This window comes from Nicotiana sylvestris, chromosome 11 (assembly GCF_000393655.2).
Source record: "Nicotiana sylvestris chromosome 11, ASM39365v2, whole genome shotgun sequence".
Classification (NCBI taxonomy): Eukaryota; Viridiplantae; Streptophyta; class Magnoliopsida; order Solanales; family Solanaceae; genus Nicotiana; species Nicotiana sylvestris.
Window position 1 is genome coordinate 142,859,972 of NC_091067.1, and position 72,089 is coordinate 142,932,060.

Here is a 72,089-nt window from a genome sequence, read left to right on the forward strand (position 1 = left end):
ATTAAAAATCCGAAATTGCACTCAAAATTCGCCCGTGGGGCCCACGTCTCGGAACCCGACAAAAATTATGGAATATGAAACCTCATCCAACAACGAGTCCAACCATACCAATTTTACTAAAATCCGACATCAACTCGACCCTCAAATCTTCAAATTAAACCAAGAGGGTTTTCAAGATTTTCCCAACTAAAATCACCAATTAAATGCCAAAACTAGTAATAGATTCGGGTAATCTAACCAATATTAAGTTAAAAACACTTACCCCATTGTTTTCTCTGAAAATCGCCTCTCCCCGAGCTCCAATTTGATAAAAATGGAAACTGGGACGAGTCCCATTTTCAGAACTTAAGAATCTGCACAGAAAATGTCGGGGGCACTGTTCACGCGGTTGGGTACTGTTCACACTGTACTGTTCACTACACTATTCATGGGGTACTGTTCATATGTACTGTACACGGTACTGTACACGGATATTGTTCATGTCTACTGTACATGGTACTGTACACGGATACTGTTCACGCAGGTGTGGTTACTGTTCACACGTGCGAAAAATGCAGAAACTGCCTAGATAATTGCAGCAACTTTTCTTTTTACTAAAAAGGCTCTAACTCCATCATACGAACTCAGAATTCAATGATTCTTATTCCTATGAGTCACAAATAATAATACGAACATAGCACTTCAGTAAAAACTCAATTCGGAGCTCATTTTCTCAGTTCAATACCCATTTCTCTCGTTAAATAATTAACTCATGTTTCGTGTCAAAAACCTAATCGCGGCTTGATGAAATTAGACCAAACTTTTCAGATCAGTCCTATAATTCATTATCAAAATTCCGTAAGTCTCGAAATAAAATTTCGATCTCTAGAACTAAAAATGGATCTTTGGATCATTACATGCTTATGCTCACAACGGTACAATCTTCCAAAAACTCTTCCAAAACATATCTGAGCCTCATGGGACCCCAATCAAACATGCCAACACACCCCATAACATAATTCAAACTTGTTCCAACCTTCGGAACGCTTAAAACAACATCAAAACATCAAATCACCCTCGGATTCAAGCCTAAGAATTCCAAAACTTCTGAAATCCGAATTCGATCAAAAAGCCGACCAAACGACGTCCAAATGACCTGAAATTTTGCACACACATCACAAATGACATAACGAAGCTACAACAACTCTCGAAATTCCATTCCGACCCTCGGATCAAAATCTCACCTATTAACCGGAATTCGCCAAAATATTAACTTTCCCAATTCAAGCCAAATCCTTCCACGGACTTCCAAAATGCATTCTGATCGCGCTCCTAAGTCATAAATCACCAACGAAGCTATCCAAATCATAAAATTTCCGATCCGAGCTCATATACAAATAAGTCAACTCTTAGTCAAGCCTTTTAAATTCAAAGCTTTCAACTAAGACTGTTCCTTCAAATTCATTCTGATTTTTTCTGAAAACCAAAACCAACGATCTACATCAGTCATAATATGTTACACGGGGCAAGTCATGCCCGAGAACTGGCGATCAAAGTGCAAAAGTTCAAAACGACCGATCGGGTCGTTACAAAAGCCCTTAGCGAAATGTCGTTCGCCTTTTTTACCTTTTTAAAATAGAGTTTATATTAGACAAAATAGTCATTTAATTATTTTACTAATATTTAAGGCTTTGAAAACAACTAAAACTTTTACTTATTAAATCTTTTCTTGTTTGGACCATATAGAAAATCTTAATAGGATTTCTAAATCAATCAAATATAACATTACATAAATTCTTTCCTCATTTGAACATGTAAAATAACAAGATTTCTTACAAATTATGTTTCGTGGTATTTTGTTTCAAAACAAACTTAAATGCCGTAATGAGTTTTGTTTTGGTGTTTCTTCATCAATTTGGTTTTGGTTTTTACCTAATTTGATTTTATCCTCTTTTTTTTTTTTTTAATAATTAAGTTAACATATTAATTTTTTTTTCTTCTAAAACCATTGTGATTAGAGTTTAGATTCTTCATCAACAACCCCCTCTTTTTTTTCTTTTCTCGTTTCAGCTCCTTCTTTGAACTAAAAGTTTATATTCTTTTTTATTCCATTCATGTGGTCGATAGCTTAAAAGCTACCAATTTCTTTGTACTTTTCAATTATTTAAAAGTTAGTTCTAAATAAAGACGTCTATATTTGGTACAACTTAATAACATATGTACACTTAATAAATAACAATATTTTAATTAGAATCATATGAACTAACTTTATTTTATTATCATAGTTGCATATTGATCCAATTAAACATCAAGTAAAATAACATCGTCATTCATAATATATTCTAAATTCAAAATTTTCTAGGTATAACTTAAATTTTATATTATAACTCCAAATAAATTCAAGAATATGCATATATTTAGTTTATTATTTTCTTGGGTGTCGTTGGTTGAAGTACCAATGTATTTTTAGTTTGATTTGCTTTTTCACATTTTTATTAATATTTACAATCCATAAACATTGGATAATTCTATAAAACATGATTCCTTCCTTCAATAAATTAGCTAAATAGGATCAACAATTTAACACTTACCATTTTCATAAATTTATGATTTATTTTCTTAGATTCTATTTTATAACTCAAATATATATTTTTAATATTATTTACGTGAGTTTTAAAAGTTTGCGCACATTAATACAAGGTACACGCGCGCACATTAAAACTAGTTGTATATAAGTTACATCAGCCATCTTCGCAAAGGACCAACATAAAAGTTTCCGCTCTGCACATTAAAAGAAGTTTATAAATTGCGCCATCATTTATATTTGTTTATCTCAAAAAATGGTTGAAAATTGTTTAAAATGATGGCACCAGTAAATGGAAAAAAAAAAAAAAGATATAAAAAGAAGATTATACAACCAAACAAGAAAGCTTCTGAAAAATACAGCATCACAACATGTGAGATTGAGAAGAATATCCGATAATTTAACTTAAAAATATATCCCAAGACTAGTGCTTTTTTTCTTTCCATCCAGTATCCGATATTCATATTGGCTCCTAATTAAATCTGGATTCGCACCGAAAATTTTTATATTTAGAAGTAAAATGCTCCCTAACAAACACAATTTCTACCAAAAGCTCGAACCTGATACCTCTAGTTAAGGTCTTACTAACTCGACTCCATACTAGTGAATCTATTCTCCAAATTATTGCAGTACTTTGATAATAAAATTACATTTCCCATGGCTTAGAATTTAAGGACTTGTTTCCCTCGACTTCCTTGTTTTCCCATTGCTTTTTCAAGAGCTGTATGAAAATCATTAAAAGGTACCATCTCCATCCTGTATGAGAATTGAGAATAGGCCAACATCAGTACACTGTAAAGAATCAAGATAATGATATTTTGCTCAAATATCTGGAGAACTAGTACAGTCTCACCCACCCCAACCCCAAAAATAAAAATAAAAAAGAGAAGGAAAAAATTCGACATAATATCTCACTTTATCTCAGGTCACTTTACAATCTCAAAACAATTCACATGTTTTTTTTTTCCTTCCCTTTTTTTTTGTTTTTGGGTTGAAACTGTTAGGGATATAGTAGATATACTCTAGATCCAATATCATATTTGATGATTTGAACATATTTTTGTGAACGTTATTTGATATAAAATATATATATATATATGGCATTTGATATTCTTTTATCATTGTTATTAATTGTTTGATTAATTCGATAAGGTCCTTGATTAAATTTTGAGACTTGACATTGTGATGGAGATCATGATAATGAGAGTAAAGTTTCTTATAATTTAATCTAAATTTGTTCTTGATCGTAGGATTGTTAATTTGGACATTAGTAATCCGGTTAGATCAATATTTATGTGATCGTCTTTATGGGATAAAGATTAGTTGATCTCATTAACTAAATTACATAGATAGAGGATGCAGATATGATCATTGAACCGACTCTTTGGATAATTCCTAATGATTAGAATTACCATAAACTGTCAATAGGGTATTCTCTTGAAGAATGTGATGTAAAAGTTTCCTTTGACCTGAGATCGTCATAGTAATTGATAAGTTATTTATTGTGCTTTGATACTAGACACCTATGGCCCTAGGGCAATAGTCGAAAGGATATTGGGTACGATTAAATACTTGTAGAATTAGTGATTGGTCAAGATGAAATCTGTCAACTCTTGGTAATGAGTTTAAGCTCCATGTGGTCATGAATTATAAACGACCAAACTAAAACCTTGGCTAGGGCAATTGAATGAAAGAAGAAATGAGTTTCTTAGGTCATTCAGTGGTTGATTATATTTGACATGAACACATAGTTGGTCGCCTATTAGGATTTGACAGTTGAACCATATCCTAGGGTGATCCAGAGCTATAAGGATAGAAGGAATTGCTACATTATTCTTCTACTGGTTCTTGAGAGTAAATTGTATACTTCATGCTATCCGGTCGTTAAGGAGTGTTGCTAGACGCCACCCTTGATTAGTATATTGATGTGATCAATTTACTACCGGTTTAGTATTGAACCTATTGGGTCGCACACTAACGAGTGTTCTGATCTTTGCTAAATGATTAATTACTTTATTGTTTGTTAATTAAATTAAAGAATTTAATCAGTCAAATAATTTAGTTATTAGTTCAAATGAAATATTATTATATTCTTTGCTAGCACAAAGATTATAATTAATATTGTGAACGAATTGAAATTTCTATTTCAAATAGCAAAGAAAATTATTTTTCTTGGTTGAAATATATATATATATATATTTAATAGTCATAGTTGATATGTATATATAGGAGATATTAATAAAGTATCCAATGTGGAATTGGATTGTAAATCCCATAAGAGATGCCGACTACATGAAGTCATTGGTTATGGAATTTGAACTTTGCAAAATATTAAATAATGACTTATAAGAAAATCCAATATTGAATTGGATTTGGTGTTATTACATTTCCAACTTTGACGTTGGACTACATGGAATATCGAAGTAGAATTCGGCAGAATCAAACCCATTAAGAATGGGTTAACAATTCTTTATTTAGAAAAATTCCAAAAGTTATTTTTGGAATAAACTTTTACCCCAAGTAGATCATTACCTCAACCAAATAGGAAAAAAGTTTGTAGGTGATGCTATATAAAGGGTGATGGAGAAAATTTGCACTTAATTAATTCTTGAGAAGAAAAACACTTTGCGAAAGTGAGAGTACAATACAAAGCCAAGAGAGAAAATACAATTACAAGAAAACTGTTTCTTGTTCTTCTAACATTGAGTTGAGATTTTTGAGAAAACTTTCAACACAATATTTTTCATTCAATTTGTTCGCGGGTTTCGTTGATCAAAGAGTTGATAGCAAGGATCGGTCTCGGTGTGGATACGCATAAAAGTCTTCGCACTATCGAAGAATTTGAAACGAGAATTTCTTCACCAGGTACGTCTTAGATCCGATCTATTGACATGTAAATAGATTTTAAACACGAAAAGATCTACCTAGGATTGTTATTGTCTTCCGTTGCGTGTTACGAACACCTATACACAATCCTTCAGTGGTATCAGAGCCGTGGTTTATTGTGTCTAAAATTTATTTACGAAATATTTTAGTATTATATTTGAAGAGTTCAAATCATAATACATGTATCTTGTGCAATGGTCAAATCGTTTGAATGTTGATATTATTTTATTGTGGATAAAATATGTATTCATATAACTATTGAGATAGTTCATAACTTGAATTTGAAATTTTGTATTAGATACGACGGGAATCTATAATAGGTTAAATGATTCTATTGTTATTTTTAATTGTTATTAGTTCATAAGATGTTAATTAATAATGATATTATGGCATGAATTACTTTTTTGTGATATATGTGATATATAGATTAAAATGTTAGAAGAATGTTGAATTTTTTTTTATGTCATGTGCTTGTTTATTACATAATTTTGAATTATTTATTACATGTGATGTAAATCAGTTTAGGACTAAGCATGTAGACAACTTGAATTAAATTCACATGCTATAAAAGATTTGATCTTCATGTTATTAAAAATTATTTTAGTAATAATTCCCTCTTACTAAAATTTGAGTTCTTAAATAATAAAATATAAGATATTTTATTATAGAGCTATCCATTAAGGTAAATAATTTTACATATTTCTTGTTTATAAGGAGCGGCCTGACTACCAGGAGACTTATAGTTCGAGAATATGTTAAAATTATTTATTGCATTAGATGTATGGATTGAAAGAACTATTTAATTTTACACTAGACGCCTGGACCACCCGGGGGATTATAAAATTTAATAAGTTCTTTACTATCATGATGGTTGAACTCAACTATGCCAATAGGATCGACCTGACTACCAGGGACTATTTGACATAGAGCTATTTAAGGAAATTGTATGGGAATATAATCGGTAAGAGTACCTACCTTTAAAATATATGTGAGAAACGACTAGACTTCCAAGGGGCTCATACATATTGTTAAAGGATTCCTTTACTCTACTGACAAAAATAAAGATTTTGTAAACTATAATGAGGGTAAATAATTTAAAATAATTAGTGGAAATATCATTAAGATAAAAGTTGTGTATTTATGATAAATGCAAATATGTTCTTATATTATTGCTTTTTCTTTTCTATATTTTAGATTTCTCAATATGTATGTTATATCACTACGTGAAATACTTGAGACCAACAAGTTGGTAGGACCAAACTTTGATGACTGGTATAGAAATTTGAGAATTGTTCTCATGCATGAAAAGCTCATTGATGTGATCGATAAGCCTGCAAAGATAGTCGCACCAGAGAATGATGTTCAAGGCACCAAGATTTATCAAAAACACTTGGAAGAATGCCTTGCTATTAAACACATCATTCAAGCTTCTATGAGTTCTGAACTCTAGAGGAAACATCAGAATATAGATCCAACTGTAATCATTGAATATCTTAAGAAGATGGCTGATACACAGTTGGACATTGAAAACTCTCCAGTTGGACCCCATGTCAATCATATGATTGTTCTTACCGAAGAACATGAGAAGTTAGGGTACAAGCTTGGTAAAGAGCTTTCTGAAGATTTGATCTTGCAGTCAATATATGATGCTGAATGTTTTCACTGTAAGAAGAAAGGGCATTGAAAGAGAAACTGCAAGGAGTATCTTGCAACTCTAAAGGACAAGAAACAAGGTGAGACATTAATGAAAAATGTTTTCAAGGTTTCTTTAACTACTACTAATTCTTCATTGTGGGTATTAGATACTGGCAGTGGTTATAACATCTGTAATATATTGCAGGGGTTCCAGATAAGTAGAAAGGAGAAATTAATCTACAAGTTGGAAATGGTGCAAAAGTTGCGGTCGTAGCTGTAGGATCCATTTCTTTAATAATGTCTACGGGCAAAGTACTTATGTTGGATGATTGTTATTACGTTCCTAAATTTGTTTCGAACATAATTTCAGCTTCTATGTTAGAAAAACGTGGTTTTCGCATTAATATAGGCAATGATATTTGCTCTATTTATTATAGTGATAATTTATATGTGAATGGCTATCTCCAACATGATGTTTATGTCTTACCTAATGTGAATGCTAATTCGATTATGCATGTTTCAAGTCTTAAGAGGAAAAGAGATGATCAAGTAAATCATACATACCTTTGGCATTGTAGGCTTGGTCATATTGGAGAGAAAAGAATTAACAAGTTGTACAAGGAAGAGTACCTTGACAAGTATGATTTTGAATCATATCCAACTTGTAAATCTTGTCTCAAAGGAAAAATGACCAAATCTCCATTTACTGGAAGTGGAGAAAGAGCTTCTGAATTATTAGGACTAATTCATACAAATATTTGTGGTCCCATGAAAATTCAAGCTAGAGGTGGATATTCCTACTTCATCACCTTCACTGATGATATGTCAAGATATGGATTTGTGTATATTATGAAACACAAGTCTGAATCTTTTGAAATGTTCAAAAGGTTCTGTAGTGAAGTTGAGAAGCAAACTGGTAAAAGTATCAAAGTACTAAGGTCTGATATAGGTGAAGAATATATTAGTGAAGATTTTACCAGATATCTCAAAGAGAATGAGATTCTCTCATAGTGGACACCTCCAGGAACACCATAACACAATGGTGTGTCTGAAAGGAGAAATCAAACCTTATTAAATATGGTAAGATCTATGATAGGGTTCACTGATCTTCCAAAACATTTATGGGGATATGCTTTGAAAACAACAACATACTTACTTAATAAAGTTCCCACTAAGTCAGACTCTATAACACCATATGAGATATGGAAAGGATGTAAGCCTAACCTTAAACATATTAAAGTTTGGGGTTGTCCAGCTTATGTTAAGAGACTACAGTCTAATATACTTGATTCAAAATCTGATAAGTGTAGGTTCATTGGGTATCCCAAGGAAACAATGGGATATTATTTCTATCACCCTTCTGACCATAAAGTGTTTGTGGCCAGAGGAGCAACCTTTTTTGAAAGAGAATTTCTTTTAGAAGAAAATTATAATGGAGAAATAGAACTTGATAAAGCTCAAGAAACTAATGAATCAATACAATATAAAGATCATGAGACTCAAGTTGAAGAACCTTTATTGGATGTTTTGAAGTTGCCAAGGAAGTTGTCATCTTCAACAGTTGAAGTTCAAGAACTACATGAAGTTCAAGAACAGGTTAATGAAACAGTTCCAAACCAAATTGAACAATAACCAAATCCAGCACAAGGTGAACAGGTTGTACAAGTACCTCTTAGAAGGTCTATATGAGAATGTCATGTACCAACTAGATTAAATTTATTGGTACAAGATGATGTATCAAATGAGGTTGATCATAATGATGATGACCCTAAGACCTATGAAAAGGCTATACAAAGTTCCGATTATGAGAAGTGGAAAAAGGCCATGGAATCCGAAATGGAATCCATGAAGGAAAATAAAGTATGGACTTTAGTTGAACCTTCAAAGGATATAAAACCTATAGGTTGTAAATGGGTTTTTAAGAAAAAGATTGGAGCAGACGGAAAGGTGGAGACCTACAAAGCCCATCTTGTTGCCAAGGGATATCGTTAGAAAGAAGGAGTCGACTACGAAGAGACGTTCTCTCCCGTGGCAATGCTCAAATCTATTCGAATTTTGCTTGCTATAGCAGCATACTATGATTATGAAATATGGCAAATGGATGTGAAAATAGCTTTTCTTAATGGTGAGCTAGAAGAGGATGTGTACATGATACAACCTGAAGATTTCACATCTTCGTCTGATCATAATAAAATTTACAAGCTACAAAGATCCATTTATGGACTAAAGCAAGCTTCTCGAAGTTGGAATATTCACTTTAACAAGACAATTGAAAAGTTCAATTTTGTTAGATGCGAAGAAGAACCTTGTGTGTACAAAAAGGTTAGTGGGAGCACAATTATATTCTTAGTGTTGTATGTTGATGATATATTGCTCATAGGGAATGACATACCGGCATTGCAAAGTACCAAGATTTGGCTATCTGAACAGTTCTCCATGAAAGACTTGGGAGAAGCAGCTTATATATTAGGAATAAAGATCTATAGAGATAGATTTAGGAAGCTAGTTGGACTTTCCCAGTCTTTGTACATTGATACTATTTTAAAGAGGTATAACATGGATAATTCCAAAAGAGGTTATCTACCGATAGGCACTAGAACTACTCTCAGTAGGGAGGATTGTCCTAAAACACCTGAAGAGAGAGAACACATGAGTAGGATCCCATATGCTAGTGCAATGGGAGCTATCATGCATACCATGACATGTACACGTCCTGAGGTGGCTTATGCACTTGGAGTGACTAGCCGATATCAGGCAAATCCTGGTGAGGAACATTGGAAGGTGGTGAAGACCATTCTTAAGTACTTAAGAAGGACTAGAGACCAATTCCTCATCTATGGAGATTCTGAGTTGAAACTTGAAGGTTATACTGATGCAAGTTTCTCTTCAGATAGAAATGATAGCAAATCTATTTCTGGTTATGTATTCACCTAAAATGGTGGTGCAGTGAGTTGGAAAAGTTCCAAACAAGCTACAGTAGCTGATTCAGTGACTGAAGCAGAATATATAGCAGCTAGTGAAGCTGCTAAGGAAGCTGTATGGATGAAAAAGTTCTTAACTGAACTTGGTGTGGTTCCTTCAATAGAAGGTGCGGTTCTACTATTGTGTGACAATACTGGAGTCATTGCTCAAGCAAAAGAACCAAGATCACACCAAAAGTCCAAACATGTTCTGCGAAGGTATCACTTGATAAGAGAGATCATTGAATGTGGAGACGTCAAAATTCAAAAGGTTGATGGAAAAGAAAATGTTGCAGACCCATTCACTAAAGCTCTTGGCGCAAAGGAGTTTGACAAGCACAAGTGGAAATTAGGAATGAAGTACAAGAGCGATTGACTCTAGTGCAAGTGGGAGATTGTTAGGGATATAATAGATATGCCCTAGATCCAATATCATATTTGATGATTTGAACATATTTTTATGAACGTTATTTGATATAATATATATATATATATGGCATTTGATACTCTTTTATCGTTGTTATTAATTATTTGATTAATTCGATAAGGTCCTTGGTTAAATTTTGAGACTTGACATTGTGATGGAGATCATGATAATGAGAGTAAAGTTTCTTATAATTTAATCTAAATTTGTTCTTGATCGTAGGATTATTAATCTGGACATTAGTAATCCGGTTAGAACAATATTTATGTGATCGTATTTATGGGATAAAGATTAGTTGATCTCATTAACTAAATTACATAGATAGAGGATGCAGATATGATCATTGAACCGACTCTTTGGATAATTCCTAATGGTTAGAATTACCATAAACTGTCAATAGGATATTCTCTTGAAGAATGTGATGTAAAAGTTTCCTTTGACCTGAGATCGTCATAGTAATTGACAAGTTATTTATTGTGCTTTGATACTAGACACTTATGGCCCTAGGGCAATAGTTGAAAGGATATTGGGTACGATTAAATACTTGTAGAATTAGTGATTGGTCAAGATGGAATCTATCAACTCTTGGTAATGAGTTTAAGCTCCATGTTGTCATGAATTATAAACGACCAAACTAAGACCTTAGCTAGGGCAATTGAATGAAAGAAGAAATGAGTTTCTTAGGTCATTCAGTGGTTGATTATATTTGACATGAACACATAGTTGGTCGCCTATTAGGATTTGACAGTTGAACCATATCCTAGGGTGATCCAGAGCTATAAGGACAGAAGGAATTACTACATTATTCTTCTACTGGTTCTTGAGAGTAAATTGTATACTTCATGCTATCCGGTCGTTAAGGAGTGTTGCTAGACGCCACCCTTGATTAGTATATTGATGTGATCAATTTACTACCGGTTTAGTATTGAACCTATGAGGTCGCACACTAACGAGTGTTCTAATCTTTGCTAAAGGATTAATTACTTTATTATTTGTTAATTAAATTAAAGAATTTAATCAGTCAAGTAATTTAGTTATTAGTTCAAATAAAATATTATTATATTCTTTGCTAGCACAGAGATTATAATTAATATTATGAACGAATTGAAATTTTTATTTGAAATAGAAAAGAAAATTATTTCTCTTGGTTGAAATATATATATATGATATATATTTAATAGTCATAATTGATATCTATACATAGGAGATATTAATAAAGTATCCATTTTGGAATTGGATTGTAAATCCCATAAGAGATGCCGACTACATGAAGTCATTGGTTATGGAATTTGAACTTTGCAAAATATTAAATAATGACTTATAAGAAAATCCAATATTGAATTGGATTTGGTGTTATTACAATTCCAACTTTGATGTTGGACTACATGGAAAGTCCAAGTAGAATTCGGCAGAATCAAACCCATTAAGAATGGGTTAACAATTCTTTATTTAGAAAAATTTCAAAAGTTATTTTTGGAATAAATTTTTACCCTAAGTAAATCATTACCTCAACCAAATAGGAAAAAGGTTTGTAGGTGATGCTATATAAAGGGTGATGGAGAAAATTTGCAATTAATTAATTCTTGAGAAGAAAAACACTTCGTGAAAAAGAGAGTGGAATAAAAAGCCAAGAGAAAAAATACAATTACAAGAAAACTGTTTCTTGTTCTTCTAACATTGAGTTGAGATTTTTGAGAAAAATTTCAACACAATATTTTTCGTTCAATTTGTTCGCGGGTTTCGTTGATGAAAGAGTTGATAGCAAGGATCGGTCTCGGTGTGGATACGCATAGAGTCTTCGCACTATTGAAAAATTTGAAACGAGAATTTCTTCACCAGGTACGTCTTAGATCCGATCTATTGATATGTAAATAAATTTTAAACACGAAAAGATCTGTCTAGCATTATTATTGTTTTTCGCTGCATATTACGAACACCTATACGCAATCCTTCAGGAACTCCGTCAATTATTAGGGTTTCTGTTTACTCATGGTAGTTGTACAATAATTTAAAATATTTAGGCTTACGAGGTATCAGGGTTCCAGCACATTGTATTAAATAACATCACATTCATATTATTTGTCTTTTAAGATCTCTACACACCCTTACAAAAAATTAAATCATAAGAGTATTAGTTTAAATTAACATTTACCTCTATTCAAATGTCTCACATAATTAATATTTCACTAATTGGATAGTTAAATTTGTAAAAACTATATTTAACGGCATCTTAATTTTCTACAAGGTCAAATATTTCGAGACAAATTTAATTTATTAAACGACTAATATTTGGCGAGGAAAAATGTATTATTTTGTTCATCAAAATGACTGATAAATGTTTTGGTACTCCTTTTGCAAAATGTTGTTTCACTTACCATCACCTCTCCGACCTTCTTAGGCTAATTCTCTACTTTTGCTGACCCTTGTACTATATTAAAAAGTACTTCCTCCGTTCTATTTTATTTAAATTTTTTTCTTCTTATTCTGCTGCAAAAATAATGACATGTTTTATATTTCTTCAATGAAAAGTTTTTACAAATTTTCTTACATTGAACCATTCCTATATCATATATGTGTACGTGTAAATACAGGTACCATATATATTTTATATGGATATATGGATTCATTTTGTTCATTTTAAAAAATAGTTTTAGTTGACATGTTTAAGAACACAAGTTTCAAAAATATTATGATATACACATAACTGTATGACATTTTTAAGATAAAGAATTTTAGGAGTCTTTAATTGTTTCTTAACAATACAAACTAAAGTTAAGGAATTTACTTCTTATTAATACGCTTCATTGTCCAAACTATCCTTTCACGTGAATATGACTTAGGAATATAAAGAATGAGTAGAAAAGAACTTACTCATATTTCAGTTTTCCAGCACGAGCTAGGGCCAAGAGATAATCGATCCAATCCCTATATTTTGCTTGATCTAATTTCCATTCTTGTAACCAGAATCCTTTCAACGTAATATCCTGCAACAAAACTCCCATTAAATATTTTGGCATTATTTCTCCGTTTTAATTATAGTCAAACCTTTCTATAACAGTTTCATTTGTTCCGATATTTTTTGGTTGCTATAGTAAAGTGTTGTTATAGAGGACATATATTATAAAATAACGTAATAATCGATTTCGAGAAAAACTTGACTTTATAGTGAATGTTTGTTATATGAGGATATTGTTTTAAATAGGTTTGACTATATATAACAATAAAAAATAATTAATATTTATTAATAGTCCCATTTCTCGGTTTGAAACGAACCTTGAATATGAAATATGAAGTAGAAACAGTAACAGGTTCTTTCGACATCCCTCCATATGTAACCATAGTACCACCTTGCCTGAAAAGAACATGCAACAAAGTTAATTATAATTAATCGCTTATAATTGAAAGCTAAAAACTTCAACTTAATAAGAAAATAAAATTAAGAAAAGTTGTCTCACTTCAAGAATTTGACAACCAAAGTAGCAGCATTGCCACCAACACAGTTCAAACCCAAAATAGGTTCAGATATATCACCCTAGAACATGCAACCAAAAAAAATTAAATAAATAAACTAGAAGTTAATTATAATCTATGTATCATCCTTGAAATGCAAAGTTAATTTCGTGTATGATTACAAAGTTAAATCCAATATACTAGTAACATTGTAAAATTATTTTCTATTACATTAAAGTAACACATAATTTAACCAATATAATCAAAGTAACGTTGATGGGTATGTTTTGTCGCTATAGTAGGTAAAGTACAATAATTTAATTCGAGAAATTCTTTTTGACTATACTATCATAGTGAATAAGAAGAAGAGCTTTGTAGTAATTTCCGTGTGACCTATAGATCATGAGGTCGAGCCGTATAATTAGCTACTGATACTTTTATTAGGATAGAGTGTCAACATCACATTTTATTGGGGTACGGCCTTTTCTTGAACTTTGCATGAACACGAAATACTTTGTTCATGGAGCGCCCGTTCACTATCATAGTGGATAAAATTTAAAACTTTATTTTTAGCGAATACAATTGAGTTACTTTAATCTGACAAAAGTAGTTGTGACTTTAATTCCTAAAATTCTGTGACCGTGCGTGAAAATTATCAACTCACATACAATACTTTTAGTACTTTCTCCGTTCACTTTTACTTGTCCACTATATAAATATATTTTCACATTTACTTGTCTACTATATTAAATCAAGAGAATTTTTTTTTTGTTTTACATTTATTATTAACTACTCATTCTCCAAATTAATTCCCAAAGACTTTTGAAAATGCTATCATTATTATGGTAAAATTGTAAAGTTCAAAGTTTGATAACTAAAAGTATACTAGGGAGTATAATAATACCAGGAGATTTTTGACACGTTTGACATCCAACTCTTTCTCAGTAAACACCTTATCAGCACCAAGTTTCATTAATCTTTCTTTTACTTCATCAGATCCTGGCTTATCTCTTATGATATTAATGCTATGAATTCCACGAAGTCGAGCTAGCTGAATAATACATTGCCCCGTAATGCTTGTGGCTCCATTTTGCACAATCGAGTCTCCTATTTATGGAAATTAAACACATAAATTAATGAGTAAAAAAGAGAGGGAATTAAACAATAAAACACTAAGTAATTAATTTGACAAATAATTAACCTGGTTTTAAAGTAACAAACTCATCGAGCATTCTCAAGGCGCTCACTGGATTAACAGAAACAGTGGCAGCATATTCTATTGGTGTGCTTTTATCAATTTTGTGCCACATACTTTGTTCTTGTACAATGTACGTTTGCCATGACCCTGAGCATAACATAAAGACAATATTAATTACATTATCGCATTTAACTTATATATACTGATCGTGCAAAGAATTTTGACATTTAGCACAGTGTAATGTAGCTGGTTGTCTACTTTATTTAAGAGTTATTAATTACCCTCGTTATAGACAAATTTTTGGTGCTACATCTTTAGTGTTATTTGATGATAAGTACATAAATTTTTTATACCGTCAGTGTATAGAAGCTGTACTAATCTTACTTCCTGCAGAGTAAAAGCAACTCATCATGGACTTGTGTTACACGCACATACATATGTATATTCAAACACACGTCGTGCATCTATTACTTTGGTGTAAACAGTAGGTGTGTATAAGTTTTTACCGAAGAGTGAATCTATGTAATATTGTAATTATAAGACACATAAAATATTACCTTGAATATAAGGAAAACGTATAACCAAATCTCCCGGGGATAGAGCCTTAACAGCAGAGCCAACAGAATGTACAATTCCCACCCCTTCCCCTCCACCGACTGTTGGTAGTGGTGACCGGTCTGGATATACTCCTGTTGATCAATTAATTATTCAGCAAAATACATGGGAAAAAGGTTAACTATATTCTAATAATATTCAGATGATAAGATGAAAAATGCTAAGTTTTCTATTGCAAAAAGATCATTAATAAGGGACCAGATAAATCAAAGGTAGAAATATAATAATGTATCATTTTCTTTGTGCTAGAAAGAAAAGAGTATACACAGTATATCACATAACATGGATCAGGGAGAGTACCACTCCCTCCGTTCCAATTTATGAAGATATTCGAAATTTGTGATCCTAAACAAATCAAAAAGGGGTCTAGGAAAAGTTTCTTATTAAGGGTAAAATTGTAAGCAGATGCGGATTTAAGATTTGAGTCTTATGGGTTCCTACCATAATTTCAGATTAATATGCAATAATAACTGGATTCACTATTAAATATTTATAAATATTTAGTGAATTTTTTAATATAAATACAAAATCTACGCAAGAGTTACTGGGTTTCCGGGAACCTGCATTCTATGCTCTAGGTCCGCCCCTGATTAGTTTAAACTAAATTATTTTCAATTTGAGAAAAGGAGGCATTCTTTTAAGAACGGACCAAAAACTGAAACGGAAGAAGTATTTTTTTAGCAAAAATAAAAATGAGTACTATTTCACATAAGCCTTTCTTTATGAAATATACGTGATGTGCAACAAAAAGAATTAAAAAAAAAGCCAACTTATAAATTTTGATGGCTTTTTATCTCCATTCTTAGTAATTTCTAGGGGTGGCAGTTTTAGCCCGAGCCCATTCAACATGCCCAATTCGTTTAAGGTTGGGTCGGTTATTGTTCGATCATTTATTGAATTGTCCATCTTGACCAACTCATCTCAGCTCATCTAAAGTTGTGCTGATTTTAGCCAAAATTAATTTACAAGTAACTTTACTAAAATATCTTTAAAATAATTCTTTTTGTTTGATATGTTGTATATGACCAAAACAAAAGAAAAAAGTTTATTTTGGTAATTAAACAACTTATAAGAAAATAACGTTCATTATTTAAAGATTGGTAAGAGTTGGGCGGGTTACGCTATTATCCAAATTTTAAACCATATTCACTCAATACATCTCAGTCCAAGTAACTTTTGGACGGATCATTAACCCACCCATTATTGACTCAGGCTATTTTGACATGTCCAAAACTAGTCCAACCCGTCCATTTAACACCCCTGGACTAATTGGTATAGGCAAGATGATATGAGTCATTTTGTCTCGAGTGCCATTATACACTCAGACCTCTCTATAACAACATTTCTATATAAATAGTACTTCATTATAAAAGCCAAGCTTTTTACAAAATTAATTTTTGTGTTATGTCATAATATATGTTCTTTATAACAACAATTTGCTATAATATCAAATGATATTCAGAACAAATAAGGCTGTTTTAAAGAGGTTTGATTGTATATTGTTTGACTCAAAAGATATTGAAACCTTTTTGAACTAATCAATCAGAGATGAAGGGGTAAATGTAAGTCAGACACAATAAATTCCAGATCAAATAATTAACAGTGTGGATCATATGTAGGATGAAGAGAATGTAAATGATCTTATTGAGATTTAAAGTTGCGTCTCCCATCAATCGATGAGGAGATTGCTTTACATATTTTTCTAGAGATTCATTCTTCTCAATCAAGAATAATAGAAGAGAGCTATTTTGGTTTTTTTCGAGAGATAGCCGGAGCAGCCCCCTTTTTGAAAGCTTTCCCTTGCTATATATAGTCATGGCACCCTTGCCCTTTGTTTGGCTCGACGTCCTCTTGCTTCCAATGGGTCTTAGTCATGATTTTAGGCGTCGTTCTTGCGGACTTGTCGGATGCCGAGAAAGGGGCATGAAGTGGGTTATATTATCTTTCACTGCTCGGTCACTTAGGCGGGATGTTGGTCAGCTCGGTCGTGACGGTCAGATTTTGACCAATACAGTTAGTCCCTCCGTCTGTCGGGGTCATCCTCTGTCGGGCTCGATAGACGGATCATGATTGTTGAGAATTCGAGAAAAATCTAGCTTTCGACTATCTGTTCCTTTGTTACATTTCTTGGGTTTCTGGCGGAGTGGCAGCGTTCTTTCGATTCCCATAGACCGTTGCGGCGGTTTCGGAACCGAAACGTCGCTTGGTATCAAAGAATTGTTTTGTGATTGCCACCATTATTACACACGTTCCTGGGGGACTGAAATGTTTCGTGCCCTATCATACTCGATTGGAGACTCTTGGGTTTTGTGCTCGGGGGATTTATGTCTCTTATAAATAGAGGGAGCTTATCATTCGATTAACACACTTCTGTACCTTTTATTTGAGAGAACCCTGCAGATATCCTTTTTTTCCGACACTCCAACTTCCTGCTTGCCCCCTTGTTCACTAAAAATTCTCATCCCTTCTTTTTGTTATTTCTTTGGCGTGTTTTCTAATGTCTGGTGATTCTTTTTGTGACAATCTCCGTGTCGCTAGTCCGGTGCCGAAAAATGCTGCTCAGGTCACCAGAGGGGCAGACACAGTGGAGGATAAGGAGGTCCCATCAGTGATTGAGATTCTGCCTCGCCCTGGGAGAGAGCCGACTGACTTCAATACTTCCCCCGGGGTCGAACCAGAACCTGTTCACTCCGTTATGAGGGAGAGGGATATTGCAGAGTTAAAAGAAAGGTGGGGAATCCCCGGTTAAGTTGATATGCAGCCGACAGTGAGGAAAGACATAGTTCATTTCGACCGCCCCGCCTACCCCTTCATTGTAGGGTAGAAAGTAAGAACATGCAAGAACTACATTCTTCATTCGGTGTCATCACCGCCACCAGCATCACCATCGCCATCACCATCTCCAAGAAGCTCCTATTGCCATCATCCACACCCCCATTAGCTTCGGGCGTCGCCGCATCATACCTACAATTGATGCGAGCCTCCCACGCTTTCTCTCGCGCTTCTTCATAGGCATCCTCAGTCACAGTACCTGCCTCCCATAAACTCTTATATGGCGGGGGATGAAGTGGAGGAAGACTCAACCTAAGCCAATAATCGCTTATTTTTTGCCTCCAGTGCCGCGACCCGGTCTCCCAGAACACTCCTCGAGCCTTGCCTCCATGAGGGTAGCTGTCACTCTATCCGACTCCTGTTCGGAGTGGAGGACGCGAATGGTGTTCTCTAGGGACGCCATCCTCGCCGAAGCCTCGGACCAGGCACTCTCGATGCTCTCTAACCCAGTGACTTTGTTCTCTAGCGCGGTCAATTTTCTCATCCACTCCATGCTCATCGCCTCGACCTTGATCAAGTTTTGATCCATCTCCGACTGCATCGACCTCAACTTACCCTGTAGATGCTCACATTCTGCGGCGACTCCCTTACCCAACTTGAGCTCCTCGTCCTTAATTCGAAGTTGCTCGTCGAGCGCACTCTTACTGCGGATAGTTTGCATCAACTCCTAGTCCCTTTTCTCCAACTCCTCACCAAGAGCCCGATTATTGGGGTTTGTCCTCAACCGCTCATGCATCTCGCGACACCTGTTGCGGTATCGACAATACTTTTCCAACATCTTCAAGAAAATCTTAGCCCGGATGTTGGCCCTACGAATGCTTTCCACTTCTACCATATACGTTTGAAAAACGCAAAGACGGGGTTAGACTAGTATTTTCAAGAAGGGCAAAGGAAGAAAACGAAAGTAAAATGCAACGTATCCTTAATCCCATAACATCCACCTCATCCATCAAATCAGCATCAGGAATAGACCGAAGGGCCTCATTTTAAGCTTCAGAGCATAGCAGGCTGAACTGCAGCACCAGATTCTCTCATTCCCCCAAGAGATTGACACCGGAAGGGATCTGAAGAACACGGGCCGAGCCTCCCGCATGAACCACTGAATGACTAAGGCCCTTTTCAAACATCCTGACATCATCGGGGTCTAGGCTCGACTCAGATTCGTATTCGTCGCTCACCACACCTTTTCCTTTTTCTATTGTTGAAGAGGAATCACGACCCACTGTAGAAGATGAGGGTACATCCAAAATCATCCCAGAAGTCTGATTCTCCACCACGATAGGTTGTTGGTCACTGACAACAGTAGGAATTTTTGATTGAGCTAAGGCAATGGTAGGAATTTCTAATTATCGATCACAGACACCGACAATTCCGACGGTCTATTCCGTCCCTACGGGGGTAGCCGCGACAACACCCTCTCTAGAGCCCATCTGGGGAGAGTCATCCAGATGAATTACTGTAAGGGGCGCAATCTCAAACTCCACTCTCCGTTTCTTCGACGACCCCTCCTTTTCCCCAGTAGACGGTGATTCACCTATTGGGCGAACGACATCCGTGGGACCTCGTCCTAAGAAGCGGCCCTCACAGGAGTAACCAAGGCTACAGATTCAACTGATGTAGCCTTCAATGAAGGTCGGGCAATGGGTACCACGATAGGGTGAGCAGATGCGGCCGGCTGATGAAAAGCTAACGGAGGTGCCCTTGCTCTCCGCACTCTCCCTGATATCGACAAACGACACATAAGAAGCTAAGCAAAAAGAGAGAGAATAGTAGACAGAGACGTCATCTCACTTGTAAGGAGCCTGCGTCCGAACTTTTCATGAAAGGTCGACCATGTGCAAATCCTCACTGTATGGGAAAGTATGGCACCCACCCATTCATGGATACCTTCGACAGGCGGAGGGGGCAATCTCTCAGCTGCAACGACATGATAAAGTTTAGTACCAACAGAAAACGGTCGAGCATTTCACTGTTTAAAAATATAAACTTACGCGCAAAGTTCCACTTATCAGGGAATCCCCTTGGGTCAGCCATAATGTGCTCAGTCCGCACATAAAAGTAATTCTCGTAGAAACGACGGTTGGTCCTGTCGTCCATCTTCACCACTAGACCCCTCGACCCCCGAGGACGCATGTGAATCATCGAACAGCAAATAAGTTGAGGAGCAATGATGCTGAGCATATGTTCCAAAGCGACCTTGCGATCGGTGAGTTTCGCATACTTGAGCAGCATAAGGAATAACTTGTACAAATATGGCAAAAGTTGGGTGGGGCACACTTTGTAAAAACGGTAAAAATCCACCACCAACAGAGGAAGAGGAATTTGTTGTTGTTTCTTCCACCTCCCTCTTTTTTTTATTCTTCTACCTTCTTCCCCTATTTTTTTATCGTTGGCTTGGCCATATGTAAGCGGAGATAGTTCACATAATGACTTTGTATAAAAGAGAGTCTTTTCTTAGTTATTTGCCTTGTACTTACCTTTATTCCATCTGTTTATGGCTTTTGGAGCGAGATGAGCGCCTGTATGCCAAGTCTCGGTCTTTCTTTCTGATGGCTTTTGGCCTTAGAAGCATTTCAACCTAATATAAATAGTGCTTCATCATTGTTTGATCGAGGTCGAAATTTTCTCTTATTGGTGGAGGCTTGGCCTTAAAGAGTGTTATTTCGAACTTATCGAAATAGTAACCCGTCGTCGTTCGATCGAGGTCGAACTCTTCTTCTTTTTGGCGAACTCCCTTGAACATAAAGGGTGTTATTTTGAATTTATCAAAATAGTAACCCGTCGTCTTTCGATCGAGATCGAACTTCTTCTTTTTGGTGAAGGCCCTTGGCCTTAAAGGGTGTTATCTCGAACTTATCGAAATAGTAACCCGTCGTCGTTTGATCGAGGTCGAACTCTTCTTCTTTTTGGTGAAGACCCTTGGCCTTAAAGGGTGTTATTTCGAGCTTATTGAAATAGTAACCCGTCATCGTTCGATCGAGGTCGAACTCTTCTTTTTGGCGAAGGCCCTTGTCCTTAAAGGGTGTCATTTCAAACTTATCGAAATAGTAACCCATCGTCGTTCGATCGAGGTCGAACTCTTCTTCTTTTTGGTGAAGTCCCTTGGACTTAAAGGGTGTTATTTCGAACTTATCAAAATAGTAACCCGTCGTCGTTCGATCGAGGTCGAACTCTTCTTTTTTTTGGCGAAGGCCCTTGACCATAAAGGGTGTTATTTTGAACTTATCAAAATAGTAACCCGTCGTCGTTCGATCGAGGCGGAACTCTTCTTCTTTTTGGCAAAGGCCCTTGGCCTTAAAGGGTGTTATTTCGAGCTTATCGAAATAGTAACCCGTCGTCGTTCGATCAAGGTCGAACTCTTCTTTTGGCGAAGGCCCTTGGCCTTAAAAGGTGTTATTTCAAAATTATCGAAATAGTAACCCATCGTCGTTCGATCTAGGTCGAACTCTTCTTCTTTTTGGTGAAGGCCCTTGGCCTTAAAGGGTGTTATTTCGAACTTATCGAAATAGTAACCCATCGTCGTTCGATCGAGGTCAAACTCTTCTTCTTTTTGGCGAAGGCCCTTGGCATTAAAGGGTGTTATTTCGAACTTATCGAAATAGTAACCCGTCGTCGGTCAATCGAGGTCGAACTCTTCTTCTTTTTGGCGAAGGCCCTTGGCATTAAAAGGTGTTATTTCGAGCTTATCGAAATAGTAACCCATCGTCGTTCGATCGAGGTCGAACTCTTCTTCTTTTTGGCGAAGACCCTTGGCCTTAAAGGGTGTTATTTTGAACTTATCGAAATAGTAACCCATCGTCAGTCCCAGTTTTTGGAGAGCCAGATATCTTCTGGGAGAGTCCCAGTCCATTTGGCACTGCTCGCAACGGAGGGTACGACGTCAGAGAATGTGAAGCGTTGCTGTTTCTCTTAGGTTCGCTCTGCGCACAAATTGTAGTTTCCTTGTTTGGCTCCTGTCTTCCGGCTCAGAGATATTGCTGGTGGGAGGTATCACAATTGTTTTGCAGTAGTTTTTCGTCCTTTAATTGAAGTGTTGTTTTTTTTTGTTCGCCTGCGTGGCCGTTATATTCCTACTTGAGTAGAGACCGGGAGGCGAGTTAGAATGAAATTTTCCTTGCCCCCATCCGGTGGTCCAATGGGGGATAACTGATTGGTAATGTTCTTCGCCTTGTTTTGCGTATCTGTAGTTGATGCGGTGAAGATTTTGTAAGCTTGATTGTTTTGCTCGGCTCTCCTCCCCCTACTGCGCTGCTCCTTCGTCTTGTGTGAGTTGGATTTTCTCTTCGCGCTCCTTTTGGTGAGCGATTGTATTTCTTGTCTTTGATCTGGGAGAAACTATGAAATTTCACTAAGAAATCCCCATGGACTGCGCCAAATTGTTTGACTTAAAAGATATTGAAACTTTTTTGAACAAATCAATCAGAGATGAAGGGGTAAATCTTAGTCAGACATAATAAATTCCAGATCAAAGATTAGGATGAAGAGAATGTAAATGATCTTATTGAGATTTAAAGTTGTGTCTCCCATCAATCGATGAGGAGATTGCTTTACATACTTTTCTAGAGATTCATTCTTCTCTCTCAAGAACAATAGAAGAGAGCTATTTTGGTTTTTTTCGAGAGATAGCCGGAGCAGCCCCCTTTTTGAAAGCTTTCCCTTGCTATATATAGTCATGGCACCCTTGCCCTTTGTTTGGCTCGACGTCCTCTTGCCTCCAATGGGTCTTAGTCGTTATTTTAGGCGCCGTTCTTGCCAACTCGTCGGATGTCGGGAAAGAGACATGGATCAGGTTATATTATCTTTCACTGCTCGGTCACTTAGGCAGGACGTTGGTCAGCTTGGTCGTGATGGTCATGTTTTGACCAATACATATATTACACCGAACATAATCAGAATTGGTGATTAACTGACTTGGCCAATGCAATGGACACACTTGGACGACACCTCAGATCCAATACGTACTTAATAAATGTTATCCAAACAAATTATCGAGTCAAATCCTATTTTAAATGCCAGGCCCTGAGATTATAATAAAACAAAAATATTTGCTGCCGAACAAAAAAGTCTGAGATATATACTTTAGAACCCTACAAGGGACCAATAAATGTTTATCATACAAATACAGTTATTTTACAAATAATCTGATTATATAAATATTTTTTAAATCTTCAACGTATAAAAACTTAAGCTGCAATAAGAATAGATCACGCTTTTCCTTCTTTTGTTTTCCCTTTTTTTTTTTCCCTCTCTTTCTAATCCCACTTTAAAGCCAGAAAATAATCTAATCCCCAACGCCCCCCCCCCCCCCCCCGCCAAAACACCACATACATACAAATCTGAGTGACATATGGTCCAGGTAAGCCACTAAAGTTTACATTTTATTCTTTTTTCCGTTAATAACATTAAGAAGTATCACCAAAGGATTTGGTGCAGTGGATGAGGCTGATCCTCCTTTATTCAAAGATTTCGGGTTCGAATCCTGAGTATAAAAAAATTCTTGGTAAGGATCGAATGGGGTCCTACTCAGCGCGAATCCGGATATAGTCGGGCTCTAATGCGAGTATCTGAGTGGGAAACCAAAAAACATTATGAAGCTATTTTGCCTCATTTTTTATTTTTATTTTTTGTATGTTGATATGTAACGTTTTCTTTATTCATCTATAAGAGATGGCCAAAAACAAAGTTATATAATACATATCGAACCTTCTATTTTGTTGATATCTGCAGGATTAATTGGAGCCGCAAGCATTCTAACGCACACGTCGTTTTCTGTGATCTTCACCGGCGGAATTTCAGTGAGTCTATATAAATTAAATAAAAAGATTACACTTAATTCCATAAAATAGAAATATATATGCACCATACATATTTATAGAGTACGTTAACTTCTATATACTGATGGTATAAAATAATTATCTAGCGTGGAGTTCTGACCTAGTGACGGTGTCAGGTGGACCGTGGTGATCGTAGACGACAGCCGTAGACGGCGGAGACATGGCGGCCGGAAAATCTCCGACTAAGTAATGTGATTGCTGTGACGACGTAGTTCTCTATTTGTGGTCTAACTATCTAAAAGTGAGCTAGTTGTTGCTACTTAAATAGTAGTGAACGGAGAGAAAGAAATTATTTTGCAACGGTTTATTTTCAAATTTCAATTATGAAAATCTATACACCAAATCTGATTTAGTAACTGGGAATAAATACAGGTAAATTGTTAGAATGAAATTTAATTCACTCTGATTGTGTAAATATTTGCATAAAATCTTTTCTAAAATACTTATTTACCTCTTACCTTAAATTTTGGTATGTTACTTATGAGAGCGAAACAGAAAAAGAATAAAATATTTATGAAATCTCTCGAAACAACCAAAGGGTAAACACTCAAATTTAATAAATACGAAACTAAGCAAACACATGTTTCAAACACGATTGTAATTTAGAGAAATATATATTTTTAGTAACTCCTAAGAATAACAACTGTTAAAATATATAATTTTTTGTTCCTATGTATACTATATATAAAAAAAATATAGTATATATTTTATATACTTTTCGACTAACGAATGCAATTAGTTTCAACCGACCAGTTAGTTTTGCATTTTGTCCATTAATTTATCCGATACTATATAAGGATAAGTAACAATACATTTGTTACAACATTGTGGTTGCAATGGTTGCAATGTTAAGTTATGTGACAAAGAATAATTTTTAAAACTTTATGACTTTACTATTATAATACTTAACATTTAGTTACTTTAATATCACTGACTAAATTGTTATAGTGGATAAAATTTATTGACCATAATTAACTATCATGTAACTGTTCGCTTTACCGTCCAACAATGTATCACTGGAAAAAAAACTTGTAATTTCCTCGTATATATTATTGATATATCATTAAGTAATATCTCTTCTGATCACATGCCTATTGTATCAAGGAGACTGATTCCTATTATGGCCTTTTTAATCAATAAAACAAAAACATCTAATGGCTTATATATATATATATATATATATATATATATATATATATATATATATCACTTGGAATAATTTATGGTGTCCCAAGTCGTCAGTTTATTTTTAAAATCCAAATCGAGGAAAATTTGACTTCGTTAAAGTCTGCGAAACCAGAAAGACTAGGTGAGGAATTCTGTTAACCCGGGAGAAGGTGTTAGTGTTACGTCCCAAACTACCCCCTAGACGTGACTGACACTCAGCTAACACCACTCGCCAGGCGAACCAATTCTTGTACTCTTAATATTTTATATAAGCACTGAGAAAAACACGTACATGTCCAAATGCATTATATATTACTAAATAGGAAATAATTATTCGACTAAAATCATTATTTATTTATAGATCTAAAGAACACTCAAATAATAAAACTCTAACCCAAATTTCATACTAAGACTGTGGAGCATCTAATAGAGTAATAGAAGTTTAAGTGACGGGCATGCAAACCAACAAGAAATAATAGACATAAGATAGGTAGAGCTGAAACAACGGCCTCCATGAATAATGCGGCGACTCACTTCAGTAATAGGATCCACTTAGCGAACTCGTTAGCCACTAGCCTCGCCCTCAACAATAGTATCTGCATGGACATACAGGTAAGGAGTGAGTAATACGTAAATATAACCTAATAAGATCCTCGACCTGCCACTCTGAATACCTCTGGGACAAGTGTTAGAAAATACAAACATACAACAAGCACAAAAATAATATACATAGAAATCTTGCACCATATAATTACTCTATAAGGTCCAAACATATTATCTCAACACAATCTACCCTAAGGACTTGTCATTAACAGCAGTGCAGGAAATTAACCAACACCGCTTGAGGGTAACGCTTGATGAGTGCTTGGTACCCTCAAGCGGACAACTTGAGGGGGAAAGGCACGGAACCATCGATTGCACCGCTGATCGACTAGTTTTACCGCAAATACGCCTTTCCGAATTTAAAGGGTGATATATAGGAAGAGCACAAACACTCACCAAGCATTGCTATAGGATTGATTACGCACGAGTGGAATATGATGTTGAGCATGATTTATGCAACAATAAATAGCATGTTGTCACGTATTTGCACGTTAAAAATGATAAATGCGGTATTTAAATAATTGAAAGAAAGTTAAGAAAGAAAACAAAGAGACGAGTCAGTTTCAGCAAATAAAGGAAATCATGAATGCTTGAGAAATATGCAATTAAATCCAAATAAGGGGGAAGGGGTGCACATGTATTAACAGAACAAAACATGCTTAAGAGTAATTCACAAAAAACAACTTCGTTATGGTAAGAGCCTAAAATATTCCCAGTAGAGTCGCCATGCTGTCGCGCCCTCTTTTTTCCTCACGGAGTCCGGGTTTCGACATTTCTTTGGGACAACTCATTTCCTTTTGGGAATTGGGTATGGAATTTGAAGAGTCGCCTACTAACGGATTTAAGGTGCATTAGGGAACCTAAAGCAAATAACTCATAAACTGGTTTGCATTACCAGATATTGGGTAAGGGCTCGAAATAACCTTGAGGGGAAGGTATTAGGCACCCCTCGAGGTCCACAACGGTGGGTCCTGGCCAAACTCGAATTAGGTGAATTAGTCTTATAAGCAAACAAAGCAATTTAGACAAATAGATATTATGTTTAAAACAAGGGATAAAAGGGGTCCTAGGTTTTTTAGCCTATAGGATCACTTCTGTGCAATACTTGGTAATCGTCCCTAAGTTGGGGTACTACACATAACATTAGCGCACAAGTCATCATATCCTTTACTACCCGATTACCCTCCCCTTAATTATTACCTAAGCACTCTAATAGTATTCAGTACGTGCCTTATGCATGCCTGTGGCCCTAAAGATTTTTAGGACCTCTATTTAAAGAAGTTCTAGACTCACCTATATTGTTTAAAAAGAGAAAACTAAGCGACAAACAAAAGTCAGATAGAGTTATCAAATAAAGTTGCAATTAAAGACTCATATTTACCTCCACAAATAGACAAACAATTGCACGCCTCAAACAAACAGTTTTAAACAATTTAAAAGTCTTATAGCAGGATATCTAGATGAGCACAACATATGCAACATTTTTATTAAAGCGGGACAGCAAATACCTAATCAGTTTGCCTACTGATTTTATTACTTCTTGAATCTGGACAGTTTCAAGTGGCAGGAAAATAACAGTTTTAAACCCCGAACTCATGCAACCTACAAGATTGCCTAAATGATAAACGGATAGGATTTTTATAAAGCAGGTGTCTAAGCTGTAAACAGATTACTAATTTTTGCGGCTGATTTTATTTTAAACCCTGTATGCATGATTTCTAAGTGCTGAAACATATTGAAATCCTATAGGCATGAGTTCTAAGTGTAGAAACTGATTGCAAAAACTTATAGACATGGTATCTAAATGCAAAAACTGATTTTAAACATTATAGACATGGTATCTAAATACAGGAACTGATTTAAACCTTATAGGCATGACATCTAAATGCAGGAACTGATTTAAAACCTTATAGACATGGTATTTAAATGCAAAAACTGATTTAAACTTTATTCACATGGTATCTTAATGCAGGAATTGGTTTTAAACCTTCTAGGCATGGTTTCTAGGCGAGTAAAATATCAATCAAATGCCAAGCGGATATCAACAAGGAAATTCCTAGAAACATGATTGCTAATGCACGCATGAAGGTTTGAAGACATGACTATCGATACAAAATTGAGTAACGACTTAGAAGCAAGTTTTCTAATGATGAAAATTCAGGATTCAAGGAATTAGATGAGTCCTATAGGCATGGTTTCTAATGCATATAAATAAACAAACATTGCAGCAACCTATAGGCATGATTTCTACCCGTTCCCAACAAAATATATATAAGAAGCCCTCCTATTTTTACTAATAATCCCAATATCAGTTTTACAAGGAATTATTATTACAAACCAAATATAAATGAATTACAGAATAAAACTGCTATACTATAGGGAGCTTGGATAGGCCCAAAAATATTCCTGGGAGCCATGCCTTCAACCAAGTCTGAAATATGCCACTATTCTCATAGTACACCCAATGGTTTTTTGGTGCGTCAAAGTTTCCAAGGGCCTCAGGGACTCTGGAAAATGCTCACACCAAAAGACTTTTAAAGAAATATTTTTGTGAGCCAGTTTTGGAGAGCCAGCCCCTGTGTGTCAAAGTTCAGATGAGTCTCATGGACTCCTAGGCAGTGCTCACACTAGAGGGGCAGGACCCTAGATGTTCTAAGAGTAGGAGTTGAAAACAGTTTGGATTTTCTGGGGTAAAGAGGAACAAACAGAGTCATTTCAACACTTGGGATTCAAACAGAGATTCTAGCAATCAAACAGTAGGCAACAACAGGATCACAACCACTTCAAGCAAAGTTTCACATTGCCTAGATTGACAGGTATTAAACAAAGAAATGGCATGCTAGGATCAGATTGCCAATCAGACAGTCATATATGAAGGGCAGTAGGGGTTGGGAGCATGAATATCATTAATCAGAAGTCTGTTAGGGGTGAATACTTAAAATAGAACAGAAAGAACATGCTAGTTGAGAAATAAGTAGACATAGGTCTAATTTACATATAAGTAAACATGTAGACATGTTGAAAGTAGGAAGCACATAGGTTTAGTTAAAACAGAAGTAAACATGCTGAAAGCATGAAACACATAGGTTTAATTAAATAGAAGTAGACATGCTGATTACAAGAAATATATAGGTTTAATTAAACAGAAAAAGACATGTTGATTACAGGAAACACATAGGTTTAATTAAATAGAAAAGGACATGTTGATTACAAGGAGCACAATGATTTGATGACATAGAAGTTTGAATTGATAGCAGAAGTAGAGGCATACCACTTAAGAGATAGCAATAGAAGAGTGAAGCAAACAGGGTCCAAAGGTCTAGCCTTGGCTTCCAGCCGGCTAGACAGTGCAACAAATAAAGAGTAGGAAGATTGTGATCGGGGATAAGAGCAAGAACTTTTGTGTGTCTTTCTATGTCTGTGTGCGTGTGTGTTAAAAAAGAGTGAGGCTTATATAGCATTGAGTAGAGTAAAGTAAATAAAGTAAAGCAGTTTAAAGGTTTTCAAATAAGGCAAAGAAAACAATAAGTCAATCAATTAGGCATGACGGGGCCAATCAATAGGCAAAAATCATGGGATTGCATCCAAAAATAACTCGGAATTGAGGTCTAAATAAGGTAAGTGGTAAGTCTGATAGCCAATTAGAGTCAGAACACCAAAAATTCGGCAAGTGGCCGCGCAATTAGTCACACAAATATGGTAACACAAGTAAATAGAGACCAATTTGGGGTTGGTAAGGCAGTTAGCCCATAAATTAAGCTTAATATAAACAATTAAGGCATGTAGTACCAATTAGGAGTCCCGGAATAAGGAATGTATTCAAAAATTACAGGAAGTATTCACCTCAGTAAAACAAAGCAGTTTCAAACCCTGGACAGTTTAGATAATCAATCAATTACTCAAGAATAACAGACAAATATTAGAGTGAACACTGAAATAATCAAACAAACCAAATACTGGAACATAGTCATGCAAGAATCAATAGAAAAAGATAATCAAACACATAGAAATTTTTTGCAGAAACAAAACGAAGTGAAACCCTAGTTCTTAGAAACATTAGTATCGATTAACAGTAAGGAAAACAAAAGATCTTTAAAGAAAAATGCTATAGAAACTCAAAATCTTTTCAGATCTAAAGAGATCTCAACAGCAAATACTAAGGAAGCGAAACCTTAATTTGGAGGGACATCAAAATCAATTAACGATAAAGAGATTTTGTTTTTAAAGAAAACTACTAGATAAACTCAAAATTGCTCCAGATCTACAAGGATATGAACAGATTCAAGTTGAAAAGATGAGGGTTTTGAGAAAAAGGGACGGGGTGAGGGAAAAATCTAACCATAGCCACAAAGACAACAATAATCACAAATATTGATGAACACAAGGCGGGCTCATAAGAAAATGAAGAGCCTAGGTCAACTCTGAGTTGGATCTCTTCGAGATTCCCTCAGAAAACAGCAAGAATCGAACAACCAAAAGAGGTAAGAGGCCGGCAGGGGCCTGAAATCACAGAGGAGCTCTATGGAACGGGTAAGAATCGAAGGGATTTGGCGAAATTTTGGGGGTGACAGCGCTAGGGTTAGGGATAGTTTTAGAGAGAACGGAGAAGAAGAGGGATTCAAGGGCGGCGGTCTTTAGAGAATGGGTAGGGTTTGGGGGGTAGTTTGGATTAAAAAGGAAAGGGAAAATGTGGACCATTGATCTCAAAGAACAACGACCAGGATTAGAGAAGGTTTGGGTTGGTTAGGGGTTATTTAATTTGGGTTGGGGCGTATTGGGCTAAGGTTAATTTAAATTGGGCCGGGGGTCCGAATTTAGACATAATTAAAGGGGCTATTTGTTAAATACCCAATTTATTAATAAAATAATTTGTAAAAATAGCTAATTAAATGATAAAAATAATTTTTATACGTGAAGGTGATTTAAAATAATTATGAAAATATAAAAAGTTATTTTATGTATAGATAATGTAGTTATGCATATGTATGAGCTATTTTTGCAAAAGATGTAATTATAGTCTTAAAAATGCAAATGTAATTGTAAAAATGCAATAAGATATTTGAACACTTATATGAGAGAAAAATGATGAATTTAGATGATTAAATCATCGTAAGGTAATATGAGGGATAATTATTGAATATTTATATAAATAAAAAAATGCAGAAATAACTTGATTTAAGGTCTTTAAAAATTATAAAAAATTGTAAAAATACTTGTGCATGTTTGTAAATTCATGTACTATATTTTCAAAGTATTTATGCATATTTAAAAATATATGAGGGAAAAATTAAGTATCAATAGTTGCCCCTCTTTACCCGGGAAGGGTGAAAGAGTTTTCGGGTAAAGAAATGATGATCGATTTTGACCGAATAGGTGTTTTGGAAAATAGAGGTCGAACCCTGGTCTTTGAGTTGCCTACATATCCCTGGTTGTACAGGAATCAGGCCATGTGTAGTTCTGGATCCAACGGTGAATGAAGCCGATGGAGTTGTTATAGGAATGGTAGCCAATTTCAGTAAAGGTTCTTTTGTGAAGGGTAATGTCGGATGGAGTTATAATTATGAGTCTGGAGTGTAACGAATGTATTATAGGGCAGATATCTGAATGGTCACAGAGTAAGGTGGGTAATTGGTGGGAATTGATTATAATGGCAAAGTGAAAATGGTATGAGCCGAAACCGGAGCGAATATTACTCCTATTTGAAGAACGGTTACCTCCTGGATTACCTGCAAAACTCAAAATACGATGCATGCAAGTATATAGATTACTACGAGAATTTAAACCTGATGCAAATTCCCTTTGGACCATGAAAGATTGTCTTTGGACAGTGCAGATGACGTCCTTAGACTATGATGTCCCGAGCCATGAATTATGAGATAGGTGATTCACAGGTCATGAAATGATGTTCTCGGGCCATGAGAATGGTGCCTATGAACCGTGATGCCTTCGAATAATGATATGCAAGTTTGAGGAATCCTCAGGCCATGACATGGTGTCTTCAGGCTATGGGGATGATGCCTTCGGACTATGACGCCTTTGGATAGGTTGACTATATGTCAGCCCATGAAGTGTAGAGATATGATACCAAAAGTGATAGCAAGACAAAGCTTAGTCTTGTGTGGAGTTTGGGGCCAGAGCTTAACCCGAGGAAAAAAGATAGTGCCAAGTTTAGAATAGAGAAACATTTATGCAGGGAGGGACAATGCTTAGTCCTATGAGAAGGTAGTGCTTAGCCTTATGCAAATACGGAGGCAGGGCTTAGCCACATGCAAGACTTGAGACAGGGCTTAGTCTCATGTAGATAGGGAGGCAGAGCTTAGCCTCATGCAAGATTGAAGATATGGCTTAGTCTCATGCAAGGGGAAGGCAATTCTTAGCCTTACGCAAATATGGAGGCAAGTATTAGCCTCATACAAGATTGGAGACAAGGCTTAGTCTCATGCAAGGGGAAGGCAATGCTTAGCCTTACGCAAATATGGAGGCAGGGCTTAGCCTCATGCAAGATTGGAGACAGAGCTTAGTCTCATGCAAGGGGAAGGCAATCCTTAGCCTTATGCAAATATGGAGGCAGGGCTTAGCCTCATGCGCGATTGGAGATAGGGCTTAGTCTCATGCAAGGGGAAGGTAACGCTTAGCCTTATGCAAATATGGAGGCAAGGCATAACGTCATGCAAGATTTGAGACAAGGCTTAGTCTCATGCAAAGAGAAGGCAGTGCATAGCCTTATGCAAATGTGGAGGCAGAGCTTAGCCTCATGCAAGATTTGAGACAAGGCTTAGTTTCATGCAAAGAGAAGGCAGTGCTTAGCCTTATGCAAATATGGAGGCAAGGTTTAGCCTCATGCAAGATTTGATACAAGGCTTAGTCTCATGCAAAGAGAAGGCAGCGCTTAGCCTTATGCAAATGTGGAGGCAAGGCTTAGTCTCATGCAAGATTTGAGACAAGGCATAGTCTCATGCAAGGAGAAGGCAATGCTTAGCCTTATGCAGTGAACAAGTAGCAAATAGGAGTAGAATGTGTCTTAGCTGGAGATATATTTGTGTCTGGTGGCCCAATTGATAGTGATTTTGCTGCGTGTATATTTGTGAATACTCCTGTTATGTCCATTATGTCTGCACCCAAAGAAAAGTCGTGGGTTTTGTAAGGGGAGGTTGGTTCGTGCCTTTGTCTGCTAGCTGTGCTTTGCTCTATTATGGAGGACCTGTTTGAGTTGCCCTAGGTAACACCTGGCTGTCACGGAAATAGAGTTTTTGAAAATATGCACTTATTGATGAAAATAGAGTTATTTTAGAAAACATAGTGAAATATCAAGTAATTTTAGATGAACAAATCACTGTAACACATTTCAGAGACATTATAACTTTCTTGTATTAGAATTTTGAGGGTCCTCCTCAAAATTTTGTCCCAGCTTGGTAAATGATCCTTCGGCCGTTTTGCGTGCGATGAAACTTGCTGAACCTTCTCCGAGATTTTGAGAATCCTTCTCAAAATTCTGCCCTAGTTTCTTAACCAATTTCTGACTATCAGGCATATGATGGCGTTGGCTGGACTTGCTCCGGAATTTTGAGGGTCCTCCTCAAAATTCTGCCCCAATTTCTGGTGTTGGGGGACATGAAGATTTTATTAAGATATGACTGAACCCACAAGGCTGCCTACATATTCCCTCTTAAATGGGAATCAGGTCAAGCGTAGTTCAGTTACATCATATGAAGGAATGTGAACAATCTAAACGTAGTATCTCTTGACTGCATCTAAATTGATTGGTTTCAGCCATACTTCTCCATCCATTTCTGCAAGTATGAGTGCTCCTCCTATTAGCACCCGGTGAACCATGTAAGGACCTTGCCAGTTGGGAGAGAATTTCCCTTTGGCTTCATCTTGATGCTGGAAGATCTTCTTCAGCACCAACTGTCCCGGTGCAAATTGTCTTGGTTTGACCCTTTTGTTGAAAGCTCTAGACATTCTATTCTGATAAAGCTGACTGTGACATACTGCGTTCATTCTTTTTCTGTCTATAAGGGCCAGTTGCTCATAGTGACTCCTTATCTATTCTACATCATTGAGTTCGACTTCCTGTATTATCCTTAAAGAGGGAATTTCTACCTCAGCTGGAATGACAGCTTCGGTACCATAAACCAGTAAATAGGGGGTTGCCCCGGTTGATGTGCGGACCGTAGTGCGGTACCCCAATAGGGAAAAGGGTAACTTCTCATGCCATTATTTGTGATTTTCTACATCTTCCTTAGTATCTTCTTGATTTTTTATTGGAAGCTTCCACAACTACATTCATTTGAGGCATGTATGTTGTAGAGTTTTAGTGCTTGATTTTAAAGGTTTCACACATGGATTTCATCAGGTCACTGTTGATATTGGCAGCATTATTAGTGATAATGGACTCGGGAACTACGAATCGGCAAACAATACGATCCTTGACAAAGTCCGCGACAACTTTCTTGGTTACAATTTTGTAAGATGCGGCCTCTACTCATTTTGTGAAATAGTCGATGACCACTAAAATGAACCGGTGCCCGTTTGAAGTAGTGGACTATCTCAGATCGATGACATCCATTCCCAAGTCAGCAAAAGACCAAGGTGCACTTGTTGTATTGAGCTCGTTTGGTGGTACCTTTATCATGTCCGCATGTACCTGGCACTGGTGGCATTTCTGTACGTACCAGATGCAATCCATTTCCATGGTCATCCAAAAGTATCCAGCTCTGAGTATCTTCTTGGCTAGAACAAAACCATTCATATGTGGTCCACAAGTTCTGGCATCTTTTCTCAACATTTTGAAGATGGGCTCACATATACCTGTGGACTATGCTATGAAGTGGCGGATGTAGTTAAGGCGTCCTAGGAAGCTCATTACGTACTTTTTGCTCTTTGGTGGTGGTAACTCTTGGATAACCTTAACTTTGGACAGGTCCAACTCGATTCCTTGGCGGCTCACAATGTCTCCCAGCAGATTTCCAGCGGGAAGCACGAATGCACATTTTGTGGGGTTCAATTTTAGATTGTACCTCCTTAGCCTGTCAAAGAACATTCTCAAATCCACTATATGATCTGGGCCCTCTTGGACTTGATGATGACGTCGTCAACATACACCTCTATTTTCTTGTGTATCATATCATGGAAGATGGTTGTCATGGCTCTCATGTAAGTAGCCCCAACATTCTTTAGACCGAATGGCATCATCTTGTAGCAGTATACTCCCCACAGTGTGATGAAAGATGTTTTCTCTACGTCTTCTTCATCCATCTAGATCTGGTGATAACCCGCGAAACAATCTATAAAGGATTAGAGTTCATGCTTGGCGCAATTATCGATCAGGATGTGTATATTCGGTAGTGAAAAATCATCCTTGGGACTTGCTCTGTTTAAATCTCGATAGTCAACACACACCTTCACTTTCCATCTTTCTTCGGAACTGGTACAGTGTTGGCTAGCCAGGTTGGGTACTCAACTACCTTGAGGACCTTAGCTTTGATTTGCTTAGTGACTTCCTCCTTGATTTTCAGGCTCCTGTCTGGTTTGAACTTTCTGAGTTTCTGCTTTACTGGCGGACACATTGGATTGGTAGGCAACTTGTGAGCCACTATGGGTGTGCTCAGACCGGTCATGTGATCCTATGACCATGCAAATATATCCCCATATTCCTCTAGGTAACGAATGTACTCTTCCTTCTCTGATAGTGATAAGTGAATGCTTACGCAAGTTTCCTTGATGTTTTTGGCATCTCCCAAATTTATTGCTTCGGTCTCGTCCAGGTTGGACTTAGGTTTATTCTCAAAGTTCTCAACCTCCATGACAATTTCCTCAGGTATTCCATCCTCTTCTTCTAAGTCACTATCCTTATGTTGTGGTGTTTCATTACATGTCACAGTCATTGGTTCATTAGGAAAGGTAATAATAACATTGTAGAAAGAAAATATGAAATATAATAATGAATAATAAATAGCAATGCACTGCTTAAATTTTGAAAATATCCAAAACAAGTACGACTCGATGAATCAAGCAATTATTTTAAAACAAAATACATCTTTAAAACAAAATTACTAAAAACATCTTAAATGCCTAGCATGGCTATAGAAATAAATTAGGCTAAATGCCAAGCTACCCAGGGACCCAGCGGGCGCGGAATGTGTGGCAATCCAATTCCTGAGAATAGCTCCCTTCTCCACAGTCTAAATGGTGAGGACTTTTTCCTCCTCCTCCTTAACTATCGCACTACAATCCATATTCTCATCATCCAGGAAAAAATCCATCAGCCCAGCTAAAGTTTCTTCCTCTGTAGTTCCCCATATTGTATCGGCCTGATTAAAAGTCTGACCAAGATGTGGCACGAGTTGCTCGAGAGGGTAATAGGGACCACACCATGGTGGCGACCAGTCATTATACTCCTGCCAAGTGTATGGGTATCTCAGCCCGAAAGTTGTGCCGTGACATTTCAATTGTACCGGCTTGGTAATGCCCTGGATATTCTTCCCAAGCCATTTTCCGGGTTCATACCCAAGCCATGCTAGTATGCTTTCTATTTTGTTACTCCATTATTTGTCTTTCTCAACTGGATTGACATGTTCAATGTGGTGATAAGTTTCCCCTCCTAGCCTTCTTCTATTCTCGATAACCGGGATAGCTTGACTGGTGTAAATGAGATTACTTCTATCTCCATGAATGATCACCTCCGGATGGTTCCATTTGAACTTCACTGCCTGGTGTAGCGTGGAAGCCACAACCCCAGCGGCATGTATCCAAGGTCGACCCAATAGAAGATTGTATGTAGCTGATGCGTCAAGTACTTGGAATTCAACATCAAACCAAGTTGTCCCCATCCACAGGCAAAGGTTAATCTCCCTAATCGTGGCCCTTTGAGACCCATCAAAGGCTTTCACGTTCATACTTCCTGCCCATATCTCGTGGAAATATTTTCTCAATCTTTTTAGTGTAGTCAACAGACAAATGTTGAGGCTTGAACCCCCATCTATTAATACCCTAGCAATGAATTTATCTTCAAACTGTACCGTGATATGTAGTGCCCGGTTGTGACTTAACCCTTCAGATGGTAATTCATCCTCGTGGAAAGTGATCTTATGACTCTCTAGCACTTGCCCTACCATGTTGGCCATTTCTCTGCAGGTGATATTGTTGGGCATATAAGCTTCATTTAACACCTTTATCAAAGCATTCTTGTGTACCTCTAAATTTTGCAATAGTGACAGGATGGCTATCTGGGCGGGGGTCTTGTTTAAATGATCGACAACGGAGTATTTCCTCGCTTGTACTTTCCTCCAAAGATCATCTAGTCCCATTTCAATGACAATTTATTTAGTAGCAGCCTCCTTGCTCGATCCTCCCAAATGTTCGGGTGTATAGATCTTTCCTGTTCTGGTCATTCCTTGTGCAACATCAGATTCTTCCATTTTTGCTTTTCTCTTTCTCCTAGCTTCAACAACGTAATCCCAAGGTATGGCATTAGAGTTGAAAGGAGGTGTGGTTGCTACTGTAACTGTGAAAGGTGTGGTCACTTCTACCTCAAATAGAACATGTATGGCCGCAGGTGGAGCTACCTCTACCTCAAATGGAACCGATGCGGTTACCTCAACTTCGATTGACAACTGTATCTATACCACAATAGGTGTGAGTGTGATTGTGGGTTTAAAGTCACCGCCTTCCCGAATAAGCCCGATTGATCCCCCAAGATCCCATTCTTCACCCATCTCTATCATATGTACCCTATCACCCCAATGATTCAGAAGAGGATTGTTGAGGACGTTGGGCGCAACTTTCTTTGCCTGTATGAGCTTGTTACCAATCAATATCTGGATTTTATCTTTTAATGTTCAGCACTCGTCAATGGTGTTCCCCTTCATACCGGAATGATATGCACAGGTTTTGTTTGGGTTGACCCATTGAGATGAGTTCTCCATTGCCACAACAGGAATAAGAGTGACATAACCAGTAGCCTTCAATCTTGGGTGGTCGATGTGTTTAGCAATAATGGTGTATTATTTGGGTGGTTTGAGATCAAAGTTAGGTCAGGGTTTCTGGTAATTTGGACGAGTTGGAGGTGAATGATAGTAGGCTGGCTGGGTGTTATAAGTGTGATAGGTGATTGCGGGTTGGGAATATCTGGGAGATGAGGGCTGGTATGTAGGTGGAGGTGTTTGGTATGTGGGTGGAAGTGTTTGGAATGTGAGTAGAGATTTTGGGCCTTGGGCCACCATTACTGCCCCTACTTCTTTCTTCTTTGATATGCCCCTGATTGTAATGCTTTGTTTGTGGCCTATAGTGCCTCAAAATTCATCACCATCCCGCTTTTGATACCCTCTTCAATCCTTTCTCTGAGTTTGATGATGTTAGAGAACTTGTGATTCTCAATGACCATTAGCCTGTGTGTCCTATGCACTGACAAAGAATTTGTTCATTTGTTCTTCTTCTAGTACTGGCCTGACCTTGGCTACTTCCGACCTCCAATGAGTAGCATACTCACGGAAAGTCTCAGTTGGCTTCTTCTTTAGATTCTAGATATAGAAGATATCTAGTGCATTCTCCGTATTGAACCTGAACTGGTCCATAAATTCTGATGCCATGCTCACCCAATTGGCCCACTTCTTAGGGTTCTGGCTTATATACTAGGACATGACATCTCCGGTAAGACTTCTCATGAAGAGATTCATTCGAATCCTTTCATCTTTTCCGACTCCCACAAGCTTGTCACAGTATGTTCTCAAATGAACCTTGGGATCACCTGTTCTGTCAAACATTTCGAACTTTGTAACCCTCCGGCAGTTCCACGTCTGGTTGTATGCACAGATCCTCAATAATTCAAACCTTCTATCCTTTTACCTCATTTAACACCCTGAACTCAACTTGTCAATTTCTTGAGTTCCTAGACCATGTTCTTGATGAACAGCTCCTTCTCAGCAGATTCTGGTGTATAGGAGATTGGTTGAATGGACTGAGGTACGATTTCCATGTATGTGGGGTTGTTTGGTGAGTGCTAGGGATTTGGGTGTAGTGGTGGTCGTTGGTTGAGTTTTGAGGATCGGGAATGGGTTGTAGTGTATTTTAAAGAGTGTGATAGGTAGTGGTTTGTGGGTATTGAGTTGGTTGATGATGCTGTTGCGGAGGAGTTGGTATCGGTAAAGGATTGGGGTTTTGAGGCGGAGCTGCATATTGATTGGGTGCGTGAGGTTTTCATGGATGTTAGTTTGGCGTATTTTGAGGAGGGGCTAGGTTTTGAGCATTTTGTTGGTTAACGTGTGAGACGTTTAGAGTGAGGGAGAGGTTTTCTAAGTTGCGTACCTACTCAAGTTCTCCTTGTAACTCTAGTATCTTTTGTTCCAATCGCAAAACCAAGTCATTTTGTGTTGGAGTACTCCGACTGTTTGATGTTTTTGCATTCTCAGCGTTTTCTTTTCGAATATCACTCAAATCATCCATCTTAGTTTTTCCTCTGCTTTTCGTATTACTTGGAGGAGGAGGAGGTGGAGGACCTCTAGATCTGGTGTGATATGCTGATTATGCCAATATGTGCGAACCAATCTTAGGGGATGAGAATAATAATAAAAATAAAGAAAAACAAAAGGTAAACAAGTTAGTAAAGATTCTGAAAAGTTTGCAGTATTTAAATACATATTGTGGGCATGTAAATTTGCGTCCTAATTTGGGAGCCTCATTGTGCCTGAGGAAGGCCTAGCAACAAATAGATTTGGAGAAATTCAGTGCCAATAGTTGCCTCATTTCATTAATGTAAAATAGACGAACCCCACAATGACACTAAATAAGATAAGTCACTAATAACACTTGGCCTTATTACATTTGAAAATCAAGTAAACTTAATCTACTTGGTCCCATCCTTCTCCAGGCTGGATGATCAGATCCCCCAGTTTGTGTAGGTTCAACAGTAAGAATGCCCTTGCCAAATGTCCTCTTTCGTTCCCCTCAGCGTTCTGGTAATCGGTGACTCTCTTCCTCATTTTCCCTTCCAATTCCATCAGACTGCAATCCAGATATTCCAGCCTTTTGCAGGATTTAACATCCCTCTCTCTCCACTCATTGATCATTTCCATATCGGCCTTATGTTGCTCCATATGCTCGGCTTCAGACTCGCGAACTCTTTTGTATAGTTTGTTATACTTCACATGTACTTCGGCAACTTCTTCTATGACCCTGTTTCCTGGACCAACCCTTGGCTCGAATATTCCCCCCTATGTTATCATCCAACCATGAAGGGTAAAAGTATACGTGACCGGCGTGATACCGATCCAGCTCGATGGTATCCTTTTCCACGATATTCTTCAAGTGCCACATGTGTTGTGCTTCATTTTTGTATGGAATGGAGTCACCTTGAAAATTAGCTATGAAATGACTCATTTTAGCAACTCACGGTATGACCTGCTTCCTGCTTGCTTGTTTCATAACCCTGACGGGAGCATAAGGGTATATGCCCCTTAACTCGATCAATACCAAGTGAAGAACATCCCTGGATCTGATGATGAACTCATTGGTCGGGAACCACTCGAACATCTATTGAACTTGATCCTCGGTCAGATTGCTGAAGAACTATGCCTATTCTACAACATTTCCTGGTTGAGCAAACCTGTCTAGGATATAGGTCATCATCTTAGGATGGTGGAAAGCTATGTGATCATTCCATGGCCTTCGTGGAAACTCTTGGTGGTATTGACCTCTTTGGAGATGTTTTAATAACCAAACCTACAACAGCAAATTGCAACCCTCAAAGTATCTTTACCCCTTCTGACAGCGCTCTAAGGCCCGATACTACAATGATAATGGGGATAATGGTATATGTTTGCCCCTCGATCCCTTCCATCAAAAATTTGGCCACCATGGCTAGCCTGGTGTGGATTCTGTCCCCTTTGATTGGGAACACTAGCATACCCAAGAAACACACAATGAACACAAAGACCCTGCAGTAAATCCAACCCAAGGAGGTTATAGAGAATTCATCATAGAAAATACGGTAAGACCTGTTGTGACCGTATCATTCATAGAGGAAGTCAAATGGTATGTTGGAGTTTTTCAGGCACTCCAAGTCATCATTCTTCTTTAACCCCATCATCTTAAAAAATCCCCTAGTGGTGCGATTTTCAGGTACAAATAGACCAGGACTATCCCAAGGCAGCCCAGCAAATCCCCTTATTTCTTCCAAGGGAAGGGTCATTTCTATGTTTCCAAAGTGGAACACGGCCCTTTCTTTGTCCCAGAACATTGTAGCAGCTTCGATTAACATTTTGTTCGACTGGAGGTCCAACAAAGAAGGGAAATTTCCTAAGACCCTTTTCACATGATTTTGGTCACTTGATGGAAGATCCTACACCAATCTAGCAATAGTGATGGTATGTTACTGACTATGCCAAATCTGGGGACTTCGTGCCTCATTTTCTGCAAAACAAATATGGTTAGACCCTTTCCCCCTCCAGATTCAACTATTTATACAACAATGATTAGCATATTGGCACTTATGCCTCCAAAATTAATGCACAGGATCGTGGTTGAGTCCATTGGGATTATGGAAAACCCCATGGACTTTTGGACGAGGCTTGTCTTAAAGGGTTATTATGTGGATAACATATTAACCCGGCTAAGTTTGACCATGATGCATGTACGATTAATCAGAGTAAGATTTCTATAGAGGTCTAGACTGGTACCCTCAAGCGGGCAACTTGAGGGGGAAAGGCGCGGAACCGTCGATTGCACCGCTGATCGACTAGTTTTACCGCAAATACGCCTTTCCGAATTTAAAGGGTGATATATAGGAAGAACGCAAATACTCATCAAGTGTTGCTATATGATTGATTACGCACGAGTGAAAAATAATGTTGAGCATGATTTATGCAACAATAAATAGCATGTTGTCACGTAATTGCACGTTAAAAATGATAAATGCAGTATTTAAATAATTGAAAGACAGTTAAGAAAGAAAACAAGGAGACAAATAAGTTTTAGGAAATAAAGGAAATCATGAATGCTTGAGAAATAGGCAATTAAATCCAATTAAGGGGGAAGGGGAAAGGGTGCACATGTATTAACAGAACAAAGAATGCTTAAGACTAATTCACAAAAATAAGTTCGTTATGGTAAGAGCCTAAAATATCCCCAGCAGAGTCGTCATGCTGTCGCGCCCCCTTTTTCTTCGCAGAGTCCAGGTTTCGACATTTCTTTGGGACAACTCATTTCCTTTTGGTAATTGGGTATAGAATTTGAAGAGTCGCCACCTAAAAGATTTAAGGTGTGTTAGGGCACCTAAAGCAAATAACTCATAAACCTGTTTGCATTACCAGAGATTGGGTAAGGGCTCGAAATAACCTTGAGGGGAAGGTGCTAGGCACCCCTCGAGGCCCACAGCAGTGGGTCCCGGCCAAACTCGAATTAGGTGAATTAGTCTTATAAGCAAACAAAGCAATATAGACAAATAGATATTACATTTAAAACAAGGGGTAAAAAGGGTCCTAGGTTTTTTAGCTTATAGTATTAACGCACAGGTCATCATATCTTTTACTACACGATTACCCTCCCCTTAATTATTGTTACCTAGGCGCTCTAATACTATCCAGTACGTGCCTTATGCGTGCATTACCCATCCCTTGCCTGTGGCCCTGGAGGTGTCTAGGACCTCTATTTAAAGAAGTTCTAGACTCGCTTATGTTGTTTAAAGGAGAAAACTAAGCGACAAACAAAAGTCAGATAGGACTATCAAATAAATATGCAATTAAAGGCTCATATTTACCTCCACAAATAGACATACAATTGCATGCCTCAAACAAACAGTTTTAAACAATTTAAAAGTCCTATAGCAGGATATCTAGCTGAGCACAACATATGCATCAGTATTATTAAAGCGGGGCAGCAAATACCTAATCAGTTGCCTACTGATTTTACTACTTCTTGAATCTGGGCAGTTTCAAGCAGCAGGAAAATAATAGTTTTAAACCCAGAACTCATGCAACGTAAATGATTGCCTAAATGATAAATGGATAGGATTTTTATAAACTAGGTGTCTAAGCTGTAAACTGATTACTGATTTTAGCGACTGATTTTTTTAAACCCTGTAGCCATGATTTCTAAGTGCTAAAACATGTTGAAATCCTATAGGCATGAGTTCCAATTCAGAAACTGATTTTAAAACTTATAGACATGGTATCTACATGTAAAAACGGATTTTAAACCTTATAGACATAGTATCTAAATGCAGAAACTGATTTAATCCTTATATGCATGACATCTAATTGCAAGAACTGATTTAAAACCTTATAGACATAGTATTTAAATGCAGAAACTGATTTAAACCTTATTCGTATGGTATCTAAATGCAGGAATTGGTATAAAACCATGTAGGCATGTTTTCTAGGCGAGTAAAGCATTAATCAATGGCCAAGCAGACGTCAACAAGGAAATTCTTAGAAACATGATTGCTAATGCACACATAAAGGTTTGAAGACATGATTATCGATGCAAAATTGAGTAACGACTTAGAAGCAGGTCTTCTAATGATGAAATTCAAGATTCAAGGAAGTATATGAGTCCTATAGGCATGGATTCTAATGCACATAAGTAAACGAACATTGCAACAACCTATAGGCATGATATCTACCCGTTCCCAACAAAATTTATATAAGAAGCCCTCTTATTTTTACTAATAATCCCAATATCTGTTTTACAAGGAATTATTATTTCATACCAAATATAAATGAATTACATAATAGAACTGATATACTATAGGGAGCCTGGATAGGCCCAAAAGTATTCCTGGAAGCTATTCCTTCAACCAAGTCTGAAATATGCCACTATTCTCATAGTACACCCAATGGTTTTCTGGTGCGTCAATGTTCCCAAGGGCCTCAGGGACTCCGTAAAATGCTCACACCAAAAGACTTTTAAAGAAATATTTTTGTGAGCAAGTTTTGGAGAGCCAGCCCCAGTGTATCAAAGTTCAGAAGAGTCTCATGGACTCCTAGGCAGTGCTCACACTGGAGGGGCAGGACCCTATATGTTCTAAGAGTAGGAGTTGAAAACAGTTTAGATTTTATGGGGTAAATAGGAACAAACAGTCATTTCAACACTTGGGATTCAAACAGAGATTCCAACAATCAAACAGTAGACAGCAACAGGATCACAATCACTTCAAGCAAAGTTTCACATTGCTTAGATTCAACATAGTTTACTAGTTGTTACTAGCTGGGTATATGGACAAGAATTAAACAAAAAAATGGCATGCTGGGTTCAGAAAGCCAATCAGACAGTCATATATGAAGGGCAACAGGGGTTAAGAGCATGGAAATCATTAATCATAAGTCTGTTAGGGGTAATTACTTAAAATAGGACGGAAAGAACATGCTAGTTGAGAAATAAGTAGACATAGGTCTAATTTACATATAAGCAAACATGTAGACATGTTGAAAGCATGAAGCACATAGGTCTAGTTAAAACAGAAGTAAACATGCTGAAAGCAAGAACCACATAGGTTTAATTAAACAGAAGTAGACATGCTAATTACAGGAAACACATAGGTTTAATTAAATAGAGAAAGACATGTTGATTACAAGAAGCACACAGATTTGATCACATAGAAGTTTGAATTGATAGTAGAAGTGGAGGCATACCAGTTAAGAGATAGCAATCGAAGAGTAAAGCAAATAGGGTCCAAAGGTCTAGCCTTGGCTTCCAACCAGCTAGACAGTGCAACAAACAAAGAGTAGGAAGATTGTAATAGGGGATAAGAGCAAGAACTTTTGTGTGTCTTTCTATGTCTATGTGCGTGTGTGTTAAAAAAAGAGTGAGGCATATATAACATTGAGTAGAGTAAAGTAAATAAGGTAAAGCAGTTTAAAGGTTTGCAAATAAGGCAAAGGAAACAATCAATCAATTAATTAGGTATGACAGGGCCAATCCATAGGCAAAAATCATGGGATTATATCCAAAAGTAACTCAGAATTGAGGTCTAAATAAGGTAAGTGGTAAGTCTGATAGCCAATTAGAGTCGGACACCAAAAATCCGGCAAGTGACCGGGCAATTAATCACACAAATAAGGTAACACAAGTAAATAAAGATCAACTTGGGGTTAGTAAGGCAGTCATCCCATAAATTAAGGTTAATAGGAACAATTAAGGCAAGTAGCACTAATAAGGAGTCCCAGAATACGGAAAGTAGACAAAAATTACAGGAAGTAATCACCTCAGTTTACAGGCAGTTTCAAACCCTAGACAGTTTACATAATCAATCAATTACTCAAGAATAACGGGCAAAGATTGGAGCGAATAATGAAATAATCAAACAAACTAAAGACTGGAACATAGTCGTGCAAGAATCAGTGGAAAAAGATAATCAAACACATAGAAAAATTTTGCAGAAACAAAATGAAGTGAAACCCTAGTTCTTAGAAATATTAGTATCGATTAACAGTAAGGAAAACAAAAGATCTTTAAAGAAAAATACTATAGAAACTCGAAATCTTTTCAGATCTAAAGAGATCTGAACAACAAACACTAAGGAAACGAAACCCTATTTTGGAGGAACATCAAAATCAATTAACGATAAAGAGATTTTTTTTTCTAAAGAAAACTACTGGATAAACTCAAAATCGCTCCAGATCTACAAGGATCTGAACAGATTCAAGTTGAAAAGATGAGGGTTTTGAGAAAAGGGAACAGGTGAGGTAAAAATCTAACCATAGCCACAGAGACAACAATACTCACAAACATTAATGAACACAAGGAACGCTCATAAGAAAACGAAGATCCTAGGTCGACTCTGAGTTGGATCTCTTCGAGATTCCCTCAGAAAACGGCAAGAATCGAACAACTCAAAGAGGTAAGAGGCCGGTAGGGGCCTGAAAGCACAAAGGAGCCCCATGAAACGGGTAAGAATTGAAGGAATTTGGGGAAATTTTGGGGTGACGGCACTAGGGTGAAGGATAGTTTCAGAGAGAACGGAGAAGAAGAGGGATTCAGAGGCGACAGTCTTTGGAGAATGGGTAGGGTTTGGGGGTCGTTTGGGTTAAAAAATGAAAGGGGTGTCACGACCCAAAATCTAACCATGGTCATGATGACACCTATTGTGTTACAAGGCAAGCCTACTTTCCAAAATATTACTACCAATTTGATTTTAAGAATTTAATAAAATATTTCCAATAATTTAATTCCTGATAAACTAAACCAACTCTAAATATAAATAATATAGAATACGGAAACGAGCCCCAAACATCGGGGTGTCACTTATTCATGAGCGTCTAAAACTATGAACTAAGATATATAAACTGTCTAACTGTCCAAAATAAGAAATGACAAAAGGTGTAACAATGTCCTGCGGTCGCTGGCAGCTACCTTGAAATCTCCACAAATAGCCGACCTGAAATCAACTATCACCGCGCTCTAACTCACCTGGATCTGCATATAAAGTGCAGGGTATAGTATGAGTACAACTGACTCAATAGTAACAGAAATAACTAAAAAACTGAGCAGTAGTGACGAGCTAAGCAAAATAGTTCAATTATTTATTATTTAGAATTTTAAAAAATAACAGGAATAAATAGGTAAATTCCATAACTCAGTAAATGCCACAAAGAAATTTAACAGTTAAATGCTGCAACAACAAAAGTAAATGCAACCTCACAGTAATGTCACTCCATCACTCAGCACCCCCACTCAGCACAATACACTCAACACTCAATACACTCAACACTCTGCACTCACTGGGCGTGTGTACAGACTCTGGAGGGGCTTCCAAAGCCCAAGCGCTAAGCACGGACAACTCACGTGCTACCATATCAATACCTGGATCCGCACGGTCAACTCATACGTTGTGGTATCAATACCTGGACCCGCACGGTCAACTCACGTGCTACGCGGACGACTCACGCGCTATGGTATCAATATCCTCACAACCAGACCCTCAGCCTTACTCAATCATGTACCTCAATAGCCTCACCATCATCAACAAATAAGAGGACACAACCCACATCAAGTATCACAGTATATTAGCAAATAATAAAGATTGAGGTAAACATGTACAATAATTTCTATGACTGAGTACAAATAATGTGAGCATGAATAAAGTCTAAGCATGATCTCTAATATGAAGGCAGACAAGTTCAACAACAAGTAACTACGTAAATACAGATGATGGCCATAAGGCCTCACGGGACGGACCAAGTCTCCATCCCTCGAGGTATACACACACATGCCGTCACCTAATGTGGGTATCACCTCCAAACAGTCACACAATATCAAATTCTCTAGGCTTATACGCTCAAAGCCAAAGTTAAAATTGTTACTTACCTCAACAACATAAAATCCTTCTCCGAGATTCCCTCATCTCTGGACTCGATCTCCAAAAGCTCCGAATCTAACCATAATCAGATTAATACCATCAACATATGCTAAAAAATTCGAAATAGGCCAAAACCCGACCCCCGGGATCACATCTCGGAATAGGCAAAAATAGCATAATCAAAACCCTCATCCTCTCCCAAGTCTAACCATATAAAATTTATCAAAATCGGACTCTGTTTGGTCACTTAAATCCCTACCTAAAACTCTAAAACTCAAGCCCTAATTCCCTCAATTTTACTTTGAAATTATCAATCAAATCCCAAAAATGAAGACAGATTCATGAAATATAACCAAAACTGAATTAAGAACACTTACCCAATCCCTATGGTAAAAATTGCCTCCAAAATCGCCCAAATCCGAGCTCCCCAACTCAAAATATGACCGAATGAACAAACCCTAGTTTTATATATTTTTGTGCCGGCTATTCTGCCTCGTTTCTCATGCTAAACGATCCCGAAACTCGTATTTTATGCCTCCAATGGATTCCTTGTGAAATCCTAGTCAAGTTAGACTTTTGAATCACTCAATTTGACCTTATAATGAATGAGATATGTAGGTTTTAATATTTGTAAATAGTGCAGATTTTTAAATACGTCATCAGTAGCTATTTCGTAATTAATCTGAAAAATCTAGCAACCTAATTCTTAGTAAAATGACCATAAAATGCTCATACGATGTCCAAATTCTACGATTATATTTGCTACAGGTCCGTAATTACGATACGGATCTAATGCTTCAATCAAAAAAAGAAATCAGAGCTTATTTGTTCAATATGATATCATTTATTTTTGAGGAAACGACATCGAAACATAAGAAAAACGAGCGCAACACAACCCAAACCTATCTGAAACTCACCCAAGGCCCTCGGGACCTCAACCAATAATCCCAACAAGTTATATATCACACCCAAACTTGTTGAACCTCCGAAACACCCGAAAAAACACCAAAACACCAAATCAACCTCGAATTCAAGCCTAAGAACTTCTAAACTTCCAACTTTCGCCAATTCAAGCCTAATTCTACCACGTACCTCAAAATTATATTTCGGACATACTTCTAAGTCTAAAATCACCCAACGAATCTAATCAAATCATAAATATCCAAATCTGAATTCGTTTACTCATAAGTCAACTTCGGGTTGACTTTTCTAACTAGCTTTCTAACTAAGAGACTAAGTGTTCATTTCACTCTACAACTACTCTGAACTCAAATATACCCACTTGATATAACTCAACACAGCTGAATAACACATCAAAAAGCATAAATTGGGGAAAACAATTAAAAATTCTCAGAACGACCGATCGGGCCGTTACATTCTCCCCCTCTTAAACAAACGTTTGACCTCGAACGTGCCAAGAGTTGTTCCTAAGCTGTGAAACTACCGTGTAACCTTACCATGCACATACCCGGGGGTGATCTCGTCACCTTATTCCATATAGGTCTGACAACACAACATAACTGAAGATCATTACTTCAACCTTAGTCCGTAAACCCCAGAATCCAATTTTCAACATCCGAAATTTACTACAAGACCCGAACTTCACATTTACACATTGTATAAGCCTGAACAAGCTATATCAAGTCATAACCACAACCCAGGATTTAATCACCCAACATACCACATGACTCGCATCCATCTAGGGAATCAGAAGTCGTCGATGCACAACTGATACTGAGCGCTCATGTGCGCATGCGAATACATGGGAGGAATTCAAAGAGTTACACTTCAAGCTGAATCAACACCGTATGGTAAGAATTCAAGAATGTGAATTTTTCCTAAAGGTTTTGCAGCCTCTCGAAGATAAGTACAGACTTCTTCGTACCGATCCACAAGACTCTACTAAACCCGCTCGTGATTCATGAGATCTATGTAACCTAGGCTATGATACCACCTTGTCACAACCCACAATCTAACCATGGTCGTGATGGCGCCTATCATGTTACAAGTCAAGCCTACTTCCCAAAATATTACTACTAATTTGATTATAATAATTTAATAAAACATTTTCAATAATTTAATTCCTGATAAACTAAACTAACTCTAAATATAAATAATATAAAATATGGAAACGAGCCCCAAACATCGGGGTGTTACTAAGTCATGAGTGTCTAAAACTATGAACTAAGATATATAAACTGTCTAACTGTCTAAAATAAGAAATGAAAAAAGGAGTAACAAGGTCCTGCGGACGCTGGCAGCTACCTTGCAATCTCCATAGATAGCCGGCCTGAAATCAACTATCGTCGCGCTCTAACTCACCTGGATCTGTACATAAAGTGCAGGGTGTAACATGAGTATTGATACCCAATTTTTTCCTATGTATTTTTATATACAAAATACTTTTAAAATAGCATATATATGCATACATAAGCATACCCAAGTGTTTTAGTATTTTTCTAATCTTTTGAAGAGTTTTTAAAATCAATTTACTATCCATTTTAGCAGTACAAAATCCATAATTATTCCCAAAATCATCAATTTTTGTGAATAATTTATTTCATTCCCATATTTATACCAAAATATAGTTAATATAATTTTTGAACATTTTTACAAATTTATTTGGTCTTTAAAAGACTAAATTGCATATAATTGCAATTATAGCCTATTTTTAAGATTAATAGCATTTCTATAATTGCAAAATTGGTTTCAATATTTTAAATCAATATTTATGTGTTATTAGTTGGGTCAGTACTTTTAATTTGTTTTTAAAGTCTTTTTCACTATTTTTATAAAATAAAAGAGTAAAATTGGCTATTTAACATTTAGCCTATTTTTATTTCAATTACAGCCTCATTTCCTTTCAATTTTAACCTCAATTTGATCCCAATTCTGCCCAAATTAAAACCAACCCAGTTTCAATCAGGATCCAACCCACGACCCAATTACAAACGACCCAACTCGTTTCCCACTTACCACTTAAATCTGGACCGTTGATCACTCAAGATCAACGGCCAAGACTCGCCCTTCCATAATTAAACCTAAACGACTACCCTAATCTCCCTCATTCTCACCTGACCCACCGCGTTGAAACCCTTTGTCTCTCAAAACACTCTCAAGCTCTCTGAAACTCTAGCTATCTCCCACCTTATTCTACCATGTTTCCACCGGAATCCGTGGCTTCTCAGGCCATGGATGGTTGGTACTCACCTCCCTCCATCATTAAACCATGGTTGTTAGAAGCTTCGAGGCCCGACTATGATGGCTCTCTTCAGATCCTTCTCAGATCTGTAGATCTATGGCTTCTCCGGCCATTATTCCGGCGTGTTCAAGCAATATGAGTCTTTTCGACTCAGGATCAAATTTTCTTCCAAGCCTTTCTCATTTATAGGGTTTCTCTAAAACCCTAAGCTATTCGAGATTTTCTCTGGTTGTTTTCTTAGATCTATGCTATATCTGTGTTCTACTGGATTTTTAAAACGTTTTCCCCAATCTTCTCTTTCAAAATTTGTTTCTCTTCGATTTAGGGTTTCTGAAAAAAGTTTTAAAATGTTTTCTGACTCCTCTTCTTCTTTTCTTTGTGTGAATCTGTCTATGCTATGTTTTTATGTTCTCTTTTCTACCCCACATGTCCTTCTCTTGTATTCTTAGGTTTGCCTTATTATGCATATTCTTCTACTGTGCTCTGTTCTTTCTTCTACTGGTTTCTATATCATGATTTCACACATTTATCTTATGTGTTCGTTTAACCCTGTGTTCCTTTACTGTAATTTCTACTAAGCTCTTAGTTCTTATTTGCCTTCTTCTGGACTTTGTTTGAGTTCTTCCTAAACATGTTTCATCTACTGTTTCCTTAAGTTTATGCTACCTCTTTGTCTTCTGAACTTGTTTAAGTTCCAAGCTTTTCTTAAAACATGTTCCTTATGCTTCAAATCAGCTTTTTCACTATGTTTGTTTCAAACCTGCTATCATGTATGGTAGTTTCTCATGAGTCTCTAAAAGAGACCTCTGAGCCTGTTATCTGTCTTCTCGTCTTTGCTTCGGATTAAAGTTGAAAACCCTAGGCTTTGGGGTTTTGGCAAGTTTGATCTTATGTTTGGACTAGGGTTTTATTAGGGAACCCTGGATTCTCTCGAACTAAGTCTGAGTCTATGTACTGAATTTGAGCCTCTTTGCTTGTGACTCTGAACTTTTCTATGCTAGATTCTTTCTAATTAGCATGACAGTTCTTTCTTGTTTGACATGTCTGTATGCTTTATATATGAGGAATTCTTCCTTCAAAAGAGATTTTGCCAATTTGTGATTGATTCAAAATTCCTTTTAATAAGGTTCGATTGATTGCTACTGATTTTCTTTAATTAAGCATTTCTTCACCTTTTCTGATTGGATTCATTCATACCAAAAACTCAATTTCTGATTTTTACTGGCTGATGATTGATTGCATTTCCTTATTTGCACAAACCGTGTTGCTACCAGACTCTTTTCTTAAATGGTTTCTATGTATTTGCCCTTCTTGTACTACTTTGGAAAAGATTTTAATCCAATTCTTTCCTTAATTGTCTTCTATCCGTTTAAAATCAGAATCCCTTAACTGAAGGGAGATTTTATGTAATTGATTGCAAACTATTCCCTTACCTTTTATTACTTGTTTTCTGCACTATAAAAGGGGCATGACCCTTCTGCACTTAGACACCTTGAACCTTCAGTTCAACACTTCGAATTCAATACTTTACACACACAACTCTCAATTTCAATACTCTTTCAATACTCTACTCTCTTCTGAGATCTTTTGTACTGTTTGCTTGCAATTTGGTTTACAAGACTCCAACTTTCACTTATTTGTTTCCCTGAAACTGGTATGCCTTAATTTCGATTTCAGCACCATCCCTATGTGTTTATTTTACAGTTGCTACACTCCTGTCTACTTTGTTATTCATGTTATGTATTGAGTATAATACTCTCTCTTTGCATCTGCTGTTTGTTATGAACTCCATATACCCTCACTCCCATCTATGTGTTTGAGTTAAGGTTCATGGCCTGACAACATCCAAATTGCTGCTTAGGTCTGAACCTGATCCTCAATGGATCCCAACTCTAAAAAATGTGGCTAATAGGCTAGTCATGGGTGTGCCAGCACTCTTGATTGCTGGGCATGACCACCAGCCTGCCATGGCTCTCCCTGATTTCCCCCCTTGTGCACTTACACTTACTCTTAGATTCTAAGTTCTGCCCCCTCTTATGAGCTTTGCTTTGGGACCTTGAGTTCCCTCTGAACTTGGACATCTGAGGGCTGACATTTCCACATTGTACTATGCTCTTAATTCTGCAATATATTTGGGTTGTAAGCACTGTCTGTAGGTTTTTCTGCACTTCTGCATATAGAAATCATGACTATAGGTCTTCGGCACTTCTGCATTTTACATGTATCATTAGGAAAACAGTTATAGGTTAAGTAATAATAAGTTTCATTCTAGATACCATGTCTATAGGACTCCTGCACTTTTATAATCGTCTTAAAACCAATAATGCCTAGAAATCATGCCTATAGAGTAACCAGTTGAATCTGATTCGTTTATTTCATCTACAAGTCTAAAATCAGTAGTAATGTCATTTAACATCCGTAGAACTTATTTGTTTTCTACAATCAGTAAGCCTTCTTTAAAATCGGAGTAAGCATTGTTAGATGTCATGCCTATATGTCTCACTTAGGCAAACCATTAGATAATTAATTAACTTCATCAGTCTTTGATAAATTAAAATCGGGGAAGGCTAATTCAGACTCCTCAATTTGAGAAATATGTGATGAATTAGCCTATCCTACGCTTTAATTTAATTCAGAAGGCCTGTTTGAGCCCTTTAAACTGTTATGTGTTCGCCCCATACCTGCCTTATATATTTTGATTGTCGCCCTAGAATTTTGTCCTTTTAAAACTCTGAAAACCAAATCTCCCTTCCCTTTAGGACTAGTAGTCACAAATGCCTCCGGGACTGATAAGATTGGGGCGGGTACTAGCATGCAATAAGTAACGATACTATTCCGCACTTAATACCTTAACGAGGCGGAAAATGGTAGATATGGATATGATGAGCGGTGCGCTAATACCACGTGTAACCCTTCTTTTGAGGAGTGATTACCGGGCATTGCACTGATGTGATCCATATTGTTTGTAAACCTAGGACCCCCTTTCTTTTAACTTGTTTTCTTGTTCGAGCTACTTCCTTAAAATTTCTGCTCTCTTTATTCTCTCCAAACTTTCAATTTGCTTGCAATAATATGTGAAAATCCCCTTCTATTTGAGGCCCTTAATTGCTTATTTGATTATGTGAAGTCACAATTGTAACATGGATGGGAACCACACTAGTGGATCTTGAGGGGTGCCTAACACCTTCCCCTCGAGATAATTTCTAGCCTTTACCCAAACTCTGGTTCTTCAAACTCAAACCCTTTTTAGTGTCCTAATACACTTAATCATTAGGTGGCAACTCTTCAAGTTCCAAAACCCAATTCCCAAGAGGGAACGAGTTTTCCTCCCAAATGTCACAAGCCCGATTTCGCGAGAAAAAGGGGGCGCGACAATGAGTACAACCGACTCAGTAGTAACAGAAATAACTAAGGAACTGAGCATTAGTGACGAGCTAAGCAAAACAATCCAATTATTTATTTTTCACAATTTTAAAAATTAACAGGAATAAATAGGTAAATTCCATAACTCAGTAAATGCCACAAAGAAATTTAACAGTTAAATGCAACAATAATAAAAGTAAATGCAACCTCACAGCAAAGTCACTCCATCACTGAGCACTCGCACTCAGCACTCAACACTCTACACTCAATACACTCAACACTCTGCGCTCACTGGGGTGTGTACAGACTTCGGAGGGGCTCCCAAAGCCCAAGCGCTAAGCACGGACAACTCACATGCTACCATATCAATACCTGGATCCACATGGTCAACTCACGTGCTACACGGACAACTCACGTGCTATGATATCAATACCTGGACCCGCACGGTCAACTCATGTGCTATGCGGACGACTCACGCGCTATGGTATCAATATCCTCGCAACTAGGCCCTTAACCTTACTCAATCATGTACCTTAATAGCCTCACCATCATCAACAAATAAGAGGACACAACTCACATCAAATATCACAAAATATTAGCTAATAATAGAGACTGAAGTAAACATGTACAATAATTTCTATGACTGAGTAAAAATAATGTGAACATGAATAAAGCCTAAGCATGATCTCTAACATGAAGGAAGACAAGTTCAACAACAAGTAACTACGTAAATACAGATGATGGCCATGAGGCCTCACGGGACGGACCAAGTCTCCATCCCTCGAGGTATACCTAATTCTTAGTAAAATGACCATAAAATCCTCATACCATATCCAAATTTTACGATTCTTTTTGCTACGGGTCCGTAATTAAGATACAGATCTAATGCTTCAATAAAAAAAGAAATATGAGCTCATTTGTTCAATATGATATCATTTATGTTTGAAGAAACGACGTCGAAACATAAGAAAAACAAGTGCAACGCAACCCAAACCTATCCGAAACTCACCTGAGGACCTCGGGACCTCAACCAATAATCCCAACAAGTCATATATCATTACCCAAACTTAGTAGAACCTCCAAAACAATACCAAAACACCAAATCAACCTCAAATTCAAACCTAAGAACTTCTAAACGGCCAACTTTCGCCAATTCAAGCCTAATTCTACCACGGACCTCCAAATTAAATTTCGGACATACTTCTAAGTCTAAAATCACCCAACGAAGCTAATCGAATCATAAAAATCCAAATCCAAATTCATTTACTCATAAGTCAACTTTCGGTTGACTTTTCTAACTAGCTTTCTAACTAAGAGACTAAGTGTTCATTTCACTCTACAACTACTCCGAACTCAAATCTACCCACTTGATATAACTCAACACAGCTGAATAACATATCAAGAAGCATAAATTGGGGAAAACATCTTGTCACACCTCTTTTTACCTACACCCCCGGAAGGGCGTAAAGGGAGTTTTTCCACTTTAAGTGGCAATCGAAACGGAATTTACTTATTTAAAGATTCAGAGTCGCCACTTGGGAGATTTATGGTGTCCCAAGTCACCGGTTGAATCCCAAATCGAGGAAAATATGACTCTATTTAACAATCTACGAACCAGAAATCCGAGTAAGGAATTCTGTTAACCCGGGAGAAGGTGTTTTCCGTGATTTTAGCACGGTCGCTCAACTGTTATATCCGACTTAATTATCTGATTTTAAAAACACTTTTAAACCTATGTGCATTTTAACTTTAAACCGCTTTTAATTATTTTTAAAGAAGATTGAACGTCGTTTAAAATACGTCTTTGGATCGCGCCACATGAAATGCACCCGTAATCCTAAACATATTTTATTCAACGTTTTAAGATTTGATTTGGGTCACATGAAATGCACACCCGAGTTTAGGGAGGTAAATTACTAAAATAGCGCGCCCAAAGCAACTACGCGTGTTCAACTTTGCGAGAGCCATGGAAAATTCAACTAATTGGCACACCTCGATTTCTAAAGAATTAAAATTAATTAAGCTAGGGCCATGAGTTTAGAGATTTTATTTGGCATGGCACACCTCGATCCTGATTTTTAAAGGAAACTCAAACTAAGCTTTTGAGGTCCATAAACTATATCTCACTTACTATGGCACGCTTCAAATCTAATTGCCTAAAATTCTTATTTTTAAAATTATGAGGGCCATAGACTATTGGTGTTATTAATATAGCTCACCTTAATTATTTTAAGGGCTTAATTATTTAACATTCAATGAAGTTAAAAGTTCCCTATGGTCGTTTAGTTAGCAGTCAAAGGCCACAAATGGGCTTCCCATGTGAAGTCCAAAACCAGGAAAGCTAGCAAATGAACTGGGCATGACTGAGCCGCAATTACGACCCAAATCATATTCGAAAGAAGCTGTCAAGCTTGGGCCCAGAAATGAGCCAATTTCGAAACCTCAACAGGTCTGAGTGAAGAACTCAGTGTCGAGTCCCTGCAGGCCAAGAACCAGCGATATTCAACAACAAAAAATGAGACCAATATGTGTGCAAACAACCTCTGGGCTCGTTTTTCTTAGCAGCAAGCAATGACAATGGAATTCTCATCACGGACAGCATGTTTAATCTAATTATAAACTTGTAACACTATGAGTAATGCATTTTTGACTTTATCCCATTACAGAAAATTTTTACATATCTAAACAAGTCCAAAATTCATTCTCAAACCAATGCATACATCCAATTACCTCGAGTACCCAGAGATTGATGCCAATCAGACCAGTATTCATAAAATTTTACTCCCAAAAAGCACACAGTCACCCTTTTTAATCGAATGCATTCTGATTCTCAAATAAAACTAAATGATAAGCTAGAAATCAAAAGAGTCTAACCACATGCTTGAATATATGCATAACAAATAGTGAGTGGCTTAAATCACAGTCCCTATACACAAGATCCCAAATGTCCTGAACTACTTACACATAAATCAAACCATCAGACCATGTGTTTTCATCACAAACGAAATGCAGCATGAGTTTTCTAGGGAATAACACACTACAGCTATATTAAAATGAACAGGTCAGGCTAAATACTATTACAATATACCACTAAACTCCAGAAATTCTAAGTAAACAGCTAATATTGATGATTAAGGAAAAAGTAGTATTCATTCATGGGATCTTCATGTAATTATAGCTCTCATACTTGCATTTCATCTTTTATAGAATCAGGGAATACCTGAAATTAAACGAAATAAGAAAAAGGGAGAATCAGCAGTAATGATAGCAGGGAATCAACAGCAGGTTCCAGTAACAAAAGCAAACCAACAAAACATTTTCAAAACCCAGAAATGAAGTACTACAGCCCAGAAATCAGTCTCAAACACACAATTAAACCAGCTGACATTAAGACCAACCTCAATGACTAAGTCTCAAACCATTTCTAAGTTCAAACAATCAGGAAATCAATTCAGGAAGAAGAGGATTTTAGATTACAAAGCTAAAACTCAATGAAACAGTATTTTCTGCAGAAGTTTCAGCCGTTTAGTTGTTTTTCAGAATTTTCATTCTCTTTCAAGTCTCTTGGGTCTGCCTTGAAAGGCAAGAAAAACTTCCTTTATAGGCAAGCTATTAGGGCAGACTTAGTTTTGCACTTTGCCCCCTTTTTAATTTTCATTATAGCTCAGCTACCCTTATAAAAGAAACAGAAAATCAGAACCAACCCCTTCCCCAACTTCCTAGAAGCTTCCTAGTCTGTTATAGCAAGATTCTTTTAGGCCAATTCCCTAGTCTACCCTTTAAAGACTCTGAAACTACCCCAGAACCACCCGGGTCAACTGGTCAAGCTAATTGGGTCAAGCTGACCCAATTCGATGGGTCTACTGAAAACCTAGCTCAGCTCTCATTGGGCTTTTTAATCTTGTGAACCCAATCAATACTAAGAAAAATCCCAAAACCCAAACGTTCAAATTGAGATCCTGGAGACTCGAAGTTAAGCCCAAAAGGATAATGCAAATTCAGACTATCCGCACTTGAACACAAGACCCAACTCACAATCACACACATCCTAAATCTAACATGCAGGTACGGAAGATAAAGAAGAATGATAAATATAAAGAAACGGAATAAAAATAAGAAAATAAGAGAAAGATTAGAAGAAGGTGAGGATGAGGAAACAAAAATACCAAAGGGGAAAGAAGAATACCTAAGGATCTCGGACAAACAAGAAATAACATTTACACTTTGATATCTCCAATTTCCGGCCCAAACCGAGATTAATCGTATGTTCTTTGTTAAAAATATGCAATTAAAGTCGAACTGAGCCTTAAAATCTTCGACGAAACCTTGATTTGAGACCTGGGGTTCTATGGTTCATCCTTTGATCTAAGATTCGAGGAGCTGGGGCAATATTCGAGGAAAACAGAGTGGGGATTCGGAACGAGGGGGTCAGGGTGGTTCGGTGGTGTGATTTTGGTGGCGTTTGGAGGTGGCGCCGCCACCGGAGGCCGGGGATTTAGGGGCAGCTCAGCTAGGGTTTCGGGGTGTTCTGGTGGGGGTGTTGAGCAGAAGGGGTTCTGAGAAGGGGGGAAAGGTTTCAGACACTTATATACTCCCAAGGCTTCAGTTCTGAGCCGTTCGATCAAGGGGAGATCAACGGCTTAGATCAATACTTATTGAAATGATGCCGTTTCATTTGGGGGGGGGGGACCAACCAGGTCAAGGCGTGGGTTTGGGCCGGATACTGGGTAATTTTGTTTGGGTTGGGGACATTTGGGTTGATTTTGGCCCAAATTTAGATCTTCTCATTTCTTTCTTTTTCTTTTTCAATTTCACAATTCTTTTCTTTTTTCCAAAATTAAAATAAATCCTAACTTAATTAATAATAATTTTTAAATAAATTAACCTACCCAATTAGATTGATCACTCATCATGGTATTTACAATAATTAATTAAATCCTAAATTTAAAGAAAAATTACACAATTCAAAGTTAAAAAGTAAAAAATGCAAAATGAATTATTTTTGTGATTTTTATTTTTTATAAAACAAACTAATTTGCTAATTAATCTAAAAATATAAATTAAATCCTAAATGCAGATGCAACATATTTTTGCATTTTTCATGAATTAAATAAAATAAACGTGCACAGACAAATGCAAATAATTAACAGAAAATGCCACGAAATCCAACAAAATTGCAAACACCGAAAGAAATTATTTTGTTTTGAATTTGTTGGAGTAATTCATATAGGGAAAAAATCACGTGCTCACACAGCTGAATAATCTACCCACTCGTTATAACCGGGTCGTTATAGGGGGGATGTGGACCGTTGATCTCAGAGATCAACGACCACGATTAGAGAAGGTTTGGGTCGGGTAGGGGTTATTTAATTTGGGCTGGAGCAGATTTGGCGAAGGTTAATTTGAATTGGGCTGGGGGAGGGGGGTCCGAATTTAGACATAATTAAAGGGGCTATTTGTTAAATACCCAATTTATTAATAAAATAATTTGTAAAAGTAGCTAATTAAATGATAAAAATAATTTTTATGTGTGAAGGTGGTTTAAAATAATTACTTAACGTTATAAAAATATAAAAATTTATTTTCTGTATAGATTATGTATTTATGCATATGTATGAGCTATTTTTGCAAAATATGCAATTATAGTCTTAAAAATATAAATGTAACTGTAAAAATGCAAATAAGATATTTGAACACTTATATGAGCATAAATTATGCATTTGATGATTAAATAATCATAAAGTAATATGAGGGATAATTATTGAATATTTATATAATTAAAAAATGGAGAAATAACTTGATTTTATGGCCTTTAAAAATTATAGAAAAATTATAAAAATACATGTGCATGTTTGTAAATGCATGTACAATATTTTGAAAGTATTTATGCATATTTAAAAATATATGCGAGAAAAATTGGGTATCAACACATACACAATGCTCCAAATCTATAACGGCTGCATACACAATGCCTCAAATCTATAACGGCGTCATACACAATACCCCAATATATATTACGGCAGTGAAGAAATAATTTTTAACGCTCCAACGCCATAGCACGAGGCTACGCCACATCACAAATCACTCATTAAATAATTTTAGCTTTTTACAAAATAATATATATTTGCGGCTGGTCAACGACCACTTATTCTGCCAGGCGCACGCTTGTCCCAACACATGGACCGGGCAAAAAAAAAATATACTTTCAAAACGGGTTTTGGAAAGTAAGTATCAAAGCTTAAAGTCTCACTTACCTCTGTAATGACAAGTTTCCCAACCTTGCGACTTTTAGAACACCAACCAAACAACCTCCAATGGCCTCAATATATACAGAATATTGATTAACGATGTTAATTATGCTAATCGGGTCTAATATAAATTATTCCTTAATTCAAGCTTAAGCTAAACCTTAATATTTTACACCTTAAATAATAAACTTAACGTAAAAATATATCACTATCCAACCTATTATCTATATATATAATAAAGCTGGGAATAATAGTGATAGATTTGACACTTCTCTTAGGCCAAGAAATCTATTTATCTTTTTTCTCCTCTTTTTACTTTTTAAATTTTTTCATATTCAATTGTTTAGGCCTCTTTGATGTCTTAATTCCATGTTCTAGCAAACTTAAGCATGCAAAACCGTGCCAGTTATCATTTTTAGTTTTCTAATCATTCAATTGAATTGAATGATGCAATAAAAGAAAAAAGAAGTGATTGATCCCTCATGTCTCTTATGTTACGAATTTGGCTTTCTAATATATATGGATCAATTACCTTTTCTTCACCTTCTGTATTCTTGTTTACTGTAAAAATCGTAATAACAATTAAATTTATTGATGGGACTCTAAAAATACGTGATATATTTTTATGCTAGTTTGTTAAGCAGTTGATGCTATGTATATGAGACATAGAAACGAAATAAGAGCTAAGGATAGGGCGATAATCAAACCGTTGGGCCAATTATCGGGGCATCGAGCTTGTGGATTCGGGGCCTCGAGGTCGATTCCTGAGATCGACTACAAGCTATCGAAGGAGGTCGAAATGTGACTAACAGTTATATTTAAATTAACAGAGGCTCTTTATGGCCAATGATAAGCAATAAATGATGAACAAATATGAAGATAATAAATGAAAACAATAATATCAAGAGAATATGTTAGAGAGCAAATAGAATGTTCTTGTATATTTCGTGTGGAGTGACTGAAGCAACAACAGACCTATAAAATTATAAGGATCTCTTTTACATAGGAGGGGAATCCCAACATAGTACAAAATACATTAATGATAAAGAAACGGAGATGGGACAGCTAGACGACATCCTGACTAAGGGCTAGGGCAATCCTGTCAGCCATAGCCACGTGCCTTGGGAACTCCCCATTTCTACCGTGGCCGAGGTCAACGTTGTCCCAAGGTCGGGCCTCGACGAACCCCGAGGGAGGAGACTCGACCATAACCTTGTAGCCTCAAGACTTTGAGATGGTTTTCTGAGGTGCCTCAATGTCGAGAAATTGGGCTCCCCGATTTCATTATATACTGATAGTCCCCGCGTTTCTTAGAGAGGATCGATAATAAACGATCTTGACATCCGACTCTTTGAACTTCCTGTAATGACGCCATACTGATAATGCAAGCCTCCGCAATTACCGAAACGTCCTGTCGTTTCACTTCTCCAGGATCATTCAAAGCATTACGGTTTCTCATTCTTCAAAGCCATAACAATTAACATCGCCGCCAATTCAGCTCCCAAGGACGCACTAAATGCACCTGCCATTATGTCTTTCGAGGGCGTACGCCCGAGGAGATGATTCCCGAAGATGTTACTGCCGAGGATGTACCTTTGAGAGTAGGCTAGGCTCTTAGTCTTTTACTATATGTAAACCTTCTTGCTTCTTTATTTCTGTGTAAGGACCCCTCGTGGGCTTTTGTAATCATGTGTAAAGACCCCTCGAGGGCTCTTATAATCAAGTGTTTTCTGATTATAACGATGTTTTCCCAGTTTTGTCTTCGATGTTTGCTATATTTCCTTTTATTTGTGTTTATGGAGACTCTGAATGTACGACTCTATTGGTTAGTGCCCATATCGAACCCAGAAGCGAGTATTCTTTCTGACTTTCGATTGATAAAAATGGCTTCCTGCGGAATCCTTTGCCATTCCTCGGGCCAAATCTGGATTGATCCGATAAACTCGGGTCGTCGAGATCCTTACTTTCAGTCAAATAAAAGTAGGGCTTCGAATCCCCGAACTGAGACCTAGCCTCTAGACCTTCGAGAGCAGTCCCCAAGTGAGGGTTGACTCGGGGCATTTGGAGACTTATCTTGAACTTAGTGTATGTAACCTTGAGGCATTGTAGATAGGTCCGGAATGAGGGACTGCCCAGTTTTAGATTATATTTGCAATGTTGTTAAAGGCTTTCTGGAGCCTAACTTATTTTTCGAAGGAGGTCCTCAAGATCGGGTACCATCTCGGGATTTGCGATGATGCCAATGGCCCCTAGGGGCCTATCTTCGTTTAGATGGAGATCTTCGAGGTCGGGTACCACCTCGGGATTGGCGATGATGTTGTTAGCCTTTTAAAGCCTAACTTCTGTTTGATGGAGATCCTTGAGGCCGGGTACCACTACGGGACTGGTGAAGGCATTATTGGCTTTTTGGAGCCTAACCTTGTTCCGATGGAGGTCCTCGGGGTCGGGTACCACCTCGGGATTGGCAAAGGCGTTATTGGCTTCATGGAGCCTAACCTTGTTCTGATGAAGGTCCTCGAGGTTGGGTACCACCTCGGGACTGGCAATGATAACATCAGCCAGTGTTTCTAATCGGCTTTGAGGCAGGCAGATCATTGCCGTTTCTTTCATGTATAAATAGGGTTATTTCTGCTCTTTCGGAGATCCCTCTATTTTAAGTAGTTACCCTTCTTTTTCTGCATCAGGTCTTCCATTACTTTAGTACCAACGTACTTGCACAGCTTCCTACTTTAGTTCTCTAATCTCGCCATAGCCATGACTTCTATATCGGGGTCTATCCGGCAGAGAGGGGAGAGTTCCGCCTCCGACATTCAGCATCAGCGAGGGTTTACTTTGAAGACTACTTCTTTGATTGGAGAAGAGCATCTTGAGTTAGTGAGAAAAGACTACAGATGGGGGGAGAAAGTGGTGTTACAGGCATTTCCCCCGGGTGAGGGCGTCATGGATCGTGCCGATGGATTTTTGAATATGTACATGTATCCTTTCACACTAACCCCCATGATCGGGTTGTGCTCGACTTCTGTTTAGAGTATCGGGTTACCTTGGCGAAGATTCATCCGTCATTTTGGCGAACAGTATTGATGCTGAGATTTTTTGCGGAGAATGCGAGGCTTGAATTTACGCTCAGTCATCTTATTGGGTTGTACCAGCCCTTTCACCATCGAGGTCTGCTAACCTTGTGATGCCAGTCGACCACGCCCTTCGTTGTTAATGATGAGAAAGATGGAGACTGGGAGTGGATGAGTCACTTCTTCCGAGTGCGGACCGCTGACATTATCCCCGTGGAGCTTATGTCATTCCCTGAGGAGTGGATCTACACACGTAAGCGGAGCATTTTCTGCCTTCTCAGTTTCACATATAGCGAAAACTGGTTTCGTAACTGTGCCCTCTCTTCTTTTCTTGCAGCGATTTTATGGGCATTGGGCGACGTTCCTAATTTTCCGGATTGGATCCGAAAATTGGCGACCTACTCGACCTATGATGAGCGCAAGTGGCGAGCCTTGTCCCAGGGCAAATGGGAAGTGAAACATCATGGTGAGTGTTGTGCTATACTTTCCCCTCCCTTCATTCATTCGGAGAGACACTTTCCCTTCATGCGTATTAAGCTTGTTGTTGTAGGCATCAGAGAGCCTTTCGAGGCTATGCCGTTCTCCTCTAGAGAGGGGAAAGGGTTGCCAGCCCCCGGGCTAAAGAACGACAACAATAAGCAAGAGATGGTTTTTAGGGCGATGGCGCTCAAAGCAAGGAAAAACAAGACCGGATCTTCAGAGTGGAAGCATCGTCCGAGCCTGCCGTGTCCGCGGTTCCTGGTTTTGGAAAGAGGGTTTCTCCGCTGCTGTTGCCTTCTTTTTCTGTCGATAATACTTCTAAAGATACTAGAAACTTGGGGTCGCACACACCAAGCGACCAGGCTTCGACCAGAGTCGATTCTTTCAGGGCTAAATGAAATGGATTGGCAGGTGTGCGCTCAGCCTTCGAGGAAGCCCGGTGGCTTCACTTTGTGGTGAGTTTTCTCACATGCCTTTCGAGCTTCGTGCCTTCTCTTCCTTATTGGGTTTTCTTTTGCAGGCCTTTGACAAGCTTAAGTCTAGGTTGCTTCGTCATGAAGCCAGGCTGCGGAAAGCTCTGGATGAGGAGAGATCCCTTAGGCTCCTTTGCGATGAAAATGAGGTCAAGTTGGTATACTTGCGGTATGAGGTGGGCCGGAGCTTGAATTATGGCAGCTACTTGAAAGAGCAGGTAATTTTATATTCCGGGTGAGTGTGCATTCCTCCTTCTAGTTTCCGAGGCTAATGCTTCATTTATTTTAGTTACAGAAAAAGACGGAGGCCTTGGAGCGCCTTCGGGATGAAGTTGGACCGGCCAGGCGTGACCATGATGAGCTAAAAACTCGGGCGAAGGCTCAGGCTTTAGAGGGGAAGGATGCTCTGACTAAAGTTCCTGCCTTTGAGGCTCAACTTCGCTTAGTCAGCGATAACGCTTCGGTTCAAGCAGATATGATTACGAAGCTCGAGTTCAAGGTTTCGAAAGTAAGGGCTGAGATCGTCGATGCCCAGGCAGAAGCTGCAATGAGCCAGACTAAGGCTGACCAGGAGAAGGATCCTCGACCGCAAATGGAGGATTGAAGAATATGCTCATTGCAAGTCTCGGAGAAAGACCCTCGAGGAGATCTGTGCTAGGGGCTTCACCCTTTTGGAAGAATTGGCGCTAGCAAGAGCAGATGAGCGTGATGCTCGGTTGCTTTTGCTCGATGCCGAAGAAAGCAAAGATGGGGCCGGCAGGTCGTAGCCCCCGAGGGAGGGGGGCATAGATTTTGTCATCTGTATGTAGCACTTTCGTAGCATGTTTGTAGGTAGAGATTGCATTTTTTCACATATGTGTATGAAACAAAACCTTGCGGCTTTATTTCTTCCGTATCTTTTTCTGTCTTAAATTTGGCCATGTGAGCTGGTTTTTGCATTTGTAGGAATCCTTAGAATCGTGATGGGGCCCGGGGGCTCATTAGACTGGCTTGTAGGCTCTTACATACTTTTTCTCTTAGGCTACCCGTTTTGGGCTCAGGCATCTACTCGGGCTTATTTAACTTTTAAGTGGCCGAAATTCTTAGGCTGGCGATAGTGGCTCTTACTCTATTTTAGGCTGGCAATGATGGCTCTTACGCCTTGGGCCGATGCGACCTCTTATGTGTATGTGGTCTGGAGACAATAGCTCTTACGCCTTGGGCCGATGCGGCCTTTTAGTTTGGGCTGGCGATGATGGCTCTTATGCCTTAGGCCGATGCGGACTTTTATGAGTATGGCCCTGGGGCTCATTAGGCTGGTGACGATGGCTCTTACGCCTTGGGTCGATGCGGCCTTTTATGTGTATGGCCCTGGGGCTTATTAGGCTAGCAACAATGGCTCTTATGCTTTTGCCCTTTGGCATATTTGGTTAACTGTTTTGGGTCGAGTCTCCGAATCGGGTTACGATTCGAGTTCATTTGACTCTCAAGTTTTGTGTGAGCTGGTGACAATAGCTTTTACGCTTTGGGTCAAAGCGACCTTTTTATGTGTGTAGCCCTGAGGCTCATTAGGATAGCAACAATGGCTCTTACGTGTTTGGTCGATGTGACCTTGTGGGCTTTATTTTTCCCTCGATAAGGATTTTTGAAATTGTGTTTGCCTGACTCTTTGGTGGCTTAATAAAAAACCCCTATTGTGAGCCGTTATATGGCGATGATCGAGCACCTCAGGAGGTTTGGCTTGGAGGCTGAGTATTTCGAAGCTGATGTTTAGGAGCTGACGTGGTCGAAGCTCTTTTGCCTGTATCGAGAGTAGCCTGTTTAACCGGTTCTTTTCAAAGTAGATTCGAAGTAATTGAAGGTCTGTGATTTTGTAGCGATGGTTGGGCATCCCCAAGTCGCATATGTTGGGCTGGTATAGCCGTGTGACTGGAGTCACCTGTGTTTGGCCGGAGCCTTTGAGTCCCGAGTGAAGTAGTTTCGGCATCTATATCAAGGGTATGCCTTTTTAGGGGTCTTACAAGTTCGATATATAGCCGAAACTTTAAGATCGGGTTTATGCATTTAGTAAGGTCTTACAAGTTTTATATGACGGTGAGGTCTTATAGTTTTGGATACTTGGTACATGTATTGTTCATGCCTTGCTTAAGGTCTTACAGATATATTTGCTGCCTTATGTAGGTCTTACGAGACCGAGTCTGCCCGCTCGGGGTCTTTTGGCCTTGAGTTTTGATAAGTCGATGGAGATGGCGCTTGGCGGCAATCCCCGAGCCGTCGAGGGTTTCTTGACTCGGGAGCCATTTTTTGCAAACTTTGTAATACCTTGTCTAGGGCTTACTATTTTGGAGATCCCGACTGTGAGGTCGTACATGTTTTTTAGATTTTTGACGCCAGTCCCCGAGTATTCAAGGTACTTTTAGCATTGGAGATGTTTCGCGATTTTCATGTTACCTCATCTGAGGGCTTATGATTTTGGAGTCCCAGCCCGGAGGTCGTTCAGGTGTTGAACTTTTGATGCCAGTCCCCGAGTGTTCGGGACGTTTTCGGCGGAGAAGTTGTTTTTGCGGATGTGCCAAGCTTCTTTTGGAGTGTGAGATTCTTTGATAAAAGATATTATTCAATTATTTAGTACAAGTGTACATGTTTTTGCCGTCGGGGGCCCGGCTATACGGACACGGTTCGTTCGACCATTTGGCCTGGTACATCACTTTCCTATCAGGACCCATTTGGCATTTCTTGGCCTTTCCGAGTAGATGGCCTTCCGGGGGATGCCCCTCAACGTGCGAGGTTGATGGAAAAAGAAGCCTTGAACGTTTGTTGGATCTTCCTTAGGTAGCATATAAGTGTTGCCTCGTTAAAAATCTTGCCGGTAAAACCCTTTTCGGGAAAAAACCTTGATCGTAGGAAAAGAATGCAATGGATGCTTTAAAACCTTAAGGTATTCGAGCTGGGTTAGCGCTTTGAATACTTCAGTCGGGCGCCTGCATAAGGGTTAGTATGAAATATGAAATGAAAAGGGAGGTGGTTATACCTTAGTGCAAATGGCTCTTCGTATCTCGTCGTGACTTCATCGTTTATTATAAGGACTCGGTATGGTCCTTTGTTTCGTTAAGTTGGGCATAGCCAAGAATGTAACTCGTCATCGTTATTTTATCATTTGCTTATCCTTTGGATCCTTCGGTGGTGGAGGTATCGGCACCGTCGCTACGTCATGCACCGCAAACATTTCCTTTGCCGCATGATGCTCCCCATAGACGGTTTTTATCCCATCCTTTGTCTGGAATTTCATCATTTGATGGAGGGTGGATGGTACTACTCTCATGCATTGTATCCACTGTCTTCCTAGCAGGGCGTTGTATCTCATGTCTCCATCGATGACATGAAATTTAGCATTTTGGGTTGTGCCGACCATGTTGACTGGGAAGGTGATTTCTCCTTTCGTTGTTTTACTTGCCATGTTGAATCCATTGAGGACTCGAGTGGCGGGCATGATATGGTCGAGCAGTCCGAGCTGTTGTACCACCCTCGACCTGATAATCTTGGCTGAGCTACCTAGATCCAGAAGTACACGTTTAATTTGAAATGTATTTACAAGGAAAGAGATTACAAGTGCGTCATTGTGAGGCTGATACAAGGGCTCAATGTCCTCGTCGTTGAACGTGAGAGCTTCCTCGGGTAGGTAACCCCGAGTTCGCTTTTCCCTAACGATAGATATTTTTGTTTTCCTCATCACGGGCTCCTGTGGGGTATCGATGCCTCCCAAAATCATGTGGATGACATGTTTGGCTCATTCGTTTCATTCTTTTTGGCCGCCTCTCTTTCTCGAAACTGATTTTTAGCTCGATCGCTGAGGAATTCCTGGAGGTGACCTTTGTTAAGTAGTCGGGCTACCTCTTATCGGAGTTGGTGGAAATCATCGGTCCCGTGGCCGTGTGTTGTGAAATTTGTACACTAAGTTATGATTCCTTTGCAAAGGATATGATTATATAGGCCTGGGCCACCTGTCATCTTTAATTTTACTAATGGCAAACACGATATCTGATACATCAACGTTGAAGTTGTATTCCGATAAGTGAGGTGTCCCCATTGGCACTGCGTTCCTATCGAATCTGGCTCTATTGATGAGTCCCCGAGGATCCTGTCCTCGATCTATTCTTCGATCGTTGCGAGGTGGGTTATGCCTCGGGCGTTCATTCTATCTTCATTGTATGGTTGATATCTTTCTTTTTTTGGCTTTGGCTCCTTCGCCAAGAGCCTACTTGGGTATACTGAGCCTGAGGGGGCTCCCAGTTGGCCATCTTCGACCCTGATTTTTGACTGGTATCGGTTGTGGACGTTCAACCAGGTCACGGATAGATATTTGACCAGATTCTCTTTCAGCTACTTCGAAGCCATCGAGATTCATTCATTCATACCTTGAGTGAAGGCCTGCACTGCCCAGTCATCGGAGACTGGTGGTAGTTCTATTCGTTCCATTTGAAAGCGGGAGACAAATTCTCTCAGCATCTCGTTCTCTCTTTGCTTGATCTTGAAGACGCCGTATTTCCTTGTTGCTACTTTGATGACACCGATATGTGCTTTTATGAAGGAGTTAGCCAGCATGGAAAATGAGTTTATGGAGTTAGGAGCTAGGTTGTGATACCACATCATGGCCCCCTTCGAGAGTATTTTCCCAAACTTCTTCAGTAAGACGGACTCGATCTCGTCATCTTTTATGTCGTTGCCCTTCACTGTACAGGTGTAAGCGGTAACGTGCTCATTAGGGTCTGAGGTCCCCTTGTATTTTGGGAGTTCTGGCATTCTGAACTTCTTTGGAATGGGTTTCGGGGTCGCTTCCTCTGGGAACGGCCTTTGTATGAACTTTTTCAAATTCACACCTTTCAGGACCGGGGGCACGCCCGGAATTTGGTAGACCCTGAAGTTGTAGGTCTCGAACTTCTTGGCGTTGGCTTCTATCATTTTCTCGCCCGATTCGATCCTTCTGGTGAGGTCCTCAAGCATTTTTACAATGTCGGGGTCGGTCATCGACCCATTATTGCTCGATCTATCCGGTACCTGTTCGGCTGGGGGAGCTGTCCCCGGTGCTATCGTGCTGGGAGTTTTCTGGTGACTTTGCAGCTGAGCGATAGCTAGCTGTTGTGCCTGCAATATTTCAAAAATAACATGAAGGCTAACCTCTCACTCTTCCCTGGTCGGGGTTATCTGAGCTTCTTGTGGATCTCCCTGACGCACGTTCCTATTGGTATGCGAGCTTAAATCGATGCGTTGGGTGTCGTGTGAGACCGCGTCTACGGGATTGGTTTTGGCGCATTCCCAGGGTTTTGTGGTGTCACACCAACACCTGGAATATCCACATCGTTTTCTCCGTGGTCCTCAAGATTGTTGTTTTTGCCTCCATTCACTGAGTTAGACATTTTGACCTGAAATCGAAGATCTTGGACAAGAAAAAACGTGAAAGATAACTTGCGTTGTGTGACGAAACCAGCAAGAAAATAATCACTATTATTTTTAGCCCCACGGTGGGCGCCAAACTGTTTACCGTAAAAATGGTAATAACAATTATATTTGTTGATGGGACTCTAAAAATACGTGATTATTTTTATGCTAGTTTGTTAAGCAGTTGATGCTATATATGTGAGACTTAGAAACTAAATTAGAGTTAAGGATAGGGCGATAATCAAACCGTTGGGCCAATTATCGGGGCCTCGAGCTTGTGGATTCGGGGCCTCGAGGTCGATTCCTGAGCTCGACTACAAGCTATCGAAGGCGGTCGAAATGTGACTAACAGTTATATTTAAATTAACGGAGGGTCTTTATGGACAATGATAAGCAATAAATGATGAACAAATATGAAGATAATAAATGAAAGCAATACTATCAAAAGAATATATTAGAGAGCAAATAGAATGTTCTTGTATATTTCTTGTGGAGTGACTGAAGCATCAACAGACCTATAAAATGATAAGGATCTCTCTTACATAGGAGGGGAATTCCAACATAGTACAAAGTATATTAATGATAAAGAAACAGAGATGGGACAGCTAGAAGACATCCTGACTAAGGGCTAGGGCAGTCCTGTCAGTCCTAGCCATGTGCTTTGGGAACTCCCCATTTCTACCGTGGCCGAGGTCAACGTTGTCCCAAGGTTAGGCCTCGGCGAACCCCAAGGGAGGAGACTCGACCATAACCTTGTAGCCTCGAGACTTCGAAATGGTTTTCTGAGGTACCTCGATGTCGAGAAATTGGGCTCCCCAATTTCACCGTATACAGTTCTCCATAGCTCTCTTTCTTGGGTTTGTTTTGCTGTAATAGACATGGAATTTTTTTAAAGTTGTATTTCCTAAATAATTTTGTATTTGTTTTTCTTCAGTTTAGATTTTACTTTGTCATTGTGCACTCTTCAATCACATCATCAGACTCTTAAAAGATGGAGTATGCTATTTACAGTTCTTTTCATTTCTCTCTCTCTTAAACTAGCTAGCATTTCATATTGGTATTTTCATTAAGTATAAATATGGTATTGAGATAATACTGCTTGTGGTCTCAAGTTTCATTGAAAGTATTATCTGAATGCAGGTCAAGCAAAAACAGACAAGCAAATTTATAACATAATTAATGTGCTGCGGAAAGGTATATTTGATAGATAGCTTCATGCAAAAAACTTTCATCACTATGTTCTAAAAATCAGATGCATGTTATAATTGTTTATCTGAATTAACATTTCTTTTTCCTTTATTTCTTTTAATTAACATTTCTTAGTCTACACGTTACAAAACTAAATTTTGTATACTTTTGTAGATTTTTGAAAATTTTAGTATAATGTTTTTTCTTATAATTTTATAATAGTACTAAGAAAAGCTGAAGGTTATTTGAAATAATCTTCTGAAATAAATTACAACATGTAAGTGTTTTTAAGAAATCAAACATTTGATGATCAATTTTGAGACTAAAATTTCGATTGGTGGTGTCATATTAAATGTATTGTCCAACTTTACGTTAAACATCTTATAATATGAAGGTCTTTGTTCATGTTGTCAGTTATTTGTGTCAATCGATGATATAGAGTGTGTTTGGAGTATATGGAAAAAGTATTAAATTTTGAGATTAATCAATTTATAAAACCGATTTTGTATGCATGTAAATGGAGTTAATTCCTTAACAAGTTGATGAATATACCTACCAAAACCTTTCTTTGTTTTATCACAAAAAGTCACTAAACTACTTATTTATTTCTCCGATAGTCATACACCACCATTGTCACGATCCCGGTTCGCCCTTCGTGAACTATCGTGGCGGCACCAGGTCGCTACGACTTGTTAAATCTAAAATGCGGATAAACCAAATTTATGGAAGAAAAAAAAACAATTTAAAACCGAAATAATGTAATAAACATCATTTGAAAGTACCACTCGGCATATACAGTACTAACTCTCATAAACTAATACACTTTTTCCAAAACCCGAAAACCCATGAATCACAAGCTAAGGATGCTACATAGTGCTCTAACTCCAGAATAGTCTAAAACAAGGTAAATACATAAGGGCTGTAACTACAAGAGAGAATGGAAAGGGACTCCTCGGTCTGCGGACGCAGCAGATATACCTCGAGGTCTCTGGAACAGTCGCCTCGCCTCAAGGGTGATAGGACTGAGTCGCAGTACCTAGATCTGCACATGAAAAACATGCGCAGAAAGGGCATGAGTATACCACAGCGGTACTCAGTAAGTGCCAAGCCTAACCTCGATCGGGTAGTGACGAAGAAAGTCAGGGCCCTACTGAGATAAAATAAAAATATAAGGTATGACAGTATAAGATAAG

The 72,089-nt window shown here is 38.0% G+C and overlaps 1 protein-coding gene across 1 annotated transcript; it reads right to left on the bottom strand.

Moving 5' to 3' along the window:
* Positions 1 to 3,225: 3,225 nt before the first annotated feature.
* LOC104222093 (enoyl-[acyl-carrier-protein] reductase, mitochondrial-like) lies at positions 3,226 to 24,576 on the bottom strand. The gene is made up of 9 exons (XM_009773271.2): positions 24,498 to 24,576; positions 24,267 to 24,364; positions 15,674 to 15,805; positions 15,120 to 15,263; positions 14,823 to 15,025; positions 13,924 to 14,000; positions 13,742 to 13,820; positions 13,340 to 13,452; positions 3,226 to 3,319 (listed from the first exon to the last, which is right to left on the bottom strand). Exons 1-9 carry the CDS (start codon positions 24,557 to 24,559, stop codon positions 3,226 to 3,228), a joined length of 1,002 nt encoding a protein of 333 aa, XP_009771573.1. The 5' UTR covers positions 24,560 to 24,576.
* Positions 24,577 to 72,089: the final 47,513 nt, after the last annotated feature.

Bases quoted from the DNA above. Each gene is read 5' to 3' on its own strand.
- LOC104222093 (XM_009773271.2), bottom strand. From the start codon at position 24,559: ATGTCTCCGCCGTCTACGGCTGTCGTCTACGATCACCACGGTCCACCT. The intron at 14,001-14,822 runs GTATTATTATAC...TGCATGTTCTAG, and splicing joins AACGTGTCAAAAATCTCCTG to GGTGATATATCTGAACCTAT. The intron at 3,320-13,339 runs GTAAGTTCTTTT...ATTCTCATACAG, and splicing joins GCTGGAAAACTGAAATATGA to GATGGAGATGGTACCTTTTA.